The sequence below is a fragment of the Oncorhynchus clarkii genome, chromosome 30 (genome assembly GCF_045791955.1).
Source record: "Oncorhynchus clarkii lewisi isolate Uvic-CL-2024 chromosome 30, UVic_Ocla_1.0, whole genome shotgun sequence".
NCBI classification, from domain to species: domain Eukaryota; kingdom Metazoa; phylum Chordata; class Actinopteri; order Salmoniformes; family Salmonidae; genus Oncorhynchus; species Oncorhynchus clarkii.
The window spans coordinates 11,164,925-11,237,013 of NC_092176.1; the positions used below are offsets into that span (position 1 = coordinate 11,164,925).

General features: G+C 42.6%; 2 protein-coding genes and 2 pseudogenes across 3 annotated transcripts; all 4 read right to left on the reverse strand.

The window, feature by feature from the left end:
• Nucleotides 1-2,702: 2,702 nt before the first annotated feature.
• On the reverse strand, nt 2,703-8,552 carry LOC139390020 (zinc finger and BTB domain-containing protein 26-like). Its single transcript, XM_071137126.1, has 3 exons — nt 8,078-8,552; nt 7,174-7,341; nt 2,703-6,991 (listed from the first exon to the last, which is right to left on the reverse strand). Exons 2-3 carry the CDS (start codon nt 7,312-7,314, stop codon nt 5,777-5,779), a joined length of 1,356 nt encoding a protein of 451 aa, XP_070993227.1. The 5' UTR covers nt 7,315-7,341; nt 8,078-8,552; the 3' UTR covers nt 2,703-5,776.
• Nucleotides 8,553-17,786: 9,234 nt separating this feature from the next.
• Nucleotides 17,787-19,013, reverse strand: LOC139390236 (UDP-glucuronosyltransferase 2B17 pseudogene; annotated as a pseudogene).
• Nucleotides 19,014-31,839: 12,826 nt separating this feature from the next.
• Nucleotides 31,840-46,861, reverse strand: LOC139390237 (keratin, type I cytoskeletal 18-like; annotated as a pseudogene).
• Nucleotides 46,862-55,371: 8,510 nt separating this feature from the next.
• LOC139389787 (LIM/homeobox protein Lhx6-like) lies at nt 55,372-59,620 on the reverse strand. Of its 2 annotated transcripts, XM_071136735.1 has the most exons (8): nt 59,534-59,620; nt 58,978-59,160; nt 58,649-58,770; nt 57,437-57,657; nt 57,073-57,173; nt 56,766-56,861; nt 56,416-56,596; nt 55,372-56,182 (listed from the first exon to the last, which is right to left on the reverse strand). In XM_071136735.1, exons 1-8 carry the CDS (start codon nt 59,534-59,536, stop codon nt 56,100-56,102), a joined length of 990 nt encoding a protein of 329 aa, XP_070992836.1. In that variant the 5' UTR covers nt 59,537-59,620; the 3' UTR covers nt 55,372-56,099. The 2 variants fall into 2 exon arrangements, with proteins under 2 accessions (XP_070992836.1, XP_070992835.1); XM_071136734.1 differs by lacking the exon at nt 59,534-59,620 and having other exon boundaries at nt 56,100-56,182; nt 58,978-59,190.
• Between the last annotated feature and the right edge of the window lie 12,469 nt (nt 59,621-72,089).

Genomic DNA, 72,089 nt, shown 5'->3' on the forward strand with positions numbered 1-72,089 from the left:
GGGCATATAAGCAGACAATGGAAGCTATTACAATATTCAATGATTACGTTTCTCTCAAACAGGCAATAGGCTACATGTGCACCACCAAGTCAGAACAGTAGGCTACGTTATGAGGGGGAAAGGGACCACATTACTAGGGTGAGGCACATGGGTTACTAACAGCTTACTACACAATAAACACTTACTATTACTTTCTTAGCTCAGGATGCAGCGTGAAAAAGCACAGCGTGAAAAGTTTTCATTATTCTTTTATTATCAAAAAACACTCGAACAAAGTAACAAAACGAAAGCGAACAGTTCTGTCAGGTAACAGAGACTAAACAGAAAAGAACTAAGTATGATTCCCAATCAGAGACAACGATAGACAGCTGCCTCTGATGGCCTCTGCTGATCTTCTGAAGTCCCCCTAAGACATTGTGCCTTATATGTCCATTGTGCTGCACACAATTTAAACTTAGTCTTGAATGATGCATGCCAATATATGCCAGATATAAAGCACTGTTGATATTGCAACCACAACTCAAACACCGGTTTACAATGTATGAATAACATCGTAAACCGCGTTTTTTTGTTTGAGCCCTCAAGAACTGTTGTCCGCTAAATATAATAATCTATTTGCATCTGCCAATTAATTGGCTGTCCAGTATCCAGACGACCTGTCCCAGAGCTTCCTATACAGTTATCTTTAAGTAACGTGTTGAGGCCGGACATTTTGTAGAATGAAAGGATCAATTAAAGATGTTGCAGAACTGCTGAATTTGATATTTGAATCACCACTCCCTTCTGCTCAGTTTCTCTGTTGTTGCTATGGCTTTCAAGCTGTTTTTACCATCCCTGCAAGTCGCTAATGCGCAGAGAACGTTTTCTAAACTAAAACTCATAATGAACTACCTAAGAACGAAGCAATAGGCTCTCCGTCTGATATGAGCTTTTGATCACCCGAGTAAGCTCCACTCACTGCACTGGCGCAGTCGTAGCATTGACCACGGCATTTGTTCACCGATATCACCTTACTTTCAATCAGTTCGATTACTTATTTTTGAATCACCACTCCCTTCTGCTCAGTTTCTCTGGTGTTGCTATGGCTTTCAAGCTGTTTTTACCATCTAACACCTGGATATGTTTATTTTTGAACCATTCCATTGTAGATTTTGCTTTATGTATTGGATCATTGTCTTGTTGGAAGACAAATCTCCGTCCCAGTCTCAGGTCTTTTGCAGACTCCATCAGGTTTTCTTCCAGAATGGTCCTGTATTTGGCTCCATCCATCTTCCCATCAATTTTAACCATCTTCCCTGTCCCTGCTGAAGAAAAGCAGGCCCAAACCATGATGCTGCCACCACCATGTTTGACAGTGGGGATGGTGTTTTCAGGGTGATGAGCTGTGTTGCTTTTACGCCAAACATAACGTTTTACATTGTTGCCAAAAAGTTCAATTTTGGTTTAATCTGACCAGAGCACCTTCTTCCACATGTTTGGTGTATCTCCCAGGTGGGAGATACACAACACTTTTTAGGGATATCTTTAAGAAATGGCTTTCTTCTTGCCACTCTTCCATAAAGGCCAGATTTGTGCAATATACGACTGATTGTTGTCCTATGGACAGAGTCTCCCACCTCAGCTGTAGATCTCTGCAGTTCATCCAGAGTGATCATGGGCCTCTTGGCTGCATCTCTGATCAGTCTTCTCCTTGTATGAGCTGAAAGTTTAGAGGGACGGCCAGGTCTTGGTAGATTTGCAGTGGTCTGATACTCCTTCCATTTCAATATTATCGCTTGCACAGTGCTCCTTTGGATGTTTAAAGCATGGGAAATCTTTTTGTATCCAAATCCGGCTTTAAACTTCTTCACAACAGTATCTCGGACCTGCCTGGTGTGTTCCTTGTTCTTCATGATGCTCTCTGCGCTTTTAACGGACCTCTGAGACTATTACAGTGCAGGTGCATTTATACGGAGACTTGATTACACACAGGTGGATTGTATTTATCATCATTAGTCATTTAGGTCAACATTGGATCATTCAGAGATCCTCACTGAACTTCTGGAGAGAGTTTGCTGCACTGAAAGTAAAGGGGCTGAATAATTTTGATTTGATTTTTGATTTGTTAAAAAAGTTTGAAATATCCAATAAATGTCGTTCCACTTCATGATTGTGTCCCACTTGTTGTTGATTCATCACAAAAAAATATAGTCTTATATCTTTATGTTTGAAGCCTGAAATGTGGCAAAAGGTCGCAAAGTTCAAGGGGGCCGAATACTTTCGCAAGGCACTGTATATATATATATATATATATAGACATCGATGACAGGCACATAGAGCTTGTGCAGTAAGTGTAGGTGAACCAAGAGTTAGGATTGCGACTGGCTACACAGTGGCACTGCAGAGCGTCAGCCAAGCAGGACCTGTCTGCCTGAGTGATTGGGCTAGGATCGGGAAGATACGCCAGTTGCCCCATAAACCATGAATCTATGCACAAACGGGTTCCAGATTCACATACAAAACTCTGTGCAGGCATGCTCAGAATTGTACATCTTTGCCATGACTGGTGATGTGTTTAATGTCTCAGAAATCACATCAACATGGTATAATAAGATGGGCGGCTAGAAGCCTGTAGGTTATTTGTAATCACTGGTCAAGTAATCAATCAACTGATGAGGTCCCTTAATCTCAGATCTATGTAAATAAAACAGAGATATGTGTTACACAGTGAATACATTTATTCATAATGCATGGTATGAAGTACAATAAGGGATATTGCTATCTAAATGGAGCAGAGAAAAATAGTGTCAACATTGTGAGTCCATTCATTTACTACATTATAATAACCCTGATGCTGTGCCATTGGGAGTGGTCTAAATCATGTTCCAATGACAGTACCTTAACCCCAGTGATACACCCACAACAATGGCCAGCTAGAGTTTGGAGGGTTTAAATGACAACTCATCATGCTGTGTGATGACAAGGTATACAATGGCTCCATCTACTGTAGAAAGCGAGCTAATGCTTTTGAGGTTTAAGCCTGACTTGATTTGTTCCATTGTGCTGAAAAACATATACCAGTATTTACATGGTGGTGACATTGGCTGGTACAGTGTTATTACAGTATAGATACACATTGTTACATAGTACTTAAAACTATTCCTATTTGGACTTTATAGGCTATCAATTAGACTAGCAAATAAACTTAAATTGACAGTTGGCCCAAACAGGCCACACTAAGTACTAATGTGTGCACACACTGTAATTATCCTGTACCTACCAATGTAAAAACATAGCAAATAGATCAGCTTTTAGTGTCACTTAAAATGCGTTATAAAGGTTTTGTATAATTTCAGCCAGTAGTTTTGAAAGTAGTGCGTTCAGTAATTGTGTTCAACGTCATCCATTTGGTATGATATGTTACCTCCTGCAATTCGTACGATATGTTATGAATTCCAATTCGTACAATATACATTACACATTTGTAAGTGCTTAAGATCCCGTTGATTCTCTTTTAAAGTAAAGTGGGACTTATTGTTATCCTGTTGGGAATCTGATCCTCTGATACTGTGTGTCACAGTAGGACCACAACATACTCATTATCCTCACCCACATGTCATGTCCTTATACAATATTCAAGCGTACACTGCCGTTCAAAAGTTTGGGGTCACTTAGAAAAGTCCTTGTTTGAATAGGAAATATAGTCAAGACGTTGACAAGGTTATAAATAATGATTTTTAATTGAAATAATAATTGTGTCCTTCAAACTTTGCTTTCGTCAAAGAATCCTCCATTTGCAGCAATTACAGCCTTGCAGACCTTTGGCATTCTAGTTGTCAATTTGTTGAGGTAATCTGAAGAGATTTCACCCCATGCTTCCTGAAGCACCTCCCACAAATTGGATTGGCTTGATGGGCACTTCTTACGTACTATAAGGTCAAGCTGGTCCCACAAAAGCTCAATAGGGTTGAGATCCGGTGACTGTGCTGGCCACTCCATTATAGACAGAATACCAGCTGACTGCTTCTTCCCTAAATAGTTATTGTATAGTTTTGAGGTGTGCTTTGGGTCATTGTCCTGTTGTAGGAAGAAATTGTCTCCAATTAAGCATCATCCACAGGGTATGGCATGGCGTTGCAAAATGGAGTGATGGCCTTCCTTCTTCAAGATCGCTTTTACCCTGTACAAATCCCCCACTTACCCCCACCAAAGCACCACCAGACCATCACATTGCCTCCATCATGCTTGACCAATGACGTCAAAAAAAAGAAAGTCCTTTGTTTCTGGCCATTTTGAGCCTGTAATCGAACCCACAAATGCTGATACTCCAGGTACTCAACTAGTCTAAAGAAGGCCAGTTTTATTGCTTCCTTAAGCATGACAACAGTTTTTGGCTGTGCAAACATAATTGCAAAAGGGTTTCTAATGATCAATGAAACTTTTAAAATTATAAACTTGGATTAGATAACACAACGTGCCATTGGAACACAGGAGGGATGGTTGATGATAATGGGCCTCTGTACGCCTATGTACAGTTGAAGTCCGAAGTTTACATACACTTAGGTTGGAGTCATTAAAACGTTTTATTCAACCACTCCACAAATTTCTTGTTAACAAACTATAGTTTTGGCAAGTCGGTTAGGACATCTACTTTGTGCATGACACAAGTAATTTTTCCAACAATTGTTTACAGACAGATTATTTCAATTAGTCACTGTATCACAATTCCAGTGGGTCAGAGGTTTACAGATGCTAAGTTGACTGTGCCTTTAAACAGCTTGGAAAATTCCAGAAAATTATGTCATGGCTTTAGAAGCTTCTGATCAATTGGAGGTGTACCTGTGGATGTATTTCAAGGCCTACTGTCAAACTCAGTGCATCTTTGCTTGACATCATGGGAAAATCAAAATAAATCAGCCAAGACCTCCACAAGTCTGGTTCATTCTTGGGAGCAATTTCCAAACGCCTGAAGGTACCACGTTCATCTGTACAAACAATAGTATGACTATTGGGACCGCGCAGCCATCATACCGCTCAGAAAGGAAATGTGTTCTGTCTCCTAGAGATGAACGTACTTTGGTGTGAGAAGTGCAAACCAATCTCAGAACAACAGCAAAGGACCTTGCTGGAGGAAACAGGTACAAAAGTATCTATGTCCACAGTAAAATGAGTCCTATATCAACATAACTTGACAGGCCGCTCAGCAAGGAAGAAGCCACTGCTCCAAATCCACCATAAAAACAGGGACTTATACTAGGATTAAATATCAGGAATTGTGAAACACTTGAGTTGAAATGTATTTGGCTAAGGTGTATTTAAACTTCCAACTTCAACTGTAGATATTCCCTTAAATATCCGACGTTTCCAGCTACAATAGTCATTTACAACATTTACAATGTCTACACTGTATTTCTGATCAATTTGATGTTATTTTAAATGGACAAACATTTTTTGCTTTTCTTTCAAAAACAAGGACATATCTAAGTGACCCCAAACTTTTGAACAGTAGTGTATATCGTCTACCCCATTTCCAAAAGAGGCATCATTGACAATAAAAACACATGTTCTACAGACACACTATCATCACTTTGGTTCTACTGTAGGCTTCCTTAGCCAAAACAATACTTATGAGGACAAATCATTTCAGTTCATATTTTTGGTACTCATTTTACAGTAACTCTTCTTCTAGTATTCAGTGTTATACCTTCAAGTACTTTACAGTGTGGTTTACAATTCAGCTAACACTACTACGCAGCTATTGATTTGTGACTCAGCAGAAATGTAAAGCGATACAGTGCTACAGAGAGTCACCCACCAGAACAGGCTTATTGTCCATGCTACAGTCCTGCAGACGCCCATACTCAAAGTCTAGAATCCCGTTGTGTAGTTGGCTCCTCTCGTTGGCGTTGTCAAAGCTGTTCTTGCCATGGATTTGTTTGAGGTGTTTGCGGAGCACGGGCTTGTGTGCAAACACCATGTCGCAGTAGTTACAGCGATGGGGCTTGTCTCCGCTGTGTAAGTTCAGGTGGTCCAGTAGAGAGCATTTCTGAGTGAAGGTCTTGCCACAGATCTTGCATTGGAAGGGCTTGATGCCAGCGTGGACCCGCATGTGACGGTGCAGGTTACTCTTCTGGGTGAACATCTTGCCACACAGCAGGCACATGAACAGCTTGTGCATCTTGAGGTGGTTGGCGTAGTTCTCGAACTGGCGGAACACGCGGGCACACTTTGGGCACTGGTGGTACCACTGAAGGGATTTGTCTGAGTTTCGTAGGTGCCCCCCCAGATTGGGTCTCCCTGTGGCTGAGGTGGGCAGTGGAAGGGGGCTGAGTGGGTATCCTGGCATGGGTGGCATGGTCATTTCGCTAGCCCAGGTGTCCACTGTGGAGTTGATGAGGGAGTGCTGGGGCTCGGGGGAGTGTATCGACAATGGGGGGCTGGTCGGGAAGCGCACTGCGGTGGAGGTAGAGGGGCGTTCAGACATCTCAGACACCCGCTCACACACGGACTCCACCTTTACGATGGTGATGGGGCTCTCCTCGCCCTCACTCCTGCCTCGCTTCTGCCTCTGGGGAGTGGTCATCAGCTGAATTGTCACATCATCATCATCGTCTTCATCATCCTCCTCCACCTCACAATGCACTACCTGTGCTTGGGGCAGCTCCTGCAGTCTCTGGGCACGAGAGGCTCTGAGAGTCTCTCCATCTTCTTCCTCCTCCCGAGGCTGCTGTTTCACCTGGCAGGGGCGCGGCTGGATGAACTTCTTGAGAGCCTGGGTGCACTGCTCCACTACGTGGCCCATCTGGAGGAAGCTGGCCACAGTTAGGTAGTTGACCAGCTCTATCTCAGGCAGCTCCAGGGTTCCTGTGTAGCAGGACAGGAGCAGCTGATGGCCTACCTCCGCCTTCTGGATCATGGAGATCTGGACCTCCCTCGTGGATGAGTCCTGCAGAAAGAACTGGTCCCGGAGGAAGGGAGATCCGGCTGCCAACACCACCTTGTGACCTGGGACCTAATTATAATATTGATAGAAAAACTTTATTTGTATAGCACAATTCATACAGAGACTGCAACTCAAGGTCATGTGCATAATACAATAATAACCTAAATAGATTTTAAAAAACATGGTAAACAGTAAAAGCAGCATAGAATGCTTAAAAAGTGCAAAAACACAGGTGATTGATGGACACGCACCTCCAGGTCATTGATGCGCACAGTGACATCACAGAATCTGGTCTGGTGGCGGAGCAGGTTCATCTTCTGCAGCATGGAGTCTCCGAAGGTTCCGAAGTGGAACTGGAGGATCACCTGGTTCTGCTGCTGGGCCATGGACATGGTGGCTTACTGCAGCTGCCTGCAGGCCTGGTGGAAGAGAGCAGATACAATGGCAATACATTTGATAACAGGTATATGGAAGATGCTGCAGTTTAAATGCATTTTATGACTTGTCATAAGCATATGACCCCCTTATATGGTATTATTATCTGAATGATCCTGACTTAATAACAGCCAGTTTGAGACAGTTGAATATGTCATACATGCTCATAAGACATTATAAAGACTCAAAGCATGAGGAGTACAACTTTTATTTGGATTTCTGAGCAATGCAGTATCACGTGAAGAAGTGCACAATTACTCAAAACTCATAGTCAAATCAAATCAAATTTATTTATAAAATCCTTCGTACATCAGCTGATATCTCAGTGTTGTACAGAAACCCATCCTAAAACCCCAACAGCAAGCAATGCAGGTGTAGCAGCAAGGTGCCTAGGAAAAACTCTCTAGAGAGGCCAGAACCTAGGAAGAAACCTAGAGAGGAACCAGGCTATGAGGGGTGGCCAGTCCTCTTCTGGCTGTGCCAGGTGGAGACTATAACAGAACATGACCAAGATGTTGACCAGCAGGGTCAAATAATAATAATCACAGTGGTTGTCGAGGGTGCAATAAAGCAGTCCCAAACTTGACAAAATAAATATGAGCTCATGACATAACATATTACAAAACAGATAATTGAACAATAATGCTGTAATTATAAGAGATCAATATGAAAAATCCAACATAGCAGGTACTAAAACAATATCAAAATCTCCAATCTCACGTGGTAATATGAGGATTGTTATTAGGCTGCTGTGGAGAGGATATATAGCCTGGTTAACGCGCGACCCTTCGATAGCCAATTCGTTGGAAGACAAACTAATGTTTGATGAACATTAACAAAAAATTTTAGTCCCTTTGGAGTAAAATCTAACAAACACAGTAAAACGTCATTCATTGTTTAGAGAAACGACCGAGCAAAATCAAATGTCTAGTCGGTGTTCATTTTCTTCAAGTGAATCTGGATGCTGCTCTAAAACAGTGGCCATATTTCACCACTGTTTGCCGAATGTAAAGACAACGGCATTACAACATTTCAGCGCTAGAGAAAATATTCAACTATCGTCTATTGCCAATAGGAAAATCCCTCCACGAAATCTGGCTATCTCCCGGTAAAACCGATTTAGATGGATCTACTTTTCAATATAGAGTCATCTTGAAAAACAGTGCGGAAGAGTAGGGAGGGGCGCCACTCTCTCAACTAGAGCTGTCTAGAGAGGGATGCCTTTTTTAAAGCGGTAGAGAGCCATTACAGCTAGTGGTCAGACTAACTGTGAGTGAGTGGTCCCAAGGACCTAAAGCTATATCATAGTCCACATACGATGATGCCGGAGAGTCCGACGTCCCATTGTGACATAGCCTCGCGGCTCTGAGAAGGGACGCACTGCCTGACTCACCTCCTCCCCCAAATTCCCAACCAACGCGTCTCCGGTATCCCACCCAGCAAACTGTCGTTAAAAAGACGTTGAAAATACGATTTTGCCCGACGGTTAAAACACCTTCGGTTTTGGTTGAAAGTTAAAGTTGAAAAGACATATGTCGAAAATACGTATGTTTCATGTCGTTGAAAAGACACCCACAATACATTTTTTAGGGCTTGTTTTAAAGACTTGCAAAGATCATCATTTCAATGTACTTGTAGCCTATACACATGGACGCAGTAACCAAAAAATAGTCTAATTATTTTCCATTTACAATCACACTACTCATTACATGACATTTCTAAAAACTTTTGGCAATGACTGTAGGTGGGGGTGAAGTGACCGATGTGAAATGGCTAGCTAGTTAGCGGTGGTGCGTGCTAATAGCGTTTCAATCGGTGAAGTCACTCGCTCTGAGACCTGAAGTAGTTGTTCCCCTTGCTCTGCAAGGGCTGTGGCTTTTGTGGCGCGATGGGTAACGAGACTGTGACCCGGCCTCGGCAGTCTTCGGAGGCTCTTGAAGGAACTCGGGTAAGCTCGAATCCTCTTGAGGACTTCTGGAGTTCATCAGATGCAAAGTGGGATCCTTGAGTGACTGCAATCAGACCTCTTCTCCCTCCTACGTTCCCGAAACCGTCAATGGAGCTGGATGGTTAAGCCGATGAGTGAGTCGAGATCCATCGGTAGTTCCTGTGCTGCAAGCTCGTCCTTTACCCCCGCCTTTAATCCGCTACAAATGCCTCCAGAATGAAGCAGACGACAGATTGTTGCTCCCACACTGCCGTGGCTCAGGCGAGTGCCCTCCCGGACATCAGCGTAATAATGTACGCCATCTTCGAGTGGTCCGAGGGGAAAGAAGAAGGCTGCAGCTCGAAAACGAGGGAGCACTGGGATATTAAGGCCCGGCAGGTTCTGGAATCTCCATTGTAGCACTCCGGGGGAGGTAAGCGGGGTTCCCGGGAAACTGGGGTGACCGTGCTGCTACCAGCCGAGTTACTGAGGGGCTGGGAGGTTACCGCGGTGATAGGCTGCCTAGTAGGCAACCCACGGAATCACTCCCGCAAAGCATCCAATGCTAGGTCATGAAGTTTGGCCACGTCCTGGAACCCTTCCATCAGACCACAAAGCATCTCCTCGTGTCTACCAATGAGGGCTCTTTTGGAGGAGATGGCGTTGCGGAGCTGGTCCAAGTCTACTGGGTCAGTAATGGCCAGTTCGTACTATCAGGAATCAAGGGAAGACCCAAGTGCAGACTGTGTGAAGTAACAATGTTTATTGTAACCACAGGGACAGGCAAACGACAGGTCAAGGCAGGCAGGGGTCGATAATCCAGAGCAGAGGCCAAGGTACAGGACGGCAGGCAGGCTCAGGTCAGGCAGAGGTCGGTAATCCAGAGGTGGAGCAAAGGTACAGGACGGCAGGCAGGCTCAGGGTCAGAGACAGGCAGTGGTCAGGCGTGCGGGTACAGGGTCGGGACAGGCAAAAGTAAAAAACCAGGAGGACGTGATAAAGAGAGACTCGGGAAAAACAAGAGCTGAGACAAAACGTTGGTAGGCTTGGACAAACAAGACAAACTGGCCACAGACAGACAGAAAACACAGGTAAAAATACACAGGGGATAATGTGGAATATGGGTGACACCTGGAGGGGGGTGGAGACAAGCACAAGGACAGGTGAAACAGATCAGGGCGTGACAAGTTTATAAGACAAAATAAGAATCTAGTCTATTAAAACAGATAGAGCATGTTATTTTGATTGTGCGACCTTAGTGACCCTCTAAGCAATGGGAGGGTGTAGTAAAGGCTTTACTTATGCACAACGCAACTCAGCATGCCTGGATACAGACTGTAACCATGTATTTTGTGGTTACGGTACCACAAAACCCAGAGGACTTTGCTTGTTTGGATATGACACTCACAGCCATGATAAAAATGTCATCATAACACATGGGCTCTCCTGTATTATTGCTTAACTATACCATGGCTGTTAGCCAATCAGCTTTCAAGGCTCAAACCACCCAGTTATTAATGCAAAATATACTACAGAATAATGACATGTTTGTAGGTATCGTTGACAACAGAGTACACAGTTGTGTTTCCTAATCCCCGCTTTGCGCGATGGCCGTTGAAGTTGAACAAGGACATCAGGCCATTGGTAAAGAGCCTGAAAGTCAAGCACACATAGGATGTACTTTGTGAATTGAACACTTTCAAACTGCTGAGGAGATTAGGCTCTTGTATGTACTGTCTTTGTTGCAGACAGTTTGTGTCACTAACGATACCTTTAAAATGACTTTCTTATTTGATCCATTCTCAAGATATGACATACCTGTTCATTACCTTGTTGGCACAATCCTTTGTGTCCTTATCAGCAATTTTGCTTAACCTTCTGTGTCAAGAGAGTTTGTTTGAAACGCTGGAAGTTATGCAGTAACCACTGTCTCAGTATGACTACTTCAAAAATACAATTCTACAGGCATTGCTTGTAAGAGTAGAATTAACTAATTGTATCACTGTAGGTTGTGTGAAAAATGCTGACTAAATCTACAGTGTAAATTAAATGTCAAAATAAATTTATATTTCACCATCAGATTCTGTGCATCCACACTTTGAGACTGCTTCTCTAGTTGCTCAAAGTCTTGCTCCGTCTCCATCCTATTGACATGGAACTCAAAGTCTTGCTCCGTCTCCATCCTATTGACAAGGAAATCAGAGTTTTGGGGAACAAGACTTTGGGAACAAAAAAAACAACCGTGAAGCTTTGGGCTATGTGCTCTGAACAACTACAAAGTTAACTTCCCACAAAACAGGTGGGGGAAAAGGGTACCAAAGTATGGTTCTCAATCAGAGACAGCGATAGACAGCTGTCCCTGATTGAGAACCATACCAGGCCAAGACATAGAAATACAAAACATAGAAAAAAGGACATAGAATGCACACCCTGGCCTAACCAAAATAGAGAATAAAAAGCCTCTCTATGGCCAGGGCGTGACATTCACTTAGGTAATGGGAGGGTGAGACTGGCAAGTAGAAGCCCTGGATGAATCTGCAAAATTCAAAGCCAACTCAGTGTCAACCCAGAGGTAAACAGCAAAAAGAAATAGCACTTAATTTTTGTAAACCTACACACTACAATACATGCCTTGCGAAAGTATTCGGCCCCCTTGAACTTTGCGACCTTTTGCCACATTTCAGGCTTCAAACATAAAGATATAAAACTGTATTTTTTTGTGAAGAATCAACAACAAGTGGGACACAATCATGAAGTGGAACGACATTTATTGGATATTTCAAACTTTTTTAACAAATCAAAAACAGAAAAATTGGGCGTGCAAAATTATTCAGCCTCCTTAAGTTAATACTTTGTAGCGCCACCTTTTGCTGCGATTACAGCTGTAAGTCGCTTGGGGTATGTCTCTATCAGTTTCGAGAGACTGACATTTTTTCCCATTCCTCCTTGCAAAACAGCTCGAGCTCAGTGAGGTTGGATGGAGAGCATTTGTAAACAGCAGTTTTCAGTTCTTTCACAGATTCTCGATTGGATTCAGGTCTGGACTTTGACTTGGCCATTCTAACACCTGGATATGTTTATTTTTGAACCATTCCATTGTAGATTTTGCTTTATGTTTTGGATCATTGTCTTGTTGGAAGACAAATCTCTGTCCCAGTCTCAGGTCTTTTGCAGACTCCATCAGGTTTTCTTTGAGAATGGTCCTGTATTTGGCTCCATCCATCTTCCCATCAATTTTAACCATCTTCCCTGTCCCTGCTGAAGAAAAGCAGGCCCAAACCATGATGCTGCCACCACCATGTTTGACAGTGGGGATGGTGTGTTCAGCTGTGTTGCTTTTACGCCAAACATAACGTTTTGCATTGTTGCCAAAAAGTTCAATTTTGGTTTCATCTGACCAGAGCACCTTCTCCCACATGTTTGGTGTGTCTCCCAGGTGGCTTGTGTCAAACTTTAAACAACACTTTTTATGGATATCTTTAAGAAATGGCTTTCTTCTTGCCACTCTTCCATAAAGGCCAGATTTGTGCAATATACGACTGATTGTTGTCCTATGGACAGAGTCTCCCACCTCAGCTGTAGATCTCTGCAGTTCATCCAGAGTGATCATGGGCCTCTTGGCTGCATCTCTGATCAGTCTTCTCCTTGTATGAGCTGAAAGTTTAGAGGGACGGCCAGGTCTTGGTAGATTTGCAGTGGTCTGATACTCCTTCCATTTCAATATTTGGGATGTTTAAAGCTTGGGAAATCTTTTTGTATCCGAATCCGGCTTTAAACTTCTTCACAACAGTATCTCGGACCTGCCTGGTGTGTTCCTTGTTCTTCATGATGCTCTCTGCGCTTTTAACGGACCTCTGAGACTATCACAGTGCAGGTGCATTTATACGGAGACTTGATTACACACAGGTGGATTGTATTTATCATCATTAGTCATTTAGGTCAACATTGGATCATTCAGAGATCCTCACTGAACTTCTGGAGAGAGTTTGCTGCACTGAAAGTAAAGGGGCTGAATAATTTTGCACGCCCAATTTTTCAGTTTTTGATTTGTTAAGAAAGTTTGAAATATCCAATAAATGTCGTTCCACTTCATGATTGTGTCCCACTTGTTGTTGATTCTTCACAAAAAAATACAGTTTTATATCTTTATGTTTGAAGCCTGAAATGTGGCAAAAGGACGCAAAGTTCAAGGGGGCCGAATACTTTCGCAAGGCACTGTATTTTAAGGATAGTTTTAATCTTCAGTTAACAATACTGAACATGTGTATAATTTCTGCTCATTGTAAGGAAACTAGCACTGATGAGCGAACGCATCCCCGCCGTGTGCATGTTGTCCGTGTGTGCTCTTTAGTTACTAAATAATTATTCTCACCTTGAGATTGATATGGGGGAAAACAATTTCATCCATTTTAGAATAAGGCTGTAAGGTAACAAAACGCGAGGGGACTGAATACTTTCCGATTGCACTGTATGTTCTAGGATAATGGATTGTTGGCTTTCATACTTTTCTAATTCTCAGTGCAGCTCAAGCAATTTTTTCATTTGTCAACACATTCAAATGTATAGTTCCATCCCACTCAGCACGTGACGTTCACGGACTGCGAATTTACTGCTATGTCAGGTCCATCCGTCATGGGCTTTAATTCGCCCAAAATTGTCTTCCCAAAAACCGGGCTCTATTTAGTCCGTCCGTTCTGGTCCAAATACAGCCGAAGGTCAGCCTGATCCGCTTGTACTCATTGAAATGCATGAGATACACAAATACAATTACACAATATTGCATATAGTAAACGTTTAATAATTGTTTTGATATACACATTATAATAAAATGTTGATTTAAAATCATTTTCTTTCGAATAGCTTATTACATGTTCTGATATAGACAGAATGACTGAAAATTACCTGTAATTTCAAATCAATTTCACAACAGAATTTATTACAATTTATTACCAAACTGGGAGAGGCAGAACGGGCAAGTCATTCACCCGCCATTTGTTCCTCAAGACAGTAACATAATGACACGTGGATAATTGTAAGCGTCAACATTTCTGAAAACGGTTGTTATATTAATTATCAGTTTCTGCTAGTGTCGCAAACTATTATTTTCTCTAGCAACTCTGCCTGGATACTTGCATGCTAGCTAACTAGCTAGCTTACCTTAACACTAACTTAGTTGCTAGCTAGATAGTACAAGGCGGGAAAGCAGGGCTAACAGATTTGATGGTTATATTTAGGTAGAAGTGTCCCAAAACGGGACTGCGGTGTTCATTTTGTCTAAACCCAAATCCATGAGAGAGTTGTTTGGTTCAATGAGTAGACCAATGGTAGAGACAGATCAGGCCTTTGGAATGTTGGGGGAGGGCAAAATACAAGCAGAGCCAGCGTAATTGTACCCAAGGACTCTTTTATGGACATGAGCTAATTGATCAGGGTAATAAGAATGTATCGAAAGGGACTGGGGGATACAAGATCTGGGGATGGTGTTTGACAAATGGGAATCCAGAAGCTGTGGATGAAATAGGGACTATAACTTGTGGGTTTTGGCCACGGCATAATCCCCGGGATGATGATAATTGGAAGATAATTAGGAAAAGGCCTATGTGTACTCACCCAACGATGTGTGGTTGGAGTGAAAACCTGGGGATCACTGTGGCTGAACCAATTTTAGAGAATCTGAAGAAAGAACGTGTTCCGCCATTATGTATCTGTAACAATGGCTCTTTGGCTGTGGGTGTAACAGTGCATTGTAAATCTTATGCAGGCTACCTCCCTGAAGAAGAACGCAGGTAAAATATTAGTACATCCTATGGCTGGCATTTAGTGGATGTCTCATATTTATTTACTAGAGTGACCTATCTTGCTCTAAACGATGGTATGGGATAACCCTGGGAGTTTATGTGGATTTGCGGAGGTAGAGGCTATCTGGTAATTCTGGACTGCAGCTCATCGCTGAAGACTCTAGACTGCAGCTTGTCGCTAGAGGCCCCGGACTGGGGACCGTCGCTGGAGACCCCGGACTGGGGACCGTCGCTGGAGGTTCCGGACTGGGAAATGTCGCCGGAAGCTCTGGACTGGGAACTGTCGCCGGAAGCTCTGGACTGGGAACTGTCGCTGGAAGCTCTGGACTGGGAACTGTCGCCGGAAGCTCTGGACTGGGAACTGTCGCCGGAAGCTCTGGACTAGGAACTGTCGCCGGAAGCTCTGGACTGGGAACTGTTGCCGGAAGCTCTGGACTGGGAACTGTTGCCGGAAGGTCTGGACTGTGGAGGCGCACTGGAGGCCGCTCTGCAGCGCTCTCAATGCCAGCACCTCTCTCCGGAATCTTGCGTCGAGCTCCTCACTCAACATGGCTCCATGTCCCCCCCCCCCCCCCCCCAAAAAAAAAGATGATTGGGGTTGCCTCTCGTGCTTGCTCCGTTGAGCTATCTCCTCGTATCATCGCCGTTCCGCTTTCGCTGCCTCTATCTCCTCCTTACCCCGGCCTGCATCCAGGGTCCTTTTCCATCCAGGATCTCCTTTGTCATAATGATGAGACCAAGGCGCAGTGTGAGTAGAGTTCCACATAATTTTTATAAACTCAAACTCACCTAACAAAACAACAAACAACCAAACGAAACGTGAAGCTACAGATGTGCACTAAGGCAACTATACATTGACAAGATCCAACAACACAAATGAGGAAAATGGCTACCTAAATATGATCCCCAATCAGAGACAACGATAAACCGCTGTCTCTGATTGGGAACCATGTCAGGCCAACATAGACATACAAAAACCCCTAGACATACAAAAACCCTAGACATACAAAAACTAGAGTACCCACCCTAGTCACGCCCTGACCTAACCAAAATATATAGAAAAACAGAGATGTCAAAGGTCAGGGCGTGACAGTATGGCCATGTCCTTAAACCAGCTGAGATATTCGGTATCTCCATTATTCCTACCATTGGTGTATCCATTTTAGGTAAATGGATTAATAATTTGACTTACTCGCTACAAGCTCATATTAATTTGGCCTACAAGGGTTTTAGCCAGCTCTCCCTGGATGTCCAGAATCTTAAGGCAGTTACAGCTAGGCAGTTTGGCTTTGGATTACCTGCTGGCAGCACAGGGAGGCGAGTGTAAGGCCCTGGGATTGGACCTCGATGACGAATGCATAATGTTACTTTTTGACTCCTCCGATAACATGACCAAAATCCTGCTTGATATGTCTAAGCTCTCTAATACTCCCAGCCCTACTGACGATGATGTTCTGACCAGGATGGGTAAATGGTTCACTGGGAACTTTGGAAATGTTATGGGCATCTTATCATTTGTAGTTCCTGTGTTGATATGCTTTTGATGTGTTTAGATTTTTTGTTGTCTTGGTAAATGGGCAGTGAAGAATGGTATAATGGTATTGGCTTTACCTGCCTCCTATGATGAATACTATGAGGCCACTGGTGTTGACCCCAACTATGACCTTCTTGCTCGCCCAACTGACCCAGAGGATGATTACTATACTACCTATATGTGAATGGTTAAAAGTTCCAAATGTCTGACGTCGATCTCTGTACATGGTTATATGAGACTAGGTAGTTTCAACGGGGGGAATGTTGGAGGTTACCCTGGGGCTACACCAATGCCATGATTACTCTATATATGTGATAACCTTTGTATGCTTGCAATGCGCAATGATGGAAAGGTATCGGGTAATGAAGATGTACTGCTTTAGTTCTCAGGCTGAGAACTGCCTGCACCTGCTGATAGTCACGCAGCCTCAAGGCCGAGATGTTCCGAAAGTAGCAAAGGGCCTGAGACTACACAGGTGTGGTTGATGGCTTATAGTGGAGTGAGAAACCACAGTCTAGACAGGTTTTTCTCATCTTAGATACTTTGTCTCTAGTCCAATGCAACAATGCTAAAGTATGATTGATGGTAGGTTGTCCACACCAACTAGTATAAAGAGTATTGTCTCCTGTTTCACCACCTTTACTACAGGCTACAGAGGTATTCTGTATGCGAATCTCTGTCTGCAATTGCATTTTATTACTAAAGAGTTTTATACCAAGGTTCCTGTGTCTGTGTCATCTATCTGGAAGACTGATTGTTGAAGGAAACTTACATCACCCCATGCAAAGGACCACCCAACAAGAGACCCCTCTATCCCTCTCTCTCAACCACACAACTCAAGTCAGTTTTGTTGCTGTAGTACAACATTAACAGCATAATTTAATATTATATTTGGAGCACAAATCTTAATGTGACGGTGACATAAAAAAAATGGAATGCAAAGATATATTGCCAAAAGTAGCCTACTGTATTGTTTAAAATACCAGCATAGATTATTGTGGCCTTCTTGATGTTGCTGAAAAGAAGGTTTTAGAAAGAATATCAGAAAAAAATAATTTAAATATTTGATTAACTATATATTTATTTATAATTTCGTAATTTATAAATATTTAAAAACACCTCAAAACACATCTATATCATTCATGTTTCACTTTAATCCTACAAAACACCTTACACCACAAAAATCCTGTTGAGGTTATCCTGCTGGTCGAACATCAATGGGAGGCCGACGATGGGGACACCATGGTAGATGGCCTCCTGGACTCCATTGGTGCCGCCGTGGGCGACAAAGGCTCGGGTCTTGGGGTGTCCTAGGAGGTCGTTCTGGGGGAGCCAGTCCACCAGTAAGGTGTTGTTACCCAGGGAGGCAGGTCTCTTCCCAGTGTGCCTCCAGACAACCCTCTGAGGCAGTTTGGCAAAAGCAGTGGCGATGTCCTCAGCGATGTCCTCAGGAAGTTGTCCCACCAAGGTCCCGAGGGACATCATGATGACCCCATGGTCCCCGGAGCTCTGGACAAAGTCCTCCATGTCCGGGGGAAGCGGCTTGGAGGGCTTGCACTGGAAGCCACCCACATAGACCACGTTTGGCATGGTGGGACGAGGAAACTCAAAGGTGAAGTCATTCCTCATGAGCCAGATGTCTGCTGCCTGGAACAATGACATGAAGTGAACATCAGGGCCAAAGTATCGATGGACGAACGGACTGTAGTTAGGGTCTGTGATGTATGCAGTTTGAACCTTTGTAAAAAGATAAAACAGAACATTTTTGACTCTCTCCTGAAAAGTCATTTTGTCCGTCAACATTGCTCCTGGTACTGGGACATATGAGAGAGGTGAGGGGGCAATGGCAAAGTGACCCTCACCCTGGATTGTCCATCTGACATTGAAGACAAGAGGAAGACCAAGGCGGTGTGCCAGTAACGTGCCCGCACCAGTGGCAGGATCCGTCAGAACCAGATCATAGTTTCCATCGTGAATCGATTGCATTAGCTCGTTATCTTCAAATATCATAGTCATCATCTCAATCAATTCCCTGTTTGACTCAGAGAACTGCTTCACCACCTCAAGCTCCAGACTCATACGAGACCAGAAACCTCCACCCTCCCTTTGGATCTGCAGTAATCTGGTCACAAACAAACTAAAGATCTTCTCGTCAATTCCTCCACCAGATGCAGGGATGGTGATACACGAGTAATGAGGGGACTTCTCCTTGATGTACCAGTTGGCGGATGGACGAATCACTGTGATGCTATGGCCTCTGGAGTGCAGTTCTTCAACGATGACTTTCATGTTCATCCAGTGGCTTCCATCCAATGGGAGGACCAGCACCTTCCCCCCATAGACAGTGGTCAGATAGAAGAGCAGCACTGTAACCGTGACCAGGGCTGGTTGATGCATTTCTAAGGTGAGTCCTTTGATAGAAGATACAAGGGAAGAGTAGTTAGTAGTTACTACATCTCTTATTTCCTATTAATAGGTTCTAGTTGGTTGCCTGTTATTCTCAAACACATCAATTCTAAAAAGAATTACTCAAAATTACAACGGAAAACGTAATTATTTGTGAACCCTCTTATATTGATTAGCTTATACATATTTACTTATACTGAACAAAAATATAAACACAACATGTAAAGTGTTGACAATTACACAGGTGAACCTGGTGCTGGGTTAAATAAAAGGCCACTGAAATGTGCAGTTTTGTCACACAACACAATGCCACAGATGTCTCAAGTTTTAAGTGAGGGTGCATGCTGACTGCAGGAATTTCCACCAGAGCTTTTGCCAGAGAATTTCATGTTAATTTATGTACCATAAGCTGCCTCCAATGTCGTTTTAGAGAATTTGGCAGTATTTCCAACCGGCCTCATAACCGTAGACCACATGTAACCACGTCAGCCCAGGACCTCCACGTCCGGCTTCTTCACCTGCGGTATCATCTGAGACCAGCCACCCGGACAGCTGATGAAACTGAGGATAAACTGTAATAAAGTCCTTTTTTGGGGAGAAACTCATTCTAATTGGCCTATGCCCTCCCAAGCCCACCCATGGCTGCGCCCCTGCCCAGTCATGTGAAATCCATAGATTAGGGCCTAATAAATGTTTTTCAATTGACTGATGAACTGTAACTGTAACTCAGTAAAACCGTTGAAATTGTTGCATTTATATTTTTATTCAGTATAATATACCTGATTAACATATGAATAGAGTACATTATTGGTCTTCACAGAGAGAATTAGCCTAGGTGTTCACCAGAAGCAGACTTAGACCAACAGTACAAACACAAATCAACAACAGCACTGATACCTGAACAAAGCGTATTGCATGTATGCTATAAAACATTTCCTGAAATTTTTACACTAATTTACTGGCAGCACAGTAGCCAGTAGGTTGCTGTACATTTGCAGTAAATTACTGGCAGCACAGAAGCCAATAAATTACAGTAGACTCACAGAAACGTTACTGAAACGCAAACGGAGTGTACTGCTTCCATGAATCAAGTAAATAAATAACCAACATACAATTGAAAACGTTGAGACACTGTTTATTGCTATGAAGACTTCCAATGCTATCACAAATCTACCAGTCCTTCCCAAAATGGACTCAAGCCTTCAGGCACATTACTATAAAGGTGTGCAAGTTCTCTCTACATCTGGACCAGGATTCATGCTCATGTTATGTAACACCAGGAGGGACAGACTCTGTAGTGGTTGGAAGTTACTCCAACAATGTCCCTTTATTGGAGGTATTACATGCTATCTAATAACAGGTAATTATCACTAATTACTTCAAGTGACTTTGATAAGTTTCAGCAATATGTTTTACTGTTTGGCTGTTACTATTATTCCATGTTGGAGTTGCCAATACTGCTTTGCGTATTGTTTATCATATGTAGTATTATTCATTATTGCCATAAGTGTTATTATTGCATTGGTTTGACAAGTATTTTTACAGAAGTTGTTTAATATAGTCTGAGTCACTGGCTTATTGGTGCTCTTCCATGCCGTCCCTAGGAGGGGTGCGTCACTTGAGTGGGTTGAGTCACTTACGTGATCTTCCTGTCTGGGTTGGCGCCCCCCCCTTGGGTTATGCCGTGGCAGAGATCTTTGTGGGCTATACTCGGCCTTGTCTCAGGATGGTAAGTTGGTGGTTGAAGATATCCCTCTAGTGGTATGGGGGCTGTGCTTTGGCAAAGTGGGTGGGGTTATATCCTGCCTGTTTGGCCCTGTCCGGGGGTATCGTTGGATGGGGCCACAGTGTCTCCTGACCCCTCCTGTCTCAGCCTCCAGTATTTATGCTGCAGTAGTTTATGTGTCGGGGGGCTAGGGTCAGTCTGTTATATTTGGAGTACTTCTCCTGTCTTATCCGGTGTCCTGTGTGAATTTAAGTATGCTCTCTCTAATTCTCTCTTTCTCTCTCTCGGAGGACCTGAGCCCTAGGGCCATGCCTCAGGACTACCTGGCATGATGACTCCTTGCTGTCCCCAGTCCACCTGGCCGTGCAGCTGCTCCAGTTTCAACTGTTCTGCCTGCGGCTATGGAACCCTGACCTGTTCACCGGATGTGCTACCTGTCCCAGACCTGCTGTTTTCAACTCTCTAGAGACAGCAGGAGCGGTAGAGATACTCTTAATGATCGGCTATGAAAAGCCAACTGACATTTACTCCTGAGGTGCTGACTTGTTGCACCCTCAACAACTACTGTGATTATTATTATTTGACCATGCTGGTCATTTATGAACATTTGAACATCTTGGCCATGTTCTGTTATAATCGCCACCCGGCTCAGCCAGAAGAGGACTGGCCACCCCTCATAGCCTGGTTCCTCTCTAGGTTTCTTCCTAGGTTTTGGCCTTTCTTGGGAGTTTTTCCTAGCCACCGTGCTTCTATACCTGCATTGCTTGCTGTTTGGGGGTTTTAGGCTGGGGTTCTGTACAGCACTTTGAGATATCAGCTGATGTAAGAAGGGCTATATAAATACATTTGATTTGATTTGATTTAGTCTTTTGGGGGAGGACCGCAGATTCCCCGCTAGGTTATTCCCCCCTCCCACTTCTAAAACCAAAGTGGCACCCCTGTAAAGAACCACCTTCAATGGAAGCAGCTGTGTTTGTGTGTGGTTGTGACAATTAAGAGAGTAATGGGCCTCAACATCGTGTTCTAACTGGACAACACTGTAGTGAGCAGAACCTAAGCAATCAGCATAAATTAATCTCGCGTGAGGTCATTCACAGTCGACCGCTCAGACGAGCTCCAGCTAGGCGTTTTTACATGGTCCTGCTAGGTGTTTTTCACATGGTCCTGCTAGCCATCCCACTAGCCGTTTTTACATGGTCCTGCTAGGCGTTTTTACATGGTCCTGCTAGGTGTTTTTCACATGGTCCTGCTAGCCATCCCACTAGCCGTTTGTACATGGTCCTGCTAGGCGTTTTTACAGATACGGAGTTTTATTTGGATTTGTAGAACTACAAAAGTTTTTGGAGAATGCTTCTTGAGATTGTATTAAGGCAATTGAATCAGGTCAAGTTTGTAGTTCTTCTATATAAGTTTATAGCTCTTCAATTGTTCTCTGTATACATACGGTAGATATTAGTTCCAATTAGTTCATTTGAAAACGTTGTAAATCTGATTATACCATGTTTTCAACACTAGGTACTCAGCAACTGTTTTAACAACAAGCTAAACTATTCCCATATTCCACATATATTCCATTACTTAAAACTGTTACTTTCAACTAGAAATGTTGCTTCACATAAACACTCACCAAAAAATATGTCTGCAGGTAGCCTAAAATCCAAGGTGATGTTTGGCCAACCTCCCAAACAGCAGTTTTTCCCCTCACATCCGAGTGAAAGCAGTCATCTGGCTGTATGTAACCTAACCTATGCTGCCACAACTAATCTGTGCTCTCTTGTTCAAAGTTCACAGGTTCTAGCATGCAGCATAACACCCCTGTAATTACACAAGGCGTTCACATGTTGGCTTCCCGTTCTGTATTAAGAAATGGTCACTAGTTCAACATGCACATAATTATGGAGTTAGTTAGAAAATCTAAAATATTTTTTTTTCAACGCTAATATTTGTCTCCGTTAGCCATACCCAGGTTGAATAAATCCTGGAATAGGTATAATTCAGAATTTTTTGGGCAATAACTACACATTTGATTTCATGAACATTGCATGGTTACAACATGCCTTTGGTCTATTACTTAAAATTAAGATTAACAACCGTTGCTTTTAAAATGAACATTAACCATACAGTAGTACAGTAGTACAGGAATAATTCAGGCTACATTGTGTGTATAACTAATGAAAATTATGATTAGTCATGATTCAAATGCAATTTAGTCCAGAGCATAATGCTTTATGTTTAGTCCAGCCCATAATGCTTTAGGTTGACCCTGTGTCCAATTGGTTAAAAGGCACACCATTTGATTGGATTGGATTTGATTAGGATCCAATGGCGACCATTGAACCTGGCTCACTCACTAAAAAACAGAGTACTAGGGGAAAGTCATACCTTTGAACTGATGACATAATGTCACATAAGACTCTACCTTGTACATTTAAGAAAAGGCCTCGGAGATGTCTTTGTAAGATTAAAAGATGCAGTAGGCTGGGTCCACATGTTTCAGTCATTCATTGCTATTCTCCCAAGTACTCTGTGTAGCCTGCTCCAAATGAAGTTTGATATAAATGTCATTTGAATACAGTCACAGGTTATAAAGTAAGTATGATGGGCCATAATTCATGGATAATTCAGTTTGCATAACACCGTAGCAGTGTTTTCAGTGTCTTTATACAGTACAAATTACTGCATGCCTGTGCACACTTCTTATTCTGAAAAGTAAAAGTGTTTACCCGTGAAAGGGAGTCTACTTGGTAGTAGTAGTTGGTAGCATGAGGTTTTTACATTGTTCATTCTTTGATTTTATTTGACCATGGGAAAAAGAGCTACAGTACTTTGGAGATACAGCAATGTAGGTTTGGGTTGAATCGGGTCTAGAATATTACAGGTCAGACTTTGCCACAGGGTGGCAGTGCACTCATACAATATAATACAGGCTACTGTAGAAAATATTCACCAGATATATTCTGCACAATAGTGCTTCCATGAGTTGAGGACACACTACCTAAAGCACTATTCTCACACCATACCGACAAATGCAACTGCAGAAGTGGGCATCAATTAACATTGTGCCATTGTGCAAACTACTTTCGTGATTTTACACAGAGTTTCCAGGATTTGGCAGACTGTGATGTGGTTATATACAGTGCCTTGCGAAAGTATTCGGCCCCCTTGAACTTTGCGACCTTTTGCCACATTTCAGGCTTCAAACATAAAGATATAAAACTGTATTTTTTTGTGAAGAATCAACAACAAGTGGGACACAATCATGAAGTGGAACGACATTTATTGGATATTTCAAACTTTTTTAACAAATCAAAAACTGAAAAATTGGGCATGCAAAATTATTCAGCCCCTTTACTTTCAGTGCAGCAAACTCTCTCCAGAAGTTCAGTGAGGATCTCTGAATGATCCAATGTTGACCTAAATGACTAATGATGATAAATACAATCCACCTGTGTGTAATCAAGTCTCCGTATAAATGCACCTGCACTGTGATAGTCTCAGAGGTCCGTTAAAACTTCCCCTCTAAATACACCTCTGCTGTCTTCAACCAAGATCTCAGCGATCACTGCCTCATTGCCTGCATCCGTAATGGGTCAGCGGTCAAACGACCTCCTCTCATCACTGTAAAACGCTCCCTGAAACACTTCAGCGAGCAGGCCTTTCTAATCGACCTGGCCGGGGTATCCTGGAAGGATATTGACCTCATCCAGTCAGTATCTCGACCTCATGCCTGGATATTTTTTATAAATGCCTTCCTAACCATCTTAAATAAACATGCCCCATTCAAGAAATTTAGAACTAGGAACAGATATAGCCCTTGGTTCTCCCCAGACCTGACTGCCCTTAACCAACACAAAAACATCCTATGGCGTTCTGCATTAGCATCGAACAGCCCCCGTGATATGCAGCTCTTCAGGGAAGCTAGAAACCATTATACACAGGCAGTTAGAAAAGCCAAGGCTAGCTTTTTCAAACAGAAATTTGCTTCTTGTAACACTAACTCAAAAAAGTTCTGGGACACTGTAAAGTCCATGGAGAATAAGAACACCTCCTCCCAGCTGCCCACTGCACTGAAGATAGGAAACACTGTCACCACTGATAAATCCACCATAATTGAAAATTTCAATAAGCATTTTTCTACTGCTGGCCATGCTTTCCACCTGGCTACTCCTACCCCTGTCAACAGCACTGCACCCCCAACAGCAACTCGCCCAAGCCTTCCCCATTTCTCCTTCTCCCAAATCCATTCAGCTGATGTTCTGAAAGAGCTGCAAAATCTGGACCCCTACAAATCAGCCGGGCTAGACAATCTGGACCCTTTCTTTCTAAAATTATCTGCCGAAATTGTTGCCACCCCTATTACTAGCCTGTTCAACCTCTCTTTCGTGTCGTCTGAGATTCCCAAAGATTGGAAAGCAGCTGCGGTCATCCCCCTCTTCAAAGGGGGACACACTCTTGACCCAAACTGCTACAGACCTATATCTATCCTACCATGCCTTTCTAAGGTCTTCGAAAGCCAAGTCAACAAACAGATTACCGACCATTTTGAATCTCACCATACCTTCTCTGCTATGCAATCTGGTTTCAGAGCTGGTCATGGGTGCACCTCAGCCACGCTCAAGGTCCTAAACGATATCTTAACCGCCATCGATAAGAAACATTACTGTGCAGCCGTATTCATTGATCTGGCCAAGGCTTTCGACTCTGTCAATCACCACATCCTCATCGGCAGACTCAACAGCCTTGGTTTCTCAAATGATTGCCTCGCCTGGTTCACCAACTACTTCTCTGATAGAGTTCAGTGTGTCAAATCGGAGGGTCTGTTGTCCGGACCTCTGGCAGTCTCTATGGGGGTGCCACAGGGTTCAATTCTTGGACCGACTCTCTTCTCTGTATACATCAATGAGGTCGCTCTTGCTGCTGGTGAGTCTCTGATCCACCTCTACGCAGACGACACCATTCTGTATACTTCCGGCCCTTCTTTGGACACTGTGTTAACAACCCTCCAGGCAAGCTTCAATGCCATACAACTCTCCTTCCGTGGCCTCCAATTGCTCTTAAATACAAGTAAAACTAAATGCATGCTCTTCAACCGATCGCTACCTGCACCTACCCGCCTGTCCAACATCACTACTCTGGACGGCTCTGACTTAGAATACGTGGACAACTACAAATACTTAGGTGTCTGGTTAGACTGTAAACTCTCCTTCCAGACCCAAATCAAACATCTCCAATCCAAAGTTAAATCTAGAATTGGCTTCCTATTTCGCAACAAAGCATCCTTCACTCATGCTGCCAAACATACCCTTGTAAAACTGACCATCCTACCAATCCTCGACTTTGGCGATGTAATTTACAAAATAGCCTCCAATACCCTACTCAACAAATTGGATGCAGTCTAGCAAAGTGCAATCCGTTTTGTCACCAAAGCCCCATATACTACCCACCATTGCGACCTGTACGCTCTCGTTGGCTGGCCCTCGCTTCATACTCGTCGCCAAACCCACTGGCTCCATGTCATCTACAAGACCCTGCTAGGTAAAGTTCCCCCTTATCTCAGCTCGCTGGTCACCATAGCATCTCCCACCTGTAGCACACGCTCCAGCAGGTATATCTCTCTAGTCACCCCCAAAACCAATTCTTTCTTTGGCCGCCTCTCTTTCCAGTTCTCTGCTGCCAATGACTGGAACGAACTACAAAAATCTCTGAAACTGGAAACACTTATCTCCCTCACTAGCTTTAAGCACCAACTGTCAGAGCAGCTCACAGATTACTGCACCTGTACATAGCCCACCTATAATTTAGCCCTATCAACTACCTCTTTCCCAACTGTATTTAATTTATTTATTTATTTTGCTCCTTTGCACCCCATTATTTTTATTTCTACTTTGCACATTCTTCCATTGCAAAACTACCATTCCAGTGTTTTACTTGCTATATTGTATTTACCTTGCCACCAAGGCCCTTTTTGCCTTTACCTCCCTTCTCACCTCATTTGCTCACATTGTATATAGACTTGTTTATACTTTATTATTGACTGTATGTTTGTTTTACTCCATGTGTAACTCTGTGTTGTTGTATCTGTCGAACTGCTTTGCTTTATCTTGGCCAGGTCGCAATTGTAAATGAGAACTTGTTCTCAACTTGCCTACCTGGTTAAATAAAGGTAAAATAAAAAAAATAAATAAAAAAAAAGCGCAGAGAGCATCATGAAGAACAAGGAACACACCAGGCAGGTCCGAGATACTGTTGTGAAGAAGTTTAAAGCCGGATTTGGATACAAAAAGATTTCCCAAGCTTTAAACATCCCAAGGAGCACTGTGCAAGCGATAATATTGAAATGGAAGGAGTATCAGACCACTGCAAATCTACCAAGACCTGGCCGTCCCTCTAAACTTTCAGCTCATACAAGGAGAAGACTGATCAGAGATGCAGCCAAGAGGCCCATGATCACTCTGGATGAACTGCAGAGATCTACAGCTGAGGTGGGAGACTCTGTCCATAGGACAACAATCAGTCGTATATTGCACAAATCTGGCCTTTATGGAAGAGTGGCAAGAAGAAAGCCATTTCTTAAAGATATCCATAAAAAGTGTTGTTTAAAGTTTGCCACAAGCCACCTGGGAGACACACCAAACATGTGGAAGAAGGTGCTCTGGTCAGATGAAACCAAAATTGAACTTTTTGGCAACAATGCAAAATGTTATGTTTGGCGTAAAAGCAACACAGCTCATCACCCTGAACACACCATCCCCACTGTCAAACATGGTGGTGGCAGCATCATGGTTTGGGCCTGCTTTTCTTAAGCAGGGACAGGGAAGATGGTTAAAATTGATGGGAAGATGGATGGAGCCAAATACAGGACCATTCTGGAAGAAAACCTGATGGAGTCTGCAAAAGACCTGAGACTGGGACGGAGATTTGTCTTCCAACAAGACAATGATCCAAAACATAAAGCAAAATCTACAATGGAATGGTTCAAAAATAAACATATCCAGGTGTTAGAATGGCCAAGTCAAAGTCCAGACCTGAATCCAATCGAGAATCTGTGAAAGAACTGAAAACTGCTGTTCACAAATGCTCTCCATCCAACCTCACTGAGCTCGAGCTGTTTTGCAAGGAGGAATGGGAAAAAAATGTCAGTCTCTCGATGTGCAAAACTGATAGAGACATACCCCAAGCGACTTACAGCTGTAATCGCAGCAAAAGGTGGCGCTACAAAGTATTAACTTAAGGGGGCTGAATAATTTTGCACGCCCAATTTTTCAGTTTTTGATTTGTTAAAAAAAGTTTTAAATATCCAATAAATGTCGTTCCACTTCATGATTGTGTCCCACTTGTTGTTGATTCTTCACAAAAAAATACAGTTTTATATCTTTATGTTTGAAGCCTGAAATGTGGCAAAAGGTCGCAAAGTTCAAGGGGGCCGAATACTTTCGCAAGGCACTATACTTGTATTGTAACTACATATTTGACGGCCTCCTGCGGGGACGGGGCCTGGGATTAAAAATTTAAAATAAAAACAAAATAAATATAGGACAAAACACACATCACAATAAAAGAGACAACACAACACAAAGAGAGACCTATAAGACAACAACATAGCAAGGCAGCAACACAGCATGGTAGCATCACAACATGACATGGTAGCAACGCAACATGGTAGCGGCACAAACATCGTACAAACATTATTGGGCACACCCAACAGCACAAAGGGCAAGAAGGTAGAGACAACAATACATCACACAAAGCAGCCACAACTGTCAGTAAGAGTGTCCATGATTGAGTTTTTGAATGAAGAGATTGAGATAAAACTGTCCAGTTTGAGTGTTTGTTGCAGCTCGTTCCAGTCTCTAGCTGCAGCGAACTGAAAAGAGGAGCGACCCAGGCATGTGTGTGCTTTGGGGGCCTTTAACAGAATCTGACTGGCAGAACGGGTGTGTATGGGTAGGATGAGGGCTGCAGTAGATATCTCAGATAGGGTGGAGTGAGGCCTAAGAGGGTTTTATAAATAATCATCAACCAGTGGGTCTTGCGATGGGTATACAGAGATGACCAGTTTACAGAGGAGTATAGAGTACAGTGATGTGTCCTATAAGGAGCATTGGTGGCAAATCTGATGGCCGAATGGTGAAGAACATCTAGCCGCTCAAGAGCACCCTTACCTGCCGATCTATTAATTATGTCTCCATAATCTAGCATGGGTAAAATGGTCATCTGAATCAGGAATAGTTTGGCAGCTGGGGTGAAAGAGGAGCGATTACGATAGAGGAAACCAAGTCTAGATGTAACTTTAACCTGCAGCTTTGATATGTGCTGAGAGAAGGACAGTGCACTGTCTAGCCATACTCCCAAGTACTTGTATGTGACTTCCTTAAGCCCTAAACCCTCAGAGGAAGTAATAACACCTGTGGGAGGAGGGGCATTCTTCTTACCAAACCACATGACCTTCGTTTTGGAGGTGTTCAGAACAAGGTTAAAGGTAGAGAAAGCTTGTTGGACAGGAAAGCACATAATTAACTGAGTTTTGGTGACAGTCAGGTTCATGTAATAACGCCTTCTTATACCTTTTTAGGAAGAAATATATGTTATCATTTGAACGGCACCTGTTTGCTAATATACTGTATGTGTGTCTTTCTAGTTTTTCCACCGGCAGACTGCAATGTGTTTTATTTGTTGGCTTCATAGGCTATTTTTAGTTGGCAATGGCAATAAAAGTTACTATTTATGCTTAGTATCATTTTCATTTAGATTTGAATAGAATTTTGATGAACCACATCAATGATTTTGAGATAAGAAGACGTCATTCTAAATTAAACACGGAAATGTGCATATGAAAACCATAACTGGCATGCAGATCGGTAGGAATGGTAAGATACATTTACAATCCACATGAGAAAGTTTGCCGACTCTTCATGTAGCCTATTACCTGTTTGATAATATACTGTAGGCGTGTCTTTCTATCTTTGTCTGTTTACACCTGCGCGCGTGTGTGTGTGTGTGTCGGAGTGTGCGAACATACCTACGTGTATGCATGCTTGCGTGTGTGACCTCATAAATGAATGCCATGAGTAACCACAGGCCCCCCATGACATTGTTTTAGCTTCCATTCAATTGTTCTCAAAAAAGTATGACTGTACGACAAAGCCATTCATAAACTTTTGTTTGGCATTTAACTCACATTGACAGTTTAAAAAAAGAATAGAACATTATGTTCAACATGGATATGACTCACATGAGTCTATTTATGGTGCTGCTATGCCCCCGATAGTTTCTCATTATCCTGCCGCACGAAGCCCTCCTAGTTCACCACCGACACTATGTCATAGTCTTTGTATTGTGAAAATGTATGTCAGGAGCCCATTGAGTCATTCAACAATATAGAGAACATGAAAATTAATATTTAATATTGTCAATAGACTAGATTCTAAATTACTATTATGACATCAGCATACATACTGTAAATCTGATGGATTATCGGTAGAGATTAGCATACTGTTACATAGTGTACTTAAGGTAGATACACTATATATACACAAAAGTATGTGGACACCTTCAAATTAGTGGATTCGGCTATTTCAGTCACACCCGTTGCTGACAGGTGTACAAAAACCGAGCACACCGAATGGCGCAGTAAGAATGGCCTTACTGAAGAGCTCAGTGACTTTCAACGTGGCACCGTCATAGGATGCCATTTTCCCAACAAGTCAGTTCGTCACATTTCTGCCCTGCCCCGGTCAACTGTAAATGCTGTTATTGTGAAGTCGAAGCGTTTAAAACCAACAACGGCTCAGCCGCGAAGTGATAGGGCACACAAGCTCACAGAACGTTGTCGCTGAGTGCTGAAGCGCGTAGCGTGCAAGAATCGTCTGTCCTTGGTTGTAACACTCACTACGGTGTTCCAAACTGTCTCTGGAAGCAACGTCTGCACAATATTTGTTCGTCGGGAGCTTCATGAAATGGGTTTCCGTGGCCGAGGAGCCGCACACAGCCTAAGATTACCATACTCAATGCTAAACGGCGGCTGGAGAGGTGTAAAGCTCACCACCATTGCACTCTGGAGCAGTGCAAACGCGTTCTCTGGAGTGATGAATCACGCGTCCCATCTGGCAGTCCGAAGGACGAAACTGGGTTTGGCGGATGCTAGGAGAATGCTACCTTCCCGAATACAAAGTTTGGTGGAGGAGGAATAATGGCCTGGGATTGTTTTTCATGGTTCACTGTTCCAGTGAGGGAAAATCTTAAAACTACAACATACAATGACATTCTAGATGATTCTGTGCTTCCACCATTTTCAACAGTTTGGGGAAGGCCCTTTCCTGTTTCTGCTTGACAATGCCCCTGTGCACAAAGCGAAGTCTAAGCAAGGTTTCTGCCTCCCTATTATTTTCAGTTCCAGCTTCTTCTATCATATGGTTTCCAAATAGCCTTGTTTCACCACTGTGATAGGGGTGAAAGCATTAAGATCTACAACAATTCTCTAATTTGGTGGGTAAAAGAATGTACTTGTTATGCTGACCTTTTTTTATATAATCAAACTGAGTTCACATTTTGCATGAAGTTGCACAGTTCCAATTCCATGTGTTTACATGGGATTTGGATAACAAAATGTATGCAACTATACTATAGATACATTTTGGTTAAGAATGTACAGTTAAAGCTACTACATGCCATGAAGTCAACTAAATGTAAAATAGGAGGATGTTGAAGGGATCTCTCATACCCTCCTGCTCACATAAAAACATACACACTTCTAGTCCAGACTTAGGCTCACCTCATCACCAATATTAAAGCACACAAAAAAACACCATTAAAGATGCAGGAAATCTGTTTACTATTTCTCAAATAAACCCCAAGATTTTATGTTCCCAATATTGATTATACGTTGACCCCACACATTTTACAACAGTAATCACACTAGTTTACAGTTACTGTATGTCCAGAGACAGGTGGTCAGACATCTCGTTGGTCGACTCTCAGACCGTCCTTAGTCAATGTGGCTAGTGAATAAAAAGCTATCTTTCACGTGTTTCCAACCAGAATGGAGGTCCAAGGCTCTGTGTGTGTGATGATGATGAAGATAATGTAGATAAACTAATGGAGCTGATGAGCTAATTTCTTGCTCTCCTCAATCTGCTCCATCTCGCTGGATTCGTCCACTACCCTGCGGTTGATCATGGTCTCAGTGAACCTCCATTGCGGAGGCTGCTGGATGGCACAGTCCAAGAAGAGGAGGGAGGGGGGGGGGGGAGTGGCAGCACAATGCAAGTCTCTCCAGAATGCACTCTTTCCCGCCAATTTGTGCACATTCATTGTTTCATAACTTTATTGTGTGAATTGTTTGTGTTTGATTCTTAGTGTATATCAATGCCCCATTACATATATCATCACCAGTAGAACATTTACCCTGAATTCCTAATCCACAGTACAAATGTTTGTTTCGTGATGTCTGTTAATGCGTTCAATATATTATTATTCCAGTCTTTTACCGTTCTTGTTGTCAGAGTGGTCACGTTGTTTGCAGAGTGCACAACATATGCTACACTTGTGAGAAACACGTTTTGGTTTATTTCATTCTATTTACAAGTTGTCAATTTAGTCATTGTCTTTTGTTTGGAGCTCTCCTGTCAATGTTGAGTAAAGACACGCACCTGATTACGCATATAAATAGGCCTATAGGATACCTGGCCTGCGCGTAAATGTAGGCATATAAATGTGCCCATTTGGGGACCTGATAGTATTTCTGATTGGCTTAATGCACCACCACCAATGAGCTGTGGAGCTTCTCAAAGTAATGTTTTCTTCACCTCAAAACAGCAAGCAAACTAAGTCTGTTTTTTACATCCATTGAGAATGACACTAATTCCTCAATGTAGGCTATTTGAAAAATCTTTCCAGCTCTCTTTCGATAACCACTCAGCTGAAAGGGGGAAAAATGACAGTGGAAACATAAAATAGGCCTACCTAATTACTACTTATCCCTTGCGCAAATAGTGTCCTACTGTGTGTCCTCTGTCAGGCGCTCACTGGTGCAGGAAACTCTGAGGGCCCAGAATATTTGATACAATGTTGCAAGGAGCTTCAGGCCAGTTGCAAGGAGCTTCAGGCCAGTCCCAAGTTAATAGTTGATACAATGTTTCAGGTTTGATGCAGACATGCCATGCATAGTCAATGTGATTTATAGGATATTTATTTTTAACAGGATATTTTCTACCTGCAGGCTGCAATGTTTTTATTTGTTGACTTTATAGGCTATTTTTACATAGTTGGCAATAGAAGTTAGTATTTATGCTAGTATCCTTTTCATTTAGATTTGGATATAATTTTGATTAAACACATTAATGATTTTGAGATACGAAGACGTCATTATAAATTAAACTGGTCCACGAAAATGTGTATATGAAAACCATGAAAAAGAAAGAGAGCCGCACACTCTAGGAGCTCAGATGCAAAAATGCAATTACCAACGTTTCGACAGCCAAGCTGTCTTCATCAGGATATCTAGAGTGTGCGCCTCTCTTTTATTTTCAAGTTTTCTACTCCGCTAGCCAGCACCTCGCCTAAATAGGTGTGTGTTTCTTTTTCTTCTAGATTATATGAAAACCATACCTGTCATGCAGATCGGTAGGAATGGTAAGATAAATTGACATTCCACATGAGAAAGTTTGCCGACTCCTCAAGTAGCCTATTATCGGCAACTTCAGGAGAGTAATGGCAGAATCTGTGAAAGCCAGTAGGAGCAGGAGGAGGGTTAGGGTTGTTGTCCTGTTGGAAGGTGAACCTTTGCCCCCAGTCTGAGGTCCTGAGCTGGTTTTCATAAAAAATCTCTCTGTACTTTGCTCCGTTAATCTTTCCCTCGATCCTGACTAGTCTCGCAGTCCCTGCCGCTGAAAAACATCCACACAGCACGATGCTGCCACCACCATGCTTCACTGTAGGGATGGTGCCAGGTTTTCTCCAGAAGTGACGCTTGGCTTTCAGGTCAAAGAGTTCAATCTTGGTTTCATCAGACCAAAGAATCTTGTTTCTCATGGTCTGAGAGTCTGAGAGTCTTTAGGTGCCTTTTGTCAAACTCCAAGCGGGGTGTCTTGCCTTTCACTGAGGAGTGGCTTCAGTCTGGCCACTCTACCACAAAGGCCTGATTGGTGGGGTGCTGCAGAGATGGTTGTCCTTCTGGCAGGTTCTACCATCTCCACATAGGAACTCTGGAGCTCTGCCAGAGTGACCATCGGGTTCTTGGTCACTCCCTGACCAAGGCCGTTCTCCCTCGTTTGCTCAGTTCTGTTGGGTGGCTAGCTCTAGGAAGAGTCTTGGTGGTTCCTAACTTCTTCCGTTTAAGAATGATGGAGGCCACTGTGTCCTTGGGGCTTTCAATGCTGCATACATTTTTTGGTGCCCTTCCCCAGATCTGGGCCTCGATACAATCCTGTCTCAGAGCGCTACGGACAATTCCTTCGACCTCATGGCTTGGTTTTTGCTCTGACATGCACTGTCTACTGTGGGACCTTATATAGACAGGTGTGTCCCTTTCCAAGTCATGGCCAATCAATTGAATTGACCATAGGTGAACTCCAATCAAGTTGTAGGTACATCTCAAGGATGATCAATGGAAACAGGATGCACCTGACCTCAATTTCGAGTCTCATAGCAAAGGGTCTGAATACTTATGTAAATAAGGTATTTTTGTTTTGTATTTTTTATAAATTTGCTAAAAAATTCAAAAAACCTGTTTTCGCATTGTCATTATGGGGTAGTGTGTGTAGATTGATGAGAACATTTTTTATTTTATACATTTTAAAGTCAGGCTGTAACGTAACAAAATGTGGAAAAAGTCAAAGGGTCTGAATACTTTACGATCGCACTGTAAACACATCTCAATGGAATTGAGTTACGATGAATGTTGTCGGAGTGTACTTCTGACTACACCGAATCACTATCAGTCGATACTTGTAAAAATGTCTATTATTTAATGCTTATCTGGTCTGTCCTGTGTAACTGCAAACATTTCTTTGGATGCTTCAATCCATAATTTTTTATTTAAAAAAATATGGATTCCAACTCCCACTGATAACTCTATAACAATCAAGACAAGCACAGGTACACAGTAAGTCATAAATGGTTTATATTTCTAAAAGTATCTAGTGGTAGTGGATGTTTGAAGTTGTTAACTTCATACTTGATTGGATAACAGTGGATTATGCGACGCAATTTGACAGACGTCACAGAATGACGTTTTTTTTACGAAAACTACAGATTGCAGCACCCAAAGAAAAGCTCACAGTTAAACAGGACAAACATAGGTACACGGTAAATTTTTTTTACAAGTATCGACTGACAGTGAGTTGATGTAGTTGGGGTACACCACCCCGACACCCATCGCAACGCAACTCCATTGAGATGTATATATGGTGGAGTTGATTTCTCTCAGCTACAATTCACCAAGACGCTGATTCCGAAATTACTAATACCAAGAAACATAAACCTACACCAATATCTTATTGTATCCATTTTCAGAAAAAGTGAGGGAATGAGGGAATGTTAATCTGCATACTAATTATGTCGGAGTTTAAATCTTAGCTGAAAAAATATAAATATACAAATATTTAAAATAAATAAGACAACCTGGTCTCAGAGCATTTCATTTTATTCTGTAGGGAAATCTGAAACACGCCATTAAGTATATTTTACATTTTGTATGGTATGTATTAATTTGTGATGTCCAACACCCATTTCATATGATATGTTATGAATTACAATTCGTATGATATGTTACAAATTTGCAAAACGTACAATATGTTAGGAATTCTAGCTAATGTTGGCTAACGTTAGGCTAAAGGGTTAAGGTTAGGGGAAGGGTTAGGTTGGCTAAGTAGCTTAAAAGTAGTTGAAAAGTTGCTAATTAGCAACCGTATGACTTATGTAACCATACAAAACATATCATACTAATTTCAGTGTTACGGATTTATTTTGAGTATATTACGTCTAGTCTACGACACCAGGCTGAAATAAAGGGACTCACACTTCCTCTCCATCCAGCAGCCGCCTGTAGGTGGGGATCTCCAGCTCCAGGTTCTGCTTAATGCGGAGCAACTGTTCATAGTCGGTCTTGTTGCGTTGCATGCCCAGACACAGCTGGGACAGCTCCTCCTCCAGCTGACACAGAGTGGCTTGCAGACGGTCCATCCCCAGAGCATATTTATGGCTGCTCCCTTCCAGGTTCCCCTCCAACACACCCTCCTGCATGGGGACAGACTGGACAGGCCACGGCAGCGAAGTTAGCCTTCTGTGTTTAGCTAGAAGTTGAAGTCGTCACTAACCTATGACGCTAGTGTTATACTCAGAAATGGTAGCAATGTGATAGTTGCTTACTACTACACCACTCATCACTTGAATGCTAATGTTGTACACTGACATGGCTGCCAAATTGTTGTGGCTTGTTAAACACCTAGCTCATGCACTGACACAGCAATCAAGTCACTGTAGTAAACACCTGGCTCACCACTGTTCAACCTAAAAGGTTAATATCAAAATCAAATGAAAATCGGGTGAAATTCTCATGCTCCAAAGAGAAAACAAGACACTCACAACCAAGGGAACAATCCACGATTCCAACATGGATGGACTATTCAGGAAAAACAGGGTGATGAAGGAGTCGCTACTAACATACATGGTCGTAGCATGCGTGAAAATATTTATTTTTCTGGGATTCCTAAGGACACATCCAATAATCCAGTGGGCGCGATCAGAGAATTCATGCAAAGACTGTAAGTAAGATGGCTTTCCACTGAGTACACAGACTTGAGCTCAGAGCGACAAGACCAAGTGTCCCCGACCGATCATCGCAAAATTTGTACACTACCAACAAAAGGAGCTGATCAAAAGCAGGGGAAGGGAGCTTAAAGGGACCAAATTCGGTCTCAATTACCAATTTCCAAGGGAGATAAACGAACATGCCTTTATCATTATGGACAAACTCTTTATAGATGGACAACTATTCCGAGACAGCTCCATAACACCATGGCTGTACTGAATTCTACAGGGACTTCAGTTTATGAAAAAAAGAATGGGAACTGTAAAAATATCTGAACATTATGAAGTGGATATGAACACACACATACTCAATTACTTGCTTGCTTACACATATGGACTTATACATACACACCTGATCTCACTCTCTTCTCTCACTTTTCTCTTCTCTCCCCCTCTGTCGAGAACTGTTTTATAATTTAATGTGTTTATTGTTTGTCTATCTTTTGTATGTATTTTGTCTACAAGTTTATATATGTTTACAACAAGCAAGGGGGAGATATCAGAATAGGGGCATTGGTGAATAATAACATATTGTACGGAATACATTTGTACTGTAGTGAAGCCGTCTCTAGAGTAATGCAAGGTCTCTTTCATGATCATGTGACATGTCAATTGCTATGGAAATGCTGGGATGTGTTTTTCAAACATGTTAAAGGTAATTATGATGCAACGTTAATGGTGATACGATATGGATTACAATTATCATCATGAATATTAAGGATATACGCACTACATGTTACACACAGACACTCAACCATGCAAACTGGCAGCGTTATTATTTATTTGGACATCACACATTATAGTCTTACTCTTAAGACTATAATCGTCATCGTACGCACAATAAAAGTCATCGTACACACTCTCACTAAATCACATCCAATATCATACACATCCCCCTACTCAGATTTAGTACATACATAATATCTTGTCTCAATTTTCTAACAGGTGTGGCATTGGCTCACAGGCAAACAGGCAAGGGAATAAAACAAATACTGCTAGAACCTATTTCTTGAATTCTAAATATCAGACATTTGAAAGCTCTAGTTTTGACAGTCATAATATCTCTGATGGCAGGACAAGCACTAATTATGGTCAATTTAGACTGAGAATAATATCTAGTTATTGTAAGGGGTGAAATAAGTATAGCCAGTTATAATTGTAATGGTTTAGCAGCTTATAAAAAAGAAGATCAGTCTTTACATGGCTAAAAGAAAAGGAATATAACATATACTTACAGGAAACTCACTCTACATCCTTAGATAAAGTTGTGTGGAAAAAGGAATGGGGTGGTGAAATCATTTTCTGTCATGGACAAAGGAACTCAAAGGGTGTGATGATATTAATTAACAAAAATGTCGATCTGAATGTGCAAATAGTCAGGAATGATTGGAAAGTGGATCCTTTGGAATATGAAAGTGGACGAAAAAGAGATTTTGCTCGTTAATCTATATGGTCCAAATCAGGATGATCCATACTTCTTCGAAAACATTTATACCAACTTATTGAACTTAGAGGCAACAAAGGTTCTAATCATTATGTACCTCAATGGACCGTAAAGGTAATCACTCTACAAACTATCATCACTTAAGGAAATCACAAACACATTAGAAATAGTAGATATTTGGAGACTAAAAAAACCTGACCTAGTGAGATATACATGACTTAATCAAGCTAGTCGTCTTGACTACTTTCTTGTCTCTTTCTCTCTTGCATCAAAGGTTAAAAAAGTTTTAATAGGAGACAGAATACAATCGGATCATCATCTAATTGGCATTCACAAAACTCTTATAGATTTTCCACGTGGACTGGGATATTGGACATTTAATCCAAGTTTACTGGAGGACAACTTATTTTTAACTAAGACAAAATAATTTATAACTGAATTTTCCCAGTTTAATATAGGTTCAGCAAATCCCCTTATTGTTTGGGATACCTTTAAATGTACCTTCAGGGGTCAATTCAATATTCATCAATAATAAAAAAGCAGTTTCTTGCTAAAGAGACAAGGGAACTCCATGAACTAATAGTACAGGTAGAGAGCAATAAAAACGATACTACAGAGATACAAAATAAGTTAGAGGAAAAACAAAAAAAACTTGAGGAACTTATTCAAGAACGATCTAATGTAATCTATTACAAAAATAAAGCAAACTGGATGGAATATGGAGAAAAATGCACAAAATTCTTCCTGAATTGTGGAGTGCTCACAAATTCATTGTGAGCACTCCACAATCAATTTCAATAGAAAACTTTCAAAAATAGACAAGATCCTGCAACCATGAGAGGTAAATACCTGTCTATTTATGGATAAATTGCCCTGATTAACTTCTTAGTCATATCTCAGATTACTCACTTACTTATGGCGCTGCCTACTCTGATGATTCGTTTTTCAAATTATATGAGCAAAAAATATTTTGCTTTATCTGGGACATTAAACCAGACAAAATAAAACGTGCATATCTATATAATGAATATAATAATATATATAATGAATATGAATTGGTTGAGTTGAGATTATTAAATATAAAACCACTAAACCTCTCTCTAAAAGCTTCACTCATTCAAAAGTTTTATTTGAACCCTAAATGGTTCTCAAATAGATTACTAACAAAAGCTCATCCATTGTTTAAAAACTTTTTTCAAAGTATCTCTCTTTTTCAAACAAGAATTGCAAAGGTGGCTACAATTTCAATTTCATCCCCCTGAAAAGATTGAACAAATATTACAACAAATATTATGGCTGATCCCAAATGTGCTGGTTGATAAAATACCTGTATTTATGGGAAAGATGTTTGAAAAGGGTATTTTGTTCTTAAATGATATTGTAAATTGGAATGGTAGAGTTATGTCCTTCATGGAGTTATCAGAACTGTACGGGAAGATCTGCTCAATCCAAGAGTACAACCAATTGATTACAGCATTACCCCCAAAATGGAGGAGGCAGGTGGCAGCGGGAGGAGGTAGGGAATTGGTCTGTCTGCCCAGTATGAAGGATCCAAACTGGCGCAGGAATAAAAATAGCCTAAATAGGAAAGTATACCTGTTTCATTTGAGGTCCAGGATATTGACAACTTTACAGCTTGCAAAAAAGTTGGGAAGTGATTTTTGATGTACCGATTCCATGGTACAGGGTGTATGAGTTGATACACTGCTCAAAAAAATAAAGGGAACACTTAAACAACACAATGTAACTCCAAGTCAATCACACTTCTGTGAAATCAAACTGTCCACTTAGGAAGCAACACTGATTGACAATACATTTCACATGCTGTTGTGCAAATGGAATAGACAACAGGTGGAAATTATAGGCAATTAGCAAGACACCCCCAATAAAGGAGTGGTTCTGCAGGTGGTCAGCTTCCTGGCTGATGTTTTGGTCACTTTTGAATGCTGGCGGTGCTTTCACTCTAGTGGTAGCATGAGACGGAGTCTACAACCCACACAAGTGGCTAAGGTATTGCAGCTCATCCAGGATGGCACATCAATGCGAGCTGTGGCAAGAAGGTGTACTGTGTCTGTCAGCATAGTGTCCAGAGCATGGAGACACTACCAGGAGACAGGCCAGTACATCAGGAGACGTGGAGGAGGCCGTAGGAGGGCAACAACCCAGCAGCAGGACCGCTACCTCCGCCTTTGTGCAAGGAGGAGCAGGAGGAGCACTGCCAGAGCCCTGCAAAATGACCTCCAGCAGGCCACAAATGTGCATGTGTCTGCTCAAACGGTCAGAAACAGACTCCATGAGGGTGGAATGACGGCCCGACGTCCACAGGTGGGGGTTGTGCTTACAGCCCAACACTGTGCAGGACGTTTGGCATTTGGCAGAGAACACCAAGATTGGCAAATTCGCCACTGGCGCCCTGTGCTCTTCACAGATGAAAGCAGGTTCACACTGAGCACAGTGACAGACGTGACAGAGTCTGGAGACGCCGTGGAGAAAGTTCTGCTGCCTGCAACATCCTCCAGCATGACCGATTTGGCGGTGGGTCAGTCATGGTGTGGGGTGGCATTTCTTTGGGGGGCCGCACAGCCCTCCATGTGCTCGCCAGAGGTAGCCTGACTGCCATTAGGTACCGAGATTAGATCCTCAGACCCCTTGTGAGACCATATGCTGGTGCGGTTGGCCCTGGGTTCCTCCTAATGCAAGACAATGCTAGACCTCATGTGGCTGGAGTGTGTCAGCAGTTCCTGCAAGAGGAAGGCATTGATGCTATGGACTGGCCCGCCCGTTCCCCAGACCTGAAACCAATTGAGCACATCTGGGACATCATGTCTCGCTCCATCCACCAACGCCACGTTGCACCACAGACTGTCCAGGAGTTGGCGGATGCTTTAGTCAGGTCTGGGAGGAGATCCCTCAGGAGACCATCCGCCACCTCATCAGGAGCATGCCCAGGCATTGTAGGGAGGTCATAATGCACGTGGAGGCCACACACACTACTGAGCCTCATTTCGACTTGTTTTAAGGACATTACATCAAAGTTGGATCAGCCTGTAGTGTGGTTTTCCACTTTAATTTTGAGTGTGACTCCAAATCCAGACCTTCATGGGTTGATAAATTTGATTTCCATTGATAGTTTTTATGTGATTTTGTTGTCAGCACATTCAACTATGTAAAGAAAAAAGTATTTAATAAGAATATTTCATTTATTCAGATCTAGGATGTGTTATTTATTTTTGAGCAGTGTATATAAAACAACGCAAGATTCAAGACTCCATGCTTTTAAGCTCAAATTATTATATAGAATTCTTGCCACCAACAAAATGTTGAATATTTGGGGCATAAAGTCATCGAAGCTCTGCAGATTTTGTTGTGAGGATACGGAATCAATAGACCATTTATTTTGGTATTGCCCTCAGGAAGCCTGTTTCTGGTCTCAGGTTCAGGAATGGCTGAAAATGCATAGCATTGATCTAAAATTGACCCTAGAAATAGTACTGTTAGGAGATCTGGAGAGACCGGGTCAGTCAATTACTAATATAGTAATACTCTTAGTAAAAGTATTTATCTTCAACTCTGTGGATTCTATTCAATTAGTTAGATTGAATTTGTACGATAAACATCATAGCATAGTGAAAGATATGTGTTGCGTAGAAACCCGAAGTGGGTGGCCAGCAGAGATAGATGGGATGGGCTGAGGGAAGCTGAGGGTTGGGATGTGAAATTGGAGACAAGTGGGAGGGGAGTTGCTGTGTGAGAGATTGACCATCATTCTAAGATAAAAGTAAAAAATGGTTTGTTTTTTAAAAGTCAAAATAAAACAATAAAAAGTCTGTTTGAATGACATTGAGGGGCAGTGTTTTCCAACTAACGCCGGTTTGCTTGAGGCTGATGCTGTGCAGGTGTTTGTACACATGCATATACACACACTCTCATTCAAATTAACATATACTAGAACACATACATACATGTAGTGACAGACATGCACACAAACATATACAGTTGGCATTGCTGTTAAGATTTTAGTTGTCCTTGATGTCCTTTGTTTTAAATGTATTATTTTGTTTTATTATTGTTTTTGCATTGTTGTTTGCTGTTTTCTTCTGTCTTTTCCTTTTTTTCTCTTTAGTTCATTCGCTTGGTTGTTGGTGCATTGGGAGGTTCTTGGGGGTGGGGAATGGAATTAATTCTTTATTTTTCTTCTTGGGGGGGGGGGGGGGGGGGGGGGGCTGTGGGAGGGGTCTCGAATGGTTGAGAGACAGCTATTGGGGAACTATGGGGGGGATCTTGGAGGGTTTGGGTTCACATTTTTTAGCCTGCTGGTAGATTTGTCAACGTGCCCTTGAGCAGGGCATTGACCCTGGATGCTTCTGTGTGTCGCTCTGAATGGGAATCTGTTGGATGACTGGTATGATGTAGTTGTTGAGCGGCTTCACTGCAAGTATATTGTATGTTTCGGATATTCAATAAATATATATTTTTAAATGCAGTTCAAAAAATAGAGTTAACAAAATATTTACTAAATAAAAAAAATCTCATTAAAAGTAACACAATAAAATTAGAGGCTATATGCAGGGGGTACTGGTACCAAGTAAATGTGTGGGGGTATGGGTTAGTTAGTACATAATTTGTACATGTGGGTAGGGGTAAAGTGACTATGCATATATAATAAACAGCGAGTAGCAGCAATGTAAAAACAAAAGGGAAGAGGCCTTCCTCTGACACTGCCTAGTATATACAGTACCAGTCAAACGTTTGGACACACCTACTCATTCCAGGGTTTTCCCTTTATTTGTACTATTTTCTACATTGTAGAATAATAGTGAAGGCATCAAAACTATGAAATAACACATATGGAATCATGTAGTAACCAAAAAGTGTTACATCTAAATATATTTTATATTTGAGATTATTCAAAGTAGCAACCCTTTGCCTTAATGACAGCTTTGCACATTATTGGCATTCTCTCAACAAGCTTCATGAGGTAGTCACCTGGAATGCATTTCAGTTAACAGGTGTGCCTTGTTAAAAGTTAATTTGTTCGTTTGAGCCATTCAGTTGTGTTGTGACAAGGTAGGGGTGGTATACAGATGATAGCCCTATTTGGTAAAAGACCATGTCCATATTATGGCAAGAACAGCTCAAATAAGCACAGATAAATGACAGTCCATTATTACTTTAAGACATGAAGGTCAGTCAATCCGGACAATTTCAAGAACTTTGAAAGTTTCTTCAAGTGCAGTCGTAAAACCCATCAAGCGCTATGATGAAACTGGCTCTCATGAGGACTGCCAGAGGAAAAGAAGACCCAGAGTTACCTCTGCTGCAGAGGATAAGTTCATTAGAGTTACCAGCCTCAGAAATTGCAGCCCAAATAAATGAGTTCAAGTAACAGACACATCTCAACATCCACTGTTCAGAGGAGACTGCGTGAATCTGGCCTTCATGGTCAAATTGCTGCAAAGAAACCACTACTAAAGGACACCAATAATAAGAAGAGACTTGCTTGGGCCAAGAAACACAAGTAATGGACATTAGACCAGTGGAAATTTTCCTTTGGTCTGGAGTCCAAATTTGAGATTTTGGGTTCCAATTGCTGTGTCTTTGTGAGATGCGGTGTGGGTGAACAGATGATCTCTGTATGTGTATTCCCCACAGTAAAGCATGGAGGAGGAGGTGTTATTGGGTGGGGGTGCTTCGCTGGTGACATTGTCTGTGATTCATTTAGAATTCGAGGCACACTTAAAAAGCATGGCTACCACAGCATTCTTCAGCGATACACCATCCCATCTGGTTTGGGCTTAGTGGGAATGTCATTTGTTTTTCAACAGGACAATGACCAAACACGCCTCGAGGCTGTTTATTAAGGGCTATTTTACCAAGGGAGTGATGGAGTGCTGCATCAGATGACCTGGCCTCCACAATCCCCCGACCTCAACCAAATTGAGATGGTTTGGGATGAGCATAGTGAAGCAGAGTGAAGCAAAAGCAGCCAACAAGTGCTCAGCATGTGGGAACTCCTACAAGACTGCTGGAAAAGCATTCCAGGTGAAGCTGGTTGAGACACATAACCTTTCTACAATGTAGAACATAGTAAAATAAAGACAAACCCTTGAATAAGTAAGTGTTCCTAAACTTTTGACTGGTAGTGTATGTCTGGACAGAAGGGGTGTGTGTCTGGACAGCTAAAGGTTATGTGTTTGGACTGAAAGAGGGCGTGTATGGACAGAAGGGGGCGTTTGGACAGCTGGAGGAGAGCTGCAGTACCTGCTTGCGCAGACTGTCCAGTTCCCCCTCCAGAGCCTGTAGGAAGCTGCATCTCTCGCTGAGCTCGCTCTGAGCACAGTGCAGCACCTCACAGCTCTCCTTTACCTCCAACTGCACTGACTCCAGTGGCAAAACACACACATTCATCATAAGTGTTTATGCAGTAAACAATCAGGCTGACACTGAAGAAGTATTCCATTGCACCAGCAGTGTTGCGTACACAAAGCAGTCATGAGTACATCTACCCACATACAGTGCAATGTACACAAATACAGACAATTTACTGTAGAATACTTCTACTCAGTCTTAAGAGTGATATGCTCCTGAGCTCAGCTGAGATCCTCATCATTACCATGCCATACTTCTCACTGACCTTCTTCGGGTACCAGATCTCTGAGTCCTCCTTGTTCTTACGAGCAATGCCCTCATACTGGATCCGCAGCTCAGCCATTATGGCTTCAAGATCTGGGCCCTGGGCCGCATCCACCTCCACCTGTTCGTTGGTCATACAGGCCTTCATGGACCCCCTTTCCTACAGGCAAACGAGAGCATGGTTGAGGTCAACTCCATTTCAATTCAGGCACCTCAGGAATTCAACTGGAATTACAAGTGAAAATAAACCCAACCCTGATGGTAAGGCGCATGCGTAGTTGGCCACATTCTGGACACCACGCATGGCTGTCTAAACACGCTCTCTGTGCTTGCGTGATGTGTTTGTGTGTAAGTGCACAAGTCTGACCATGGTATCTACAGACAGAAACTACACTGAGTACAGGGTCATTTTACTCACAATCATATTTCAGTGACATTCAACATGCCTGGGGGAGACAAACTGTACTAAATTGAAATATTTTTACATTTAAAACACAAATACCTCTGTTACGAAAAGCACGATTTGTCTATAATAATAAACATAATTGTAAGGTAAAAAATATGCCATAGGGAAATACCATATGAATCCTCATGTTTTTTTGAGGATGTAATTCATATTTAAGAGTATGTGCAATGAGACAATTCAACTCTGTTTCCTGCAGCGACCCTCCACTGAACCAAAAACTGTTTGACAATGTTTGAGGTGATTAGCTTGATGTGTAAATACTCCTCAGTAATAGGTGGACCTGTTATGACTTGACCTTTGACCCGTGCAGCAGAGCTCTCACCTCATCATGATTCTTCTTGAGGAGCAGAGGTCCTCCTTCAGGCTGTCCAGATCTCCTCTGAGGGTAGCTATGATTGGGACGTGGTCTGACCTGGCCATCCTCAGAGCAAGACAGTCCCTCTCTACAGACTGGCACAGTGGGGCCTCAGCCTCCCATCTAAACAGATGAATGGTAACCGAGACATAGACACACTCACATATGTACACAGGCAGGTACACGCGCGCGCACACACACACACACACACACACACACACACACACACACACACACACACACACACACACACACACACACACACACACACACACACACACACACACACACAACCCTACCTTGGTCAACAGATAAATCGCCACATACTGTGAACATTGCTGCATTCCAACATTTGACTGTATAAAATCAGTACACTGTGAATACTTACAGACCTCGACACAAACTGTACTCTGGTGCCTTTTGACTTGTGCTTCACCTTGCCAACCGCAGATACCTCTGAAACGGATGTCACCTTGATCCTATCTATCATGGCCAGTGTGAACTGATGGCCTCCTTTCTGTCTGAGCGCTGTGAGAACAGGCTCTTTTTTTCTCAGCATGACAGAGAGCTAATTTATCCAAAGTGCAATGCAGTTTAGCACTCCCATGTGAATTTCTCAGACTGGGAGGCAAAAGAATAGCCCCTCTAAGTTGGCACTCACTTGACCCTGAATCCATCGGGGGCCAGCTTGGCATTGTCAATCTCCAGCATGATGCGAGCATTTTCCAGGTTCTTCTTTCTCACCTGAGGAGTAGCAGGGAGGAACATATTTACTTTAAAGTTGGATACTAAAGCACACAGGCACACATATGTAAGTGTCCCATCGCAGGAAAGCGAAGACGGATTGAATGTAATTGTGAAAGAAAAATGTTGAGGAACACAGCAGGGCGCATACATAAGACGTTTATGGAACAGGTCTACACAAATGTAAACAATAATTGTGTGTATTGTAAGCTATAATGGTGCACAGTTACTGACTGGCTGATTACATACATTTATCATCACGGCCATGTGGGCGCTGACCTTCACACCAATGGCGTGAGCTTGGGCCATCATGCCCTCGATATCGTGACCTTTGGGCGTCCGCTACAGCATCAGTGGTTTGATCTTGAACTCTAGCTCAGCGTTGGGTTGCTCCAGGGAGCACACCTTGTTCAGGTAGTTGGACAGCAATGCATGGTTTCGTTGTCGCTTGCGCCCACACCCATGCCATTCAGGGAGGAGAGGGTGCCCAGGACATTGAGCCCATTGCCCACAGAGAGGGAGTGGGTGAGGGACAGGGTGCTGACGGAGGACAGGGAAGACAGGGGCCTTGGAGTGACTTCGGTCACCACCGCTGTTTCTCAGAGACATGCTGGAGAAGGAGCGATGGCAGACAGTAGCTGCTTAAGGAGAAAGTAGAGGCCATGATGTGTTTCTGCTGCGCTGAGGCAGAGTGGTGGAGAGGGTAGAGATGTGTCAATTGTCACTAACTGGCCAAGCTGCAAAACCAGAAGTTCTACAATTTCTCTCGTAAAAATCTGATTTTAAACCTAACCACAACCAACATTACTAACCAGAGTAGAGGATATGAGAATCCTCAGGTGAGCTGGGCTGTGTCACCGATGGACTGGCTCAAAATATCTGTGTATAGGGCAGAGCCACCATGGATGTATCCAATCAAAATGATCCACTGCTAGAGTGGAATGGAACACCCTAGAGCAGTGTTTCCCCACCTGGTCGTTGAGTACCCCCAAAACCGTACACATTCATGAATCATGAAGCCCTCGGTGAGTTGAATGAGGTGTGTTTGTCAAGGGCTACAACTTAACTGTTGGGGGTCCCCAATGACTTGGGTTTGGAAACACTGCCCTAGGGGGGGTGGGGGGGGTGGGGGGGGGGGGTGACAAATTGGAAGTGTCGCCACAATAGATTGCATACTGTATATCATTATTGAAGTCCCCTAAAATATTTTTTCATCGCATCTCTTCTTTCTTAGCTCAATCACCAGTTACCAAATATGGAGGCTAGCATAACCTCTCATCATCACAATGTTACAACACCACCAACTGAACAAGTATGACACAAATATATAAATACAATAGACGTATATTAATAAAACTAAATAGCACACACACTGCACAGGGATTCCTGTTGAGCCTTAGCACAATACAGAGAAACATAAAACAACTACTTTACCTGAGGATGGGCTGAGGGCTGAGGGGCTAGAGAGAGATGAGGTGGAGGACAAAGGAAAGAAAGGAAAAATCCCTGAGAAATGCTACCGGAGGTGGGCAGAGATTGGAGGTTGGGTTGGAGCTAAACTCTGGCTTACAAACACACGCAAACTGGACCTCAGCATTGCAAGTGTTGGTTTCGGTAATGTCTATCTGTGCCTGTCTGTAGTCCTTACCGTTGACATCTAAAACCTCTCAGAATGAACAACATCTGTATTAAACCATTTTTAAAAAAGTGGTTATTTTTTAGTCACATTTGGGAAGAAGTGAATAACCTTGAAGTGGTTCCCGGGGGCATCCATGGACCACATGAGGAAATCTGAAGTCACGAGCAATAGAAAACAAAATGGTTGGGATAATTAAGATGTTAAGGTTACTGGTTACATTCTTACAGCTGTAGTCTGGACGATCATAAGTAACAGTCAACACCTAGACACTGTGTGGAGACAGACCTATTTACATATCCAATATGCAAAGTTGATAGGCGTTGCTTTTGACTTAATTAAGGAAAGAGTGTCACTCAGTGGTAAAAAAGGGTCTATTGTATTTATGGGCAGATATATTCCTTTTCTGAAATAGCTAAACTGATTTTGATTAATTAGATGCATTTTAATTAAACAATTTAGTGTAATATAGAAATCAAATACTTTGTAGGCCTAATCATATGTAATTAACTAGAAATCAGACACTGATTTCTAGGGGAGAGTGGGGTAAGTTGAGCCAAATGGTTAGTTGACCCACTCCTTGTTTCTAGGAAACCATAACATAATGAATCATGTGATCAAATTAGTAGGAAGAGGTCATCATTTCATAGAGTCTGTGAAGGAAGAAACCACATGGATAAAGTGGTAAGCAAGTTAGGTCCCACATTTTTTTTTTCACCAAGTCAAATGAATGTATTGGGTTAAGAGGTTTCATGATACTTCCATCTACACCAGAGTAGATTGTTTTGACATTGTTCTATACATCCGTTGGGGTCTCTAGGAGCTACAATATGAGGTCCTAAACCTAGCCTGAAAGTGAATCCTTGTAACTGTGTGGACTAATTTAGTCAAAATGTTTGCCTTGGGGTATGTTGAGCCAATGGCCACCAAACCCCATACAAATGTTACATGCATAGTATTTTTGCAATGTGTCATGCTCGGCTATGAAAAGCCAACTGACATTTCCTCTTGATGTGCTGACCTGTTGCACCCTCTACAACCATTGTGATTATTACTTGACCCTGCTGGTCATCTATGAACGTTTGAACATCTTAAAGTACGATTTGCCCTTAATGGCCATGTGCTCTTATAATATCCACCTGGCACAGCCAGAAGGGGACTGGCCACCCCCCAGAGCCTGGTTCCTTTCTGTGTTTCTTCCTAGGTGCCTGCCTTTCTTGGGAGTTTTTCCTAGACGCAATGCTTCTACATCTGCATTGATTGAGGTTTGGGGTTTTAGACTGGGTTTCTGTACAAGCACTTAGTGACATCTACTGATGTAAAAAGGGCTTTATAGATACATTTGACATGAACTCAAGATGCATTTTTATTGTACAGAGCAGACATCATCATGCCCCATGTATACACATGTAAACAAGGTTTAGACCCCTTGAGGTTCTTGAGAGAGCAGCCAAGGAAGTGAGAGAAGGGAAGAAGTCCATTCAAGCAGCAGCAAGGTATATGAGAAATAGATTGAATGACACCGAAGAGGTAAATTGACAAAAAAATAAAACTAACACGTACCTGTCACAAATGACAACGACTCTTGCTAGAGACTGCCATTATTTTTTATATTTTGTATCCGCAGGTCTTGTTATTTTATTACATGCCTGTTTAGAAGTGCCTTTTAATCACGTGTGCTGTGTTATTTACAACGATTGCCTTTTACTTAACTTCTGACATTCTAACGTGTGAAATTGAATTGCAAGCCCAAAATTGACATGGACTACATTGATTTGAGACAGCTGTTGCCAATTCCCTATCACCTCCTCCCTCCCCAAACTAATATCTAAACACGCCCCAGAACTAGAGTTAAAAGGAACCGGAACTTACCTTTGGCACGGAATTTGGACCAGAGACCTCTCGGCCAACAAATGGCCACCTTGTTGCGTCTGCTCGCCTGCTTTGGGATAAAGGCAAATCACAACACTATCAATAGCACTAAGGAAGGTGCTATTTTCTAAATGTGTGAGGGACTCCAATTGTTGGCCAGTACATGCTTTAACTATATGTTTTGTGTCCCCCGTTACTGCAGACATCGGGGACACGCCCAGATGCAAATGTGAGAGGCTACACCCAATGCTACAACCCAGCAGGCCCGGTGCAGAGTGAGAGAGAGCCATGCAAGCAGCCACCGACAACTGAGCCAGGCTACCAAAAGCTCAACTCCTACAACGCTCTCTGTAGCACTACTAAAAAAAGTGGTTATTTCCAGCATATGAGAGATTCCAGTTGTTAGCCAGTACATGTTGTAATTGTAGACACGGGAGACACGCCCAATGCAGCTGCGAGAGGCTACAACCAACGCTACCACGTTAACGGGCTCGTGTGGACAGCGGGACAGCCGGTGACCAGCCTGCCCTGCTCAGGAGGTAGAGCCGAACGAACCTTGCTGGGAAAGAGCCAAACCAACATTGGCCACCGCTCTGTGAATCAGCTGGTGTTTGACTTTGCTCATAGTTAGCCTATAGCCCTAAATCCTAGCCCATTTTTACATAATGATATTGTTTTATGTAGTGACATTGTTAAAGCTGAATTTATAATAAAGAACCTTTGCTTGTACTTTGGCCAGTCTCTGGTGGTTTGCCGTGGGATTTTGGAACTCTGCATTTGACATACCTGTGCGAAAGAGGCTATGATAGGCACACAGTGATATGAAGTCTGAGCTTGCAAAACATATCAAGAATCCCGTGGACCAGTTTCACTGGCTTAATAGCCTCATGCAGAGAACTTGACTATGAATTGGCACAGCGGATCAACGTCCCAGACAACTGGTCAAGAAATGGAAGGTTAAGTGATATTGAACAGATCTATGTCTGAATGTAGGCATACATTTAAGATTATACAATGCACCACACCCACGTTCCATTAATTAAACTTCGACCTACTGTCACAGGACATCACGCACTTAACCCGAGGTCAGCTCAACCTACCCTGTCCCTATGCTCAACTCACCCCATACCAAGAGACCACTTTTTTTGGAAAAGCTATGTTTTCAAAATGTATGTTTACATGAATTCTGATTATTTCCAGGGATACACATCCTGAAATACATGTAGATATCTTTGTTAGAATACTTCCCTTGACGTGATACTGAATGAAAAAATGAAAAATGTCTCAACTTACCCCACTCTCCCCTAATTCTGTCTGAGAGGGCAGGGGTATATTCTGTAAGCTAAAAGGCTGTTTGGAAACGTCTACTCCCCAGTCTTCCAGATGCCTGATCCCCGGTCCCTGCCAGAACAATACAATTCAGCAGCCACAGCCGGGATGATGCTTCCAAGATGTTACCAGTGAATTATAGGGTAATGAGTGTAGCCAATCATTAATCAAACTCAAGTACTGCTTTACAGTTGTAAGATGTCACCCTGATAAATAAACACATTTTTGACTCACGCTGAAGTTTCATATTTATTTTTGCAAAGTGGAGGGTGGGCTTTGAGCCAAAGTTAATCATTTGTATTAGCTATTTCCTCAGTTTACCTCAGGGGTAGGCTACTCCTCATGTTGAATTCACATCTGTATGGTTCTTAGTGTAGTACTGTGTGCTACTGTAGGAATCGAAGCTTATGCTATTTATGTTCTAGCATTTAGAATCCACTGTGTACAGTCTAGATTTTTAGAAGATTCTCACATTTCTCCCTTATTACAAAAATGCACATGCAAATGACTGTAATACCGTTCAGTATTTTCTTAAAAAACTAACTCGACGTAATGTCCATAAACATGATGCTCTTGGCCTCAAAGTGAAGTGTTTCTCTCAGCACTGCTCTGCTATAGACCGTTGTGGTCTGGTTTTCAACCACTAGCCCTCAGCCAGCTAGTTTGGGTTTCAAAATAGAGAGTGCGGTTAAACTTCCTTCATGAAGACATTTATTTTGTCTTGTCACAAAAGCAACAGACGGATAACGCTACATGTCAGAAATACCTTAAATACGAGGTTAAAGTGCAACTATAGTGTTCCAACAACAACATTTCTCTAATGCTTAAAAAAAAAAGCCACAATCAACCCATATTTTGTGTTGAACTTGCATGACTGGGAATCTCCGTATTATTCTTGATATCCGGTGTGAATACTCTGGGGAGAATGACAGAGAAGCCTTTTAGCGAGGTCAACAAGTTGAGGTATTCAGAGAAAAATGTACTTGCCTTTTTACTAGCCCACAGTATTTCATCGTCAGTACCTATGCTAGATAGTCTAAGCCCTTCTGGGAGCATTATTCCCGTTTCTGTCATTTGTCTCTGTAACTTCATTGTGATACACCGTATGGATGAGGCTTTCTCACAACAGAAAAAAAAGATGCACATACAAAAAAAAAAGCAGGCAGAGAATGAAAATGAGACTTCAGAAATAAACGTTGTATTCGGAAGAGGAGGAAGAGGAAGATTCTCTTAGCACCCGTCAGCACACTTTTGTTGACTGTTGCGAGAGCTGTTGAGTGCTGCTGATCAGTATGATGATGAATAGCAGGAGCAGTGATGTGATGTGAATACGCAGCAGAGCAGAGACGAGAGGTACTGTAGATGTAATTGCTCATCAGGGGAGCTACGCTGTAATTCTGAAAGAGGAATCCTGCAATCAGAGGCCTATTCATTAGCACAGGGGCCTCATTTCATCTGTAAACACTTGAGCCCGCCAATCACAGGGCAGACGTATGACATTATGACAAAAATGAGAGTTCTAACTACCAGAGATGCTTGTGCATGGAGAACCGTGGCTCTAAAACCTCTATTCTGTCTGCTTCATGCTTTCATGCTTTTAGAGAATTTGATTTGACAAAAAAAAATCTAATTTGCGTTTATATCTCATTTAGTTGGACTGTAGCCCAGAATATGCCTGATTGATAATCATCTGTTTATTATTCTACACAAAGGCAGTTCTTTGCATGAAACAAAATGAAAAGGTTGTTTCACAGATTACATCTAGTAAGGTTCAAGAAAGGCAAATCAGATAGATATAGCTGATAGCATTGCTTATTGGTGGTGTCTCGCAAAACCAGTCACGTCGAGGAATTAAGATTTATTTTTCATTTTTTACTTGGTTTGATTGTAAAAGCATAACCAAAAAAGTGACTTTGAATATAATGTAGAGACAAAGTTATACCATTTTTATTTAAAAATAATAATTATTGAGTAATTACAATGAATATTAAAGTTCCAAACTGTTCAACTGTTGTACCTGACTGTTCTTCTTGCCCATCTCTCTCTGTAATCGACCACAGCTTGAGATTCCGTTTCCTCCTCCTTGTCTTTGTTTAGATGTGTCAATGTCCACTTCGTTGCTCCACTGATGTTGGGTGGGTTTCGTATCTCCCCTGAACCACACCTGGCTCAGTCAAAGCATGCCCATCTCTAATTAAATCTTCAATAGTCAAATCAGAGCACAAGGGAAGCCATTGTTGCTGCTTCTAGCTACAATATATACCCCTCTTTTTACTGTAGCTCTGGTTTCTGTGTCCCTCCACACACAGTGTCACTGGGTCAAGAAACATGCAGTCATGTATCTAGCATTCTTTGTCTCCTAATGCAGCAAGAACGTGTTCTAGGTAGAAGTTTCCCATAAGCATATATCTAGGATCAGCTTACTCTCTCAATCCTATACCTAAACCATTAGGAAGGAAAATGCTAACCTGACCTTAAATCAGTGTCAAAGGGAAACTCATCGACTCCTACTCCCAAGAGCACCAATGGTCAGTTGATTGCTTGGGATGATGTGGTTATTGGATGTATGCCCTCTTGTGGTGAAGAGTGGTCCTTCTGTGCATGCATGTGTAGGTTGATGCCACTAAACACTGATCTAAGGTCAGTTATGCATTCTCCCCTTCCTAATGGTTGAGGATTGATTGAGTAAGACTACGCTGATCCCAGATCTGTGCCTGCAGGAAACTTTGATAAAAGAGGGCCGGTGAGGCTGGATGTATCTTCATTTCAATTGGTCCTATTGGCCTTTACCAATTCACTTAAAACATTTGGAATCCTTGAGATTCTCAAACAACAGACAGAAACCTTCCAGTACATCCTCTTCTTGGTCAAACATACTTTGCTGGTGCTGTCATGCATCAAATTCAAAGCACATGTCCCTTCATTGAATGCCAACAACAAGATTCTTTGATTTCAAGTGAATTCCCTCTGACAGAATTATAGAGAGAGAGGTTGCGACTGGGATGCCAGATATGTGAGCTCCAGACAGAGATGTCTGTTGCTGATATTTTAGCATGGACTGATTGTGGTTTCCATTTGTTCCACAGTATGTGGCAAGAGTATCAGAGCTGTTTAGTGGGAAGGGATTTAACTATAGTGTGTGTGTGTGTGTGTGTGTGTGTGTGTGTGTGTGTGTGTGTGTGTGTGTGTGTGTGTGTGTGTGTGTGTGTGTGTGTGTGTGTGTGTGTGTGTGTGTGTGTGTGTGTGTGTGTGTGTGTGTGTGTGTGTGTGTGTGTGTGTGTGTGTGTGTGTGTGTGTGTGTGCGTGCGCGTATGTGTGTGCGTGTGTGTGAGGCCTGTCAGAGTATTGTTCCTGTCTCACTTTCATAGCATATGATAAGACCTGTTTAACTCAATGCACGATTTCACAAGAATTGTGATTATGTGAGCTGAAAACACTGTATGTAATGAGTCTGAATAGGCTTGTTAATTGAATTACTGTGATGTATAATCCGTGTTTCACTTCAATTTTATAAGGCAAGGAATAACAGGTGGTAAAACATGTTGAAGCATTGTACTGCTTTTTATCAAGGTGCGTTGAGCTGGATTTTTCTCTAATTTTGTCAAATTCTAAAATATCAGGGAAGACGGACCGTCGACCTACTTGAAGAGAGCATTAAAATGAGAATTGATCCAGGCAAAGTGTTAAAACAGATAACTGGGTCCCTAACAAAGGAAACGGTCAAGACTATATTTTCCTGAGTTCATTATTCCGTTTTTTTTTGCCACAAATGCAGCTTGAGTGCTGCCAATCAATACAACAATTTCAGATTAACACAATGAAATGGATTTACGGAATTAAACAGAGTGCTAGATCAATACTATCCACAGAGTTAAACGCTTTAAATGGTTCTTGCCATCCGATTGATTGTTGCGGACGTTAAACACAAAGGGACTAAATTAGGGACCCTCAACCTGTAGCTTGACCGTTACATACCTATGAATATTGCTGTTAAATACAGTTTATTAAGGATACTTGGCCTTTACCGGGTGGCCTGGTGGATTTAATGTTGTTCAATGAGTGTAAGGTGCTTCTATCAGCGGGGTGAGTGGGTGGGTGGATGTGTGCACGCGCGTTTGTGAAATAATAAGTTAAAGTGTGTATTTTATCTTCAGCACAGCATTCTCCGTATTACACAAGATGATTGGACTTAAATCCTTAATGTAAGATTATGGCACTGGGTGTTGTCAAATCAATCCCGTTAATGGGATTGGTGCACGAAAACCAAAGTGTTTTATTTCTATGTGAATTTACGTGAAATTATCTATTTTTTCAACAGATCTATTTTTCCAACACTCTTTTAGGCACATTTTATTACATCGGTAAAATATGTACAATTTACAATAAATGATTTCTTTCATTTGAAAGCATTTTTAAAAGTGCTTCTTGGTGAAGTATCTTTTTTGAATAAATAAATGGACACAAGCTTTCCATTTCACAAGCGAAATAAGTAAATAGAACACACAAGACCGCCTCTCTCTAAACACACAAGATCAGAAGAGTCTTCATCCTCACCTTACACAGAAATATGTAGTCCATGCATGGGAGGGTTTTATACAGGAAAACAAGCAGACGGAGTAACAGAAAAAAAGTCATATTTAAAACGAATGGAATTGAAAAATAAAATACCTTCAGTACTGTAAGTTGATGAATAAGACAATGAAAAATCTGAATCCGCAGTGATTGAATTGAAATTTTCTGTTGGAAGAGTCTTCCTGTTCCTAACCCTGGTCCTGGAGATCCAACTCATTCCCTGTCAAGGAATGGGTGGTGGAATCTGGTCCTGATGATTACCACACTTGTATTGAACTGGGATGTTTTTCCCACGACGATCTAAAGTCTAGCTGCCTTTATAAAAACCGTCCATCCATGTGTGATATCTCCACCTTGACATACTATGGAGACGGTAAAAGTCCTCTTGTGTAGTAAAATGGAAGAGACAGATGTTGAAATGTTCTCATAGGTTTGGGATGGAAAGGTCCGCGAGAGAGACGGCTTGTGGAGGAGGTGGTCTCAGGGGCATGACTTAGTGGCTGATGGGCAACTGTGGTAAGGTCATGCCTGGGTGGATGAGGTGGTTAGGGGAGGACAGCATTGAGAAGGGATGACCTGTGCACAGGAAGCAACAGAAATATATATATTTTTTATTAAATACAATAAGACTAAATACATTGCACAAGAAGCCATATGTGATGTGACGTGAATTGAAATACTTTATGGGTAGAATCATATCTTTGATCATGTTAATTGGTAGAGTAAAAAAAGTTGAAAATTCTGTTAGAGCCAAAGTCACCTCGATGTACATGTATGTTTTGTCCATCGAGAGGGAGTAACCAACTCACTGTCTATATATCCATGCAGAGCCAGCAGGTGTGGTCTGTCAGGACTGCTGAAGGGGGAGTAGAGGTTGTCTGGCAGTGAGGGGGGCAATCTAGAGTGGGGGTAAGGGGCGCCCTGGAGGTGACCGTTGTGCTGGGCGGGAGGATGCTTTTTATGCCTTGCTCTGCAGTTTTGAAACCAAACCTATTGAAAATGTAACATTACTAAAGATCATTGAATGGCGTATGCAAGACGTAATCTGGTAAAGATGAATTATTTTATCATATCAAATGATCTATTTTATTACATCATACATTCATTTCCAATATGTCTAACAACATTACACCCACTAGTTTGATATTATCATACATACTTGTATGACCCGTCTGCTCAGTCCTGTCATGTCTGCCAGCTTCTGTAAGGTCTGGGTATCAGGGTTGTTGTCTTGGTAAAACTGAGACTGCATCACCTGAGAACACACCGAGCAAACTCAGTCACGAAGCTACATAATATTCAGCTGTATATTCACCGAATCAAGCAAATTCAGTCACATTCATCTGAATTATGGAAAATGTAATACTAAAACTATATCACCCCGTCACTCCGTCTCTCTCTGTCACACACAAATACTGTGCATACTTTCACAGACACTCACACACATAAACACACACCTACCGTACCTGTAGCTGCTCAGCGCTGAAGGAAGTGCGTGCTCTCTTGGCTGGTTTGGGTTGGCCATCCTGATCAGAGGGCAAGGCTCCCTCTAAAGTGAGACCTGTCCCTAAGTCCCAGGCACAATAAGGAAAGAAACATCACCACACAGTTTAATATTGTTCACTTTAGCTAACCTGAAAGAGATCATACACATGCAATTGTTGCAGGCGCTGGATATCGAAACATCAATTCCTCTGGGTAAGACATATATGACACGAATTATGTCTGATTTCTTCCCCAATACAGTTTCCCACAGGGACGAATCCTAACTTGAGAATATCCCATACATGGCTCATATTTGGGTACCCTGCTCCCCGTCGGAAGACCTACCGTTCTCCGCCGCTCTCTGGAGGTTCTCTACCATGGTGTCATAGTGGGCCCGACAGAGCACCCTGCCCTCCACCAGACCAAACTCCTCCCCCGTGGACAGCTGCCTCTTACAGGAGTAGCAGGCGAAGCAGGCCAGGTGGTACACACTGCCCCGTGCCCGCCGTACCCAGTCAGTGGCAAACACCTGGCGCCCGCACTGGCTACACTTGGTGCCAAACCTACTGTGATGAGACAGAGATGAGAAGGGGGCATTTTTAGTCATCTTTCACTGCTACTAGTTAAAGTAAATGTGTGATCAACAGAAATGTTGTGCAGGCCAGAAATAGAGAGAAACTCTTATTGTAAAAGATTACCAACAGCATTGCTTTTCCAATCTAATTTCACTTTAGTCAAACATAACTGAGCCTACTGTTAATTAAAACAATAATAGCAACAGCAATGGGATAACAATAGCAATATAATGATAGAATAATAATAATACAACAATAAATAGTGTTTAATTAGTTGGCATGCTACAAACAGCCCGTTTATGACGAAAATTTGAACTTTCTGTGAGTGAGAAAAATAGCTCTTGATAAATTAAACAGTATTTTAGCAGTGGCCCTGGTTGAAGGAGGGAATGATGAATTGATAAATGAAGAACAACGAAAATGAATAGCTTAAATGTAGTGATCTCAAAGATGTACGAATCATTATTGACAGTAAAAATGTTGATAAAGTCCACCACATTTTCAGTAAAGGCAATAATTTAAATATATCTAAAGAGAAACATTCCGAAGTAACTTTGACAAAAAAAATGGGTATTGGGTGTAAAAGTGTTCATATTTCGGATGTTATAAATGGACTATGGGTTTATTCGGATAGCCGTGGTAACAGATTTGTTTTTCCTTTAATAAAGGTAATGCGTGTCTATGAATTGGTGGGATTTAAACGTTACAACGATACAACAACAAAAAAAAACAGTCCAATCCTGTTTACTTGCCTCGAGACATAACGAACCACTTGTCTTGACACAATGTATTTTTTGTTTAAAAAAAATCTATATACCAACGGAACAGAATAGAAATAAGATACGCTCAGTATAGTCAATCTGAAACGATCTCCCTGCAATAAGATGTGATAAGTAATCCATTGTTTGTGAATATTAGAGCCAAACATAGAACATACAGCACCCTACATTTTATGGAAAACAAATAGCAAAACTTACCCTACCTGAAATAATCCAATTTGCAAAAGATTTCTTTGTTTTTGATGTAGCAGCTATTGTGCTGACGTAATGATACTCTGCAGACTGAACACTCCAGACATCCCACGTGCCAATTCAAATTGTTCACCTGCCATGAGAAATAAATACTCGTAATAATAATAATAATAATAATAATAATAACATAATTTGTTTGGGGTACTTATTCTATAAAATGGAAGGAACTTGAAAGATTATGCAAATATGCAGGCAACTTGTGAGGAAGAAATAGGTTTGAAATTGAATCGTAAATGATACTTGATTTGACCGGTGTAATAAAAGGCATTATAATGCTTACCTTCAGTAGGTATCTGTCTTGGATCTCTGTGCCGCAGCTGGCACACTGGTTTTTCCCGGTAGACCGAACCGGCGTCGGGGAGGCCAGGGTCGGAGGCGAGCACATAGACGGTGTTACCGGAGGACTGGGCAGGAAAGGAGCCTCTACTTTCACATCCTCGTGAGGCTCCCCGTCGGAGTGAGACTGAGGTTTGGGATAGATTTTTCTTGTCATAATCGTATAGTGAGTGACCTGGATGCAAGGTAAAAGGCCTATAGACTCGTATGTATTACAGGACTCATGGCACCGTACAGGACAAGCCCTCATCGGTTACAAGAAAAACAAGCATTGTGTTATCGTAGGCCTAAATGCAAAAAAATAAAATCGAATGAAATGGGCTTACTACAACAATATGCTATTGAAAACAAAACTTCAAAGGCCTGTCACAAAAGTAAACTATGAAAATGGGGTTGGGAAATGAAAAAAGGGAGTCGTTCGGCCAAATCTCCAATGATCATGTCGAAGTTCCTATTTTGATCACATTAAATCGTTAATGTCTTATGTTTTAATAACTCACCATTATGAAGCTATTCTGTTTGTGGAAAAACAGCCGTGTAGACGAAGCCTGGAGCTGCGACTGGAGTCTGCTCTGCGCCCTGCTCTGCTTTGCGCTTTCGGCTATGCATCCCTACCAGCCCATACCTCAAGCTATATCCGGTGCAAAACAATGAATAATACTTTCTCAGGCATTTAAATCCTGGCAACAAAAGATCATTTTGATGAAGCAATTAGAATTAGGTTTTCTTTTCCCCTTTATGTACAACTCGTAGGCTACCTCCTAAAATAATCGCATAGCCTAATAGTTCCCATGCAATCGAAAACACTGAAAAGATGGACTACCTGCAATTAGTGATGGCTTCAAATGCTCGAGATTAGAGGCAGCCAGGGTGTCAATTTCAACTGTCAATCAGAGAAGGCATCGCGCCACCAGAAGAATTGCATATTTTAATTTTAATAGCCGTAATCGAAAATCGAATTTCTGTACACAAGACTAGGATGTGAAGAGGCTCTTGAACGTCGCACTATTCATAGGAGACAATGTACATAACTTGAAACATAAAGGAGCGTGATTGTCTCGGCTTCGTTTATGATAGGCCACTTGAAGCTCTCTTGGTGATTATAACGGTATTCAAGAGTGCCAAAAATCTGGGTTTGGGTGGGATTCAGAATCCATTTTGGCCTTCGTTTAAACGAAATTACGCTAGCACAAATGTGAAATGTCTATATAATTGTCATTAAACATAGGCTGGAGCTTGGAAAACAAAAAACCAATCCGCTAGGATATTTCAGAGAGCAGCGCAAGCAAATAAGTATTCCATTGGAATGAGTCGATAGCCTATAGCCATAGGCACATTTTGAAATTATATGTCATGTGATGTACCTGATCAACGAACACATTGTCCAATAAAACTTTGTTCTCCTCTGGGTGTGGGGACAGAGCTTCATTTTTCCAGTACATGCAGGAGACCCGTTAACACTGTTAAGAGGCAGGCGGTATCCAAATTGGTCCCGGGATGGGTTCAGTAGCGAATTATGATTTTACGCATGACAAATTACAAACAGCAAAATGCATTTTCCCTGGCTCGAAACTACATAAATATCAGTTGAATTATCTAGGACAGTTAGCCTTTTTTGTTTAGTTTACTGTCACTGCCTGTTGGTGTTTATTTCCAAGATACAGTTCTTTGCATTGTGTTGTTGAAGCTGCAGCCACTTTCTCTGAATTAGTCCAAATCGAGTGAGCCGTGGCGTGCAATGTATCGGCATGCGCTGAGTTGGGTAGGCCTATCCCGCGCGCTCTCCCCTGTGTCAGTCGGTGCGTTCAACAAATTCAGCGACCGGTGTCCATTCAAGAAAGCTTTTGAGCGGCTGGGGACGGGCAATAACTGGTCCTTCAGGCACTCCCCCTCCACCTCTTCAAAATGGAAGTTACTCCCCGTCTGCTTTGAGAAGAATAGGAATAGGTGGGTGGCAAAAATAGCAGAAATCTGATTTTTTTTTGCATACAACATAAGCATAAATATGAGATATACAGTTGATTAAATACATTCTATTATGTAAATAAAAAAATGTGGCTTTAGAAAAATGTAGAACATGGTTTTTCACATTCACATTGTGTGCAGTAGGCCTGCTTGTGGTGATTTGAGAGTTGAATCAGCAGAATGCTTACGTTCTTGCTAACCCGAAAGATACTGAAAAGGTTCAAATACACACAATATCAAACACAAAATCTAGGTCTACTTATTTGGTCTGGTTTCTTACATTTAAAAATCTCTCAATATACGTGGACATGTCAGAAGCGTGTGTGTGTTCCATCAAAGTATGCCTGCCTCCCCATAAAACCATGCCGCCCATCTTTCATGTCGAGAGAACACACTGAAAACAGTGTTCAATGTGTTTGCGAGGACATTAAGTGCTCCTTGGAGGTATGATTTGTTGCACATTGGGATTGTTTCAGGAACCTCCATTGATTTAGGCCTGCTTACTTGTTCTGAAAGAAAATAAACAAAGGTGATTTACGTATGAACCGGAGGAGCGTCATTGTCCAGAGTGTTACAACAATATATTCAACTGTGTCAATTCAGGGGAGTGTCACTTTCCCAGACTCCACCTGCAAGCCATCCATGCAGATCTGTAATGGCACAGCATGGGATTGTCAGTAACAGGCTTCTGCTGTCTCCTTCAGTCCTTCTATATTATGAAGTAGAATATTCATGCAATTAACTGTAACCTATGATCCTACTGTAATACATTCAAATATAATAGATGACTCTTTCTTTTCTGTTGAGTCATTCTGTAGCCTTGGAAATCCCAGACCTATGCTGGAACATGGTTCACATTGTGGGAGGCAACCCATCTGCCTAGAGAGACTAGTCGTTCTGCACTGCATCAATTTCTTTGTGTTTGCTTCTTCAGCTGCTGCTCTAAGGACTTACTGTAAATCAACAAAATGATGAAGTGTGTTAAGATTGGCTGTAACCTCAGATAATAGGAAAGTTCGCTGACGGCGATGTGTCACCTGCTGCATCATGTGCTGTTCTGTGGATGTATGAGACGAGGTGCAGCGACAAGACTGTGTTCCTGTTGCCCTGCCTTTCTGGTAGGTAGAATACATCTGTCCATGTTCCACACAGAAAATAAGTAAACAAACAAACAAATAACAAAAACAACAACCTGCATTACACATGCTGAAGCCATCACAGTCACTGAATAGGCCCCATGGACAGTCCATGGGGCAGTATGTCGAGGACAGATGACGTGTCGTTGGGTCTGTGTGAACGCATGTGAAAGATGGGGATGGGGTTATTTGAGGACGTTATTTATTTGTGCGCTCAGTGCATAGAGGGGAATTATCAGCGTTAAGGAGGAGTCCTATTGTTGCACTTGGAAAACAAGTAAACTGGAACAACATGTTCTAGTCTGTCGGTCTTTCGGTATATAACAGGTAAACAAGGCTCTTGAAGCGCTACTTTATTATTTGAGGTGACAGGGGAGAGATGGGATTCAGAAGATGTTACATTTTATAGATTCTCTCATCATGATAGGTATTTTCTCTAATGCCTATTCGTGTAGGCTACAGTATTTGCTTTGTTCTGAGTGGGTGAAACAAACAGCCCCATCTCATGGTTAATACCAGTTATCACATATTGCCACGGCACAATCAATCTATTACTAGTCTAGTCCAAAACTGTTATACTAGTCTAGTACAGGATTTGGAATAGCTTCCAGCTCATTTTTACTGAAATGTTTTTGACCAGATGTCTATGTCCCCTTCAGCATAATGTGGAACAAGGCTCACTGAAGTATGTTGATCTTTCCTGTGCAGTTGAGGTAAACTCACACCCCTCTGTATCGTTCGAGGGTTTTCCCCTGATGGTGTCGATTACAGATGTCCTGCACACACACACACACACACACACACACACACACACACACACACACACACACACACACACACACACACACACACACACACACACACACACACACACACACACACACACACACACACACACACACACACACACACACACACACACACACACACACACACACACAGCCTGACAGAATGACAGATGCTCTGCTTGGCATGTTCGCTGAAAGAAAATGTTTGGGGAAGGAGGCAGCGAAGCCCAAGCCCAACACTGGGACCTTATCTTGTTTCTGTAGTACCTCTGCCACTGTGGGCTTGTTTCACCATACAACACACTGATAAACATTGTGGAATTGGAAATGATGGGTGAACCAACGGGTGTTGGCAGTTTATTGTATTCATATTTCCATTGGTCAGTTATTGTGCTTCTACACCTGCATTGCTTGCTGTTTGGGGTTTTAGGCTGAGTTTCTGTACAGCACTTTGAGATATCAGCTGATGTAAGAAGGGCTTTTTAAAGACATTTGATTTGATTTGATTGTAGAGGAAGAAAATACAAGTTTGTTCTTGCTTACTTTACATTTATTAATTCAATATATTTCAGTCAGCCCCCTTTTGGATACTTTTTTTGTGTAAACACCGCAGCTCATATACAGCTTTCTCTATATTTTTGGTTTGGTGCGGAGATTCCTGAAGCCCTTTATTGTAATGGAAATGACTAAAAAATTATCTCTGATAAGTAAGCTAACTAATGGGTGGACACATGTTGCCATTATAATGACATATTGAATTGTGACCTGGTACAGATGCTGGCCCATGGTTGTCCATTCCCATGAGGAGTTTACTGTAACGCTGGGCTGGCGCTACTCTCAGAATATAAAACCTCTAGTTGAGGTTCTGCATGCGGCCAACCTTACAACAAACAAAGGAAATAACACTTTACACCAACTTTCTCTCTGAAGCATTGTTGTACTGTAAGTGGAAAAACAAAAACTCTAGTCATTAGACAAACACGTTTATTTGAAGTACAGACCAGGAGAAATGGTGGGTTTTTGCAGAATTTAGGCTCCATATGACAGCAATTTAAGGGCATTGTGTATCTTGGCCTGAGTTGGGAGCCCATGATGGATGACAGCAGAGAAAATCACCAGCCGCTGGCTCCAACACAGACATGCAAATTGCTTTCAGCTGATTGCTTTATTTTAGTTGATATTTATCAAGTGGATTACAGTATGCCTCCGTGTTTATGACTAGGAGGCAGCCGATAGGTTGGAGCTGAGCAGCAAGGAGAGTTCATGTTTTTTTCTCTGAAGGATGTAAAATATACAGGCTGTAAGGGGACTCTGTAAATATGGTAATGGTTTGTCCACTCGTTTCGGGGGTCGTGTGCAGGTGTCCAGGTGACTGACAGACTGACTGACTGTCAACCGCTGTGGTAAACATTGACACAGTTATTGTACTGCAGAAATCCTGCCTTTGGTAAACATGCCATCCCCATCCCTAACCCCAGCCCCAGCCCTAATCCCAGCCCCAGTTCTAACCTCAGCCCTAACCCCAACCCCAGCCCTAACCCCAACCCCAGCCCTAACCCCAGCCCCAGTTCTAACCTCAGCCCTAACCCCAGCCACAGTTCTAACCTCAGCCCCAGCCTCAGATACGTGTGGAGTGGGGTTGTGGACAGGGGTCAACTATTTACACAATCAGGTAACTAGCTAGAGGAGGAAAATGGTTTCCTTCCGACACTTACCTACAGTGACCTGAGCAATTCACAGTGAAACAAGCCCTAATCAGAAGAAAAAGCCCTTGGGTCCAGAATACACCCTGGCACTGAGCAATCCCCCTCAAAACAGGGCGTCTTTGAGTTCAAGTGTTTAAACTGTCAGATCATATCGGCTCTACTTGGAGATTATTTGTGCAGCAGGCCATTGTATGTTTGTTTTAATGCCGGCTGCAATATCCTGCTCCTCCTGTTGATCCTAACAACTCAGAGTGTATCCAATCTAGCACTGTCAAGGAGAGGTGGCCAAGGCTTGCCACTCGTACACTCTAAACAACCAGAGGGAATACTCAAGGTGGGACAGGAAGGAGATGAGTATTTATAAGAGTGGGACTGGATAGAGTTTGTAACCTGGACCAAAGTCAGAGTCATTTCTATTCCACAGCAGTTGAGTTTCAATGAGTCCCACTGCTCATTTGCCACTGTTGAGAAGGAGACGAAACATGTGATACAAGTCTACACCCTTCAACTGCCCAGCACAAGGATAGATATAGGCAATTGGAAATTTATCAGGGACTGAGGGGCAAAGACTTTAGTTGACAGGCCATACTCTCCCGGTGTAGAATTTTGGACACATCATCAAGTGACATAACCCACAGAGTAGACAACCAAAGTGCTACAGCAAATGAGCAACTCATGTGCTCCTGTGTGTATTATGTTTTGATGCACACAAAGCAGAGAAAATCCCTAAAGGACTCCTTCACTAATTGCCTTTGAACGCCTAAATCCAGGCTCCCACTCCCCTGTCTCACGTTGACTACATTATAATGAGGGCCCTCTGTGTTTTCTTTCAGTGGACTGTGCCAACTTTCTGACAGATGATAAATGCGCACAATACTGGCTCCCCAGTAAGCCTACAGATCATTTCACACTACACACCGCAGGGGGGGTGCTCCTACTAGCAGCACTATATTTTGTTTGGTGACGATATACTCTTAGGCTATACGTTGACGAGACTTTCTGTCTATATAAGACATTTTGAATTGTCACTTGTGTTGTAGACATCATTATGCATGTCAACCTACACTGAGTGGACAAAAGAGACACCCACTTTTGCCCTCAGAACAGACTGTCACGGTCGTCGTAAGGAGGAGTCCAAGGTGCAGCGTGGTATGCGTACATACTTCTTCAATGAAAGAAAGAAACACTGAACAAACTATACAAAAAACAACAAAACAAACCGTGAAGCTAATATGGATAGTGCAGACAGGCAACTAAACATAGAATAAGAACCCACAAACTACCCAAGGAATATGGCTACCTAAATATGGTCCCCAATCAGAGACAACGATAACCAGCTGCCTCTGATTGAGAACCAATCTAGGCAACCATAGACATATAAACACCTAGACATCACTTGAGTGGGTTGAGTCACTGATGTGATTTTCCTGTCTGTGTTGGCGCCCCCCCCTTGGGTTGTGCCGTGGCGGAGATCTTTGTGGGCTATACTCGGCCTTGTCTCAGGATGGTAAGTTGGTGGTTGAAGATATCCCTCTAGTGGTGTGGGGGCTGTGCTTTGGCAAAGTGGGTGGGGTTATATCCTTCCTGTTTGGCCCTCTCCGGGGTGTATCATCGGATGGGGCCACAGTGTCTCCTGACCCCTCCTGTCTCAGCCACCAGTATTTATGCTGCAGTAGTTTATGTGTCGGGGGGCTATGGTCAGTTTGTTATATCTGCAGTACTTCTCCTGTCTTATCTGGTGTCCTGTGCAAATTTAAGTATGCTCTCTCTAATTCTCTTTTTCTCTCTTTCTTTCTCTCTCTCGGAGGACCTGAGGCCTAGGACCATGCCTCAGGACTACCTGGCCGTGCTGATGCTCCAGTTTCAACTGTTCTGCCTGTGATTATTATTATTTTACCAATCTGGTCATTTATGAACATTTGAACATCTTGGCCATGTTCTGTTATAATCTCCACCCGGCACAGCCAGAAGAGGACTGGCCACCCCTCATAGCCTGGTTCCTCTCTAGGTTTCTTCCTAGGTTTTGGCCTTTCTAGGGAGTTTTTCCTAGCCACCGTGCCTCTACACCTGCATTGCTTGCTGTTTGGGGTTTTAGGCTGGGGTTCTGTACAGCACTTTGAGATATCAGCTGATGTACGAAGGCCTATATAAATAAATGTGATTTGATTTGATTTAGACATAAACACAGAGACTTACAAAAACCCCTAGACAATACAAAAACTAAACAAACCACCCATGTCACACCCTGAACCCGCCCCCATTGGTGTGGACTCCCGGCCGCAAACCTAAACCTATATGGGAGGGTCTAGGTGGGCAGCTAACTTCGGTGGCGGCTCTGGTTCTGGACGCCGCCCCCCTTCTTTACACTGAGCCCTCCGCCCTTGTAGCACTGACCCGTGGATCATCACCGGAGGCTCTGGACTGCGGATCCTCGCCATAGGCCCCGGGCTGGGGACCCTCGCTGCATGGATCATCGCCAGAGGTTCTGGACTGGGGACCGTCGCTGGAGACCCCGGACTGGGGACCGTCGCTGGAGGCTCTGGACTGTGGCCCGTCGCTGAAGGCTCCGGACTGTGGCCCGTCGTTGGAGGTTCCGGACTGTGGCCCGTCGTTGGAGGTTCCAGACTGTGGCCCGTCGCTGAAGGTTCCGTAGTTTGAGGTTCTGGTCTGTGAACTGTCGCCGGGTGCTCTGGACTGGGTACTGTCGCCGGATGCTCTGGACTGGGTACTGTCGCCGGACACTCTGGACTGCCGAGGCGCACTGTAGGCCTGGTGCGTGGTGCTGGCACTGGTGGTACCGGGCTTGTGACACGCACCTCAGGGCGAGTGCGGGGAGCAGGCTCAGGACGTACTGGACTGTGGAGGCGCACTGGAGGTCTGGAGTGTAGAGCTGACACAACCCGTCCTGGCTGGATGTTTATTCCCGCCCTGCAAATGCAGGGCGCTGGCACAGGACGCACTGGGCTGTGCAGACTCACCGGAGACACAGTACGGAGAGCCGGCGCAGGATATCGTGGTCCAAGGAGGTATACTGGAGACCAGGAGCGCTGAGCCGGCACCCTCCTTCCTGGCTGGATGCCCATTCTAGCCCGGCCAATGCAAGGACCTGGAATAGAGCGAACCGGGCTAGAATAGCGCACTGGAGACACCATGCGCTCCACCGCATAACACTGTGCCTGACCAGTAACACGCTCCCCACAGTAACCACGAGGAGTTGGCTCAGGTCTCCGACCTGACTCATGCAATCTCCTTGTGTGTCCCCTCCCCAAAAATTATTGCGGCTGCCTCTCGGGCTTCCGTGCTAGCCGTGTACCCTCATATTGTCGCCGTTCCTCCCGTGCTATCTCCACCTGCCTCCATGGTAGGCGATCCTCTGCTGCCAGTATTTCCTCCCACGTCCAGGATCCTTTACCATCCAGTATTTCGTCCCATGTCCATGCTGTCTGCTCCATCAAACGCTGCTCCTCCTTTTCATGTTGCTTGGTCCTCTTATAGTTCTTCTGTCACAGTCGTCATAAGGAGGAGACCAAGGCGCAGCGTGGTAAGCGCACATACTTCTTTAATGAAAGAACAAAACACTGAACAAACTATACAAAAAACAACAAAACAAACCGTGAGGCTAATATGGATAGTGCAGACAGGCAACTAAACATAGAATAAGAACCCACAAACTACCCAAGGAATATGGCTACCTAAATATGGTCCCCAATCAGAGACAACGATAAACCGCTGCCTCTGATTGAGAACCAATCTAGGTAACCATAGACATATAAACACCTAGACTTACAAAATCCTCTAGACATACAAAAAAACCTAGACAATACAAAACTAAACAAACCGCCCTCGTCACACCCTGACCTAACCAAAATAATAAAGAAAACAAAGATAACTAAGGTCAGGGCGTGACACAGACTCAATTCGTCGGGACATGGACTCTACAATGTATCAAAAGTGTTCCACAGGGATGCTGGCCCATGTTGACTCCAATGTGTCCCACAGTTGTGTCAAGTTGGCTGGATGTCCTTTGGGTGGTGGGCCATTCTTGATACACAGAAAACTGTTGAACGTGAAAAACCCAGCAGCATTGCAGTTCTTGACACACTCAAACCGGTGTGCCTGAACCCTACTACGATACCCCATTCAAAGGCACTTAAATATGTTGTCTTGCCCATTCACCCTCTGAATGGCATACATACCCAATCCGTGTCTCAATTGTCTCAAGGTTTAAAAATCCTTCTTTAACCTGTCTCCTCCCCTTCATCTACACTGATGGAAGTAGAATTAAGGTGATATCAATAAGGGATCATAGCTTTCACCTGGATTCACCTGGCCAGTCTGTCATGGAAATCGCAGGTGTACCTATTGTTTTGTACACTCAATGTATATAAAGCAGGTAAACCTATATAAACTCAAGTTGATCCTATTACAAACTCACAAAGTATCGAAATGGGGAGAGGGCACCTTATGCAGTCGGAGACCACCTACTGCACTATCGGAATCCCACACCACATCTCCGAAGAGGGCCATCAAGGTACTTCTGCCCCCCCCCCCCATAAAGGGAAGAACTTATTTTGAATCAGCTGCTTCTCCTCAACGTTGTTACAAATTAGATTCGGAGGGCCTCTTAGAGCACCAGTGCATTGTGGCTCTGTCGTAAACCCCATCTGAGATAATACATGATGCTCCCCACCACCACCAGAAACAATCAGTTAAAACTGAAGAGTCAAGTCCACTCCGTTCACCAACTGGACAGGAAGTCTGCTAATCTGAAACCTGATCCAGGGGGAAGGAAGGACTCAGGAACCAGCCTTCAGTGCTTTCACCAATCATATTCATCACCAGCCCAGGCCGCCTGGGTCCAGACTCATTAAGCTACGCTGCTGCTCTTAACTAAACATCTATTCCATAAAATAAATGCTTCCAGGTTACTCAGTCACAGTCAGAGCCCAGGTCGGAGACGTATCACGCATCTGATCTCAATTACTGCTGCCTGGGAGACCTATAGGATCTTTTATATGAGCCAAATAATGCAGTGCGGCCATTTTAACCAATAGCAAGATTATAGCCCTATTCAGATACGGTTCGAGCATGCATCTTGAAAAGGGGGAAATTATTATTTGATAATTGGTTCCCTGTGCTTTTTTATTCCTTTTTATATCCATCACGAGATGATTGTCATTTTGCGGCTGAGAGCTCAATTTGGAGAAACATCAGACATAGTCAAGTTCAGACTGATTGTTCTGAGGTGAATAGAATAGAAACATTCTTATTTTATGGTGGGTACTATATAATCACAGTCCGGAGGGAACTGTATTGGCACAGCTTAATTAGAAATCAATTAGTTTAGCTCGCAATACTCCAGTGGTCAAATTTAAAATCCCAATTTTGTGATAAGCCTAAAAAGAGAAAAGCTGCTTAACATGTGTATCTTCACCCTGATGGAGAGGCCGCCATTTTCAGAGTGGATGTATTACTGACACAGTCTTGGGCTCTTGGACATGAAGGATACAGGACCAGCTGGGTCTCCTCTCTCTCCTGCAGTCTCTGGGCTGCAGAGTGACAAAGCTACCCCTCCCCCTTTCTATCCCCCTCTTTTGGTCTCTCCCCTACTCTCTCTCTCTCTTTCTATATCTTTCTCCTCCTCAGAACATACCAAATTAATTTGGCAGACTTAGAGGGTTGGGATTAATTCATGCTTGGGCTCCATTGAAACACAAGACCATAGAGTTAGATAGAGGACTCTATATGGATAAAAACCCATTTTGGCAGTCATTGCCATTGAGGGCTCCCACTATTTTAAAGTAGTCAACTGGTTAGGACTTCCTATGGGTTAAGGAAGGATCACATGATTCCATACGGCCATCATGAGGGATCAGGCAATGAATTATACCCGTGAACAAATGTTCCATGACTGTAGGTGGCATTAAATTGCCAACCTTGGCTTTATACCTGTTCAAACAACACACTCTAGGTGGCAGTATGCACACTTTCATAGAAGTTGTTGATGAAGAAAATTGACAACTTCAAAATTGAGATTTCCTCAATGGTGCTGCCCTTGCGCTCACAGACGCCATAATGTGACATATATAAAGACACTCTCTCGATCATTCTCTATGGCCAAGAACGACTATGCTGATGATGGCTTTTTAAAGTAAAAAAGACCACCTCTCCCTTTATTGGATTATTGGAGTTTATCAAGGGATGCATTTTAATAGTCTGAAGTATTTTTGTCTCATTTTCTTAACCTGCACTGATGTGTAAGAACTGCCGAAGCAACTATTTACACAAGTCATTTTCATTCATGTCTATCTCAGTTGCATTATGCCCACATGGCGGCACACATTAAATAACATGTTTGTAATACTTATCTGTGTATTTGTTAGCACTGCTCACATAATCCATGCACTTTATTCCATGATCATATAGCACAAAATTGTAGTAGGGAAAGGCCTACCAACACATTCATTTTCCCAGCACTTCATGTTTATGTTTTATCATTGCATATTTAGCATTATATGTCTGTACATATAAACGATCTCAAATAAATACATGTTTTATTTTAGCTAATTGTGTCATTAGCTTAAACACACAGGTTGACCAGGGGTGTTCTGGTCAGCGTCTCAAATGGCACCCTATATAGTGCACTACTTTTTACCAGAGCCCATAGGTAATAGAGTGCCCTTTGGGATGCATCCCGGGTTTTGAGGTCACCCCTCCAAGGTCACACCACAGGAAAACATTTGTTGGCATGGCAATGTCGTCAACAACTGTTACGAATCTCTTTTGGCCCGACAGTCTAGGGGGGATGGTAGTGAGACCCGTAACATAACTCATGTAAATTATAACAGTGACAAAGTAAAAGTGAACGAAATAACCAGGACAACTGAAATAATACCGTCAAACTCAGGGTTTATTGTAAAACACACGGTAATGGGGGGGAGCAGGAAAAGGGGCTGAGCTGGACCCAAGGAAAGAAACAAATATGCAAAAACACCCCTAAGCTAGACTAGCCTATTTCAACAACAGCTAACTAACTAACCAATATGGCATTACAAAGATTGAGCTCTCCTGAAATCTACCAAGAACAGCTATCTACCAACATGGCATTACAAAGATTGAGCTCTCCTGAAATCTACAAATAACAGCGATCTACCAACATGGCATTACAAAGATTGAGCTCTCCTGAAATCTACAAAGAACAGCTATCTACCAACATGGGATTACAAAGATTGAGCTCTCCTGAAATCTACAAAGAACAGCTATCTACCAACATGGCATTACAAAGATTGAGCTCTCCTGAAATCTACCAAGAACAGCTATCTACCAACATGGCATTACAAAGATTGAGCTCTCCTGAAATCTACCAAGAACAGCTATCTACCAACATGGCATTACAAAGAGATTGTGCTACTGAAATCTATCAAGAACAGCTATCTACTAACATGGCATTACAAAGATTGA

What these genes read in the sequence shown, in the direction of transcription:
- LOC139390020 (XM_071137126.1), bottom strand. Translation starts at nt 7,314, where the DNA reads ATGTCCATGGCCCAGCAGCAGAACCAGGTGATCCTCCAGTTCCACTTC. An exon ending in TGCGCATCAATGACCTGGAG is followed by an intron (nt 6,992 to 7,173) that starts GTGCGTGTCCAT and finishes TATTATAATTAG; the next exon opens with GTCCCAGGTCACAAGGTGGT.
- LOC139389787 (XM_071136734.1), bottom strand. Translation starts at nt 59,190, where the DNA reads ATGACAAGAAAAATCTATCCCAAACCTCAGTCTCACTCCGACGGGGAG. An exon ending in TGCAAATTGGATTATTTCAG is followed by an intron (nt 57,658 to 58,648) that starts GTAGGGTAAGTT and finishes GTCTCATCACAG; the next exon opens with TAGGTTTGGCACCAAGTGTA. An exon ending in CCAGAGAGCGGCGGAGAACG is followed by an intron (nt 57,174 to 57,436) that starts GTAGGTCTTCCG and finishes CCTGGGACTTAG; the next exon opens with GGACAGGTCTCACTTTAGAG.